The sequence below is a fragment of the Coregonus clupeaformis genome, chromosome 1 (assembly GCF_020615455.1).
Source record: "Coregonus clupeaformis isolate EN_2021a chromosome 1, ASM2061545v1, whole genome shotgun sequence".
Lineage (NCBI taxonomy): Eukaryota > Metazoa > Chordata > Actinopteri > Salmoniformes > Salmonidae > Coregonus > Coregonus clupeaformis.
In genome coordinates, this window is record NC_059192.1 from 57,087,600 (window position 1) to 57,159,688 (window position 72,089).

General features: G+C 44.7%; 1 protein-coding gene across 2 annotated transcripts; it reads right to left on the bottom strand.

The window, feature by feature from the left end:
• Positions 1-26,326: 26,326 nt before the first annotated feature.
• Positions 26,327-33,116, bottom strand: LOC121571045 (serine/threonine-protein phosphatase 2A 55 kDa regulatory subunit B delta isoform). Of its 2 annotated transcripts, XM_041882288.1 has the most exons (10): positions 32,961-33,116; positions 32,719-32,793; positions 30,855-30,952; positions 29,784-29,949; positions 29,589-29,701; positions 29,302-29,479; positions 28,993-29,157; positions 28,711-28,880; positions 28,101-28,192; positions 26,327-28,003 (listed from the first exon to the last, which is right to left on the bottom strand). In XM_041882288.1, exons 1-10 carry the CDS (start codon positions 32,965-32,967, stop codon positions 27,724-27,726), a joined length of 1,344 nt encoding a protein of 447 aa, XP_041738222.1. In that variant the 5' UTR covers positions 32,968-33,116; the 3' UTR covers positions 26,327-27,723. The 2 variants fall into 2 exon arrangements, with proteins under 2 accessions (XP_041738222.1, XP_041738229.1); XM_041882295.1 differs by lacking the exon at positions 30,855-30,952.
• Between the last annotated feature and the right edge of the window lie 38,973 nt (positions 33,117-72,089).

Consider the following 72,089-nt stretch of genomic DNA (forward strand, 5'->3'; position numbering starts at 1 on the left):
GCAAATTATGGTGGAAAATAAGTATTTGGTCACCTACAAACAAGCAAGATTTCTGGCTCTCACAGACCTGTAACTTCTTCTTTAAGAGGCTCCTCTGTCCTCCACTCGTTACCTGTATTAATGGCACCTGTTTGAACTTGTTATCAGTATAAAAGACACCTGTCCACAACCTCAAACAGTCACACTCCAAACTCCACAATGGCCAAGACCAAAGAGCTGTCAAAAGACACCAAAAACAAAATTGTAGACCTGCACCAGGCTGGGAAGACTGAATCTGCAATAGGTAAGCAGCTTGGTTTGAAGAAATCAACTGTGGGAGCAATTATTAGGAAATGGAAGACATACAAGACCACTGATAATCTCCCTCGATCTGGGGCTCCACGCAAGATCTCACCCCGTGGGGTCAAAATGATCACAAGAACAGTGAGCAAAAATCCCAGAACCACACGGGGGGACCTAGTGAATGACCTGCAGAGTGCTGGGACCAAAGTAACAAAGCCTACCATCAGTAGCACACTACGCCGCCAGGGACTCAAATCCTGCAGTGCGAGACGTGTCCCCCTGCTTAAGCCAGTACATGTCCAGGCCCGTCTGAAGTGCATTTGGATAATCCAGAAGAGGATTGGGAGAATGTCATATGGTCAGATGAAACCAAAATATAATTTTTTGGTAAAAACTCAACTCGTCATGTTTGGAGGACAAAGAATGCTGAGTTGCATCCAAAGAACACCATACCTACTGTGAAGCATGGGGTTGGAAACATCATGCTTTGGGGCTGTTTTTCTGCAAAGGGACCAGGACGACTGATCCGTGTAAAGGAAAGAATGAATGGGGCCATGTATCGTGAGATTTTGAGTGAAACCCTCCTTCCATCAGCAAGGGCATTGAAGATGAAACGTGGCTGGGTCTTTCAGCATGACAATGATCCCAAACACACCGCCCGGGCAACGAAGGAGTGGCTTCGTAAGAAGCATTTCAAGGTCCTGGAGTGGCCTAGCCAGTCTCCAGATCTCAACCCCATAGAAAATCTTTGGAGGGAGTTGAAAGTCTGTGTTGCCCAGCGACAGCCCCAAAACATCACTGCTCTAGAGGAGATCTGCATGGAGGAATGGGCCAAAATACCAGCAACAGTGTGTGAAAACCTTGTGAAGACTTACAGAAAACGTTTGACCTGTGTCATTGCCAACAAAGGGTATATAACAAAGTATTGAGAAACTTTTGTTATTGACCAAATACTTATTTTCCACCATCATATGCCAATAAATTCATTAAAAATCCTACAATGTGATTTTCTGGATTTTTTTTTCTCATTTTGTCTGTCATAGTTGACGTGTACCTATGATGAAAATTACAGGCCTCTCTCATCTTTTTAAGTGGGAGAACTTGCACAATTGGTGGCTGACTAAATACTTTTTTTCCCCACTGTGTGTGTATTATGACTCATACCGTGGTACTCTATAGAGAACACTCAGTCTCACACATCAGACTGTCCGCGTTTAACGGATTGTAGCAAATAACAAAAGTGCCCTTAGTTGGTTTTGTTTGATATAGGCCTATGCTTTGAAAGTTTGATAAATTATTCACTTTCACAAAGAACATCGAGCTTCCTCATCTGGTGTTATGCTGCGTTTGTAACCAAGTGGGAAGTGGGAATTTACCACTATAGTGTTAGGTACAGGACTCTAGATGGATAGAACCACCAGGAGGGATCAATCAGCCAATGAATTATACGCGCGAGCAAACATTCCAAAACTGTAGGTGACAGTAAATCGGCAACCTTGGCTTTATACCTGTTTGAACAACACTAGCTGGCAGTATGCACCCTTTCAGTTTGTTTGCCAACTCATAGATGTAGTAGAAAAATTGAATTGACTACTACAAAATGGAGATGGCCTCAATGGCGCTGCCCGTGCACTCACAGATGCCATAATGTGACATGCACTGAGTGTACAAAACATTAGGAACACCTGCTCTTTCCATGACATAGACTAACCAGGTGAATCCAGGTGAAAGCCATGATCCCTTATTGATGTCACATTTTAAATCCACTTCAATCAGTGTAGTTGAAGGGGAGAAGACAGGTTAAAGAAGGATTTTTAAGCCTTGAAACAATTGAGACATGGATTGTGTATGTGTGCCATTCAGAGGTTGAATGGGAAAGACAAAAGATGTAAGTGCCTTTGAACGGGGTATGGTAGTAGGTACCAGGCGCACCGGTTTGAGTGTGTCAAAAAACATTGACCGTTTCAAGGGATTGTTAAATAAATAAACGATTTAGTTTAATATCATCACCTCTTGAAGGTTGCACACATTTAGCTCTATCATCAGAGTTATACAGCAAGTAACTGCATGCTTTTCATAATCAGTAAACATCAATTGATCATGTCAGATACTTGAGGGTAGCCGATGGATGGATTGGCCGTCTGGCAATTCTGGCAAATGCCAGAAGGACCATCTTTTATTAGGGTGGGCTGGAAAAACGAAAACGAAAATATAAATATAATAATAATGGACACGGCCTGTGGCCAATGAGCTAGTTTTTTAAATGAATTTTGTGCTATTTCTCTGTTGTCATAATCGTCTATATTAAGCATTTGGCTGACCAGTGGGCAAAGGCCGCTCCCCTTACCAAGATGGGCCAGCAAGGTTTTTTGATTGGCTGAGCTGGCACAAATTCATATTCAAAGTCAAACGCGCTTCATCAAAGAGAGTGAGACCAAAACAGAAAAACAGAAGGGTGGTGCTGAAAAAGTTAGAGACTAAAAAAGGGCTTGAGGCTGACGCTGCTAAATGTATGAAATTAACCAAATTATTTAGTAAAAGTTCTGGTTCTGCTGGGCCGAGTGCTATGTCTGTGAGAAATGACAGATCATCTGCTGTGGTGCAGTCGAGGTAGGAAGAAAACAGAGAAAGACACACGCACACCGACACAGATCATGTAGCCTACTGCTGCCAGTTAGGCCTAATATTTTGGCTGTATATTGTATGAATATATTTAATACCTACTATAGTAGCGTAATCAGGGAAGGGGGATTCGGGGCAACATTTAGACACTTGCAATATAGCCTAACAAGTCGTTAGATTGGCTTTTATAAAACATAGGTAAGGCAATAGCCATCTACTAGACATTTATACAGTGCTTTTTCGTAAACACAAGTCATCATGTATTACAAAAGACGTCAATTTGCGGACTGTCTATGTATTTTAATTGTTTTATCAATGTTTATTAGCTTCTGAATCGCAGTCTCTTTAGCCCAGTGAGTGAGTTTATGAACTATAGTAACAAGTGACTCTGGTGTTGGATTACATTACATAGCCACTGCACTGAAGGCTGGAAAGCCCGCCTATCTCCCACTTATTTCATTCGCTGAAAGGCCCGTCACTCTTTTTTTTTTTTTTTTCTTGGCAGAAATATACGTATACGCGCACGGCACTGTCAAACGAAGCACAATGCTGGAAATCTATCCGCATCCACATAAACTAGTCCCTAGACTTCCTGACAGGCCGCCCCCAGGTGGTAAAGGTAGGCAACAACACATCTGCCACGCTGATCCTCAATACGGGGGCCCCTCAGGGGTGCGTGCTTAGTCCCCACCTGAACTCCCTGTTCACCACGACTGCGTGGCCACGAACGATTCCAACACCATCATTAAGTTTGCCGACGACACAAAGGTGGTAGGCCTGATCACCGACAATGATGAGACAGCCTACAGGAAGGAGGTCAGAGACATGGCAGTGTGGGCAGTTTGGTGCCAGGACATCAACCTTGAGCAAGACGAAAGAGCAGATCGTGAACTACAGGAAAGTGGGGCCGAGCACGCCCCAATTCACATCGATGGGGCTGTAGTGGAGCAGGTCGAGAACTTAAAGTTCCTTGGCGTCCACATCACTAACAAACTATCACAGTCCAAACACACAAAGACAGTCGTGAAGAGGGAACGACAATGCCTATTCCCCCTCAGGAGACTGAAAAGATTTGGCATGGGTCCTCAAATCCTCAAAAAGTTATACAGCTGCACCATCGAGAGCATCCTGACTGGTTGCATCACCGCCTGGTATGGCAACTGCTCGGCATCCAACTGCAAGGCGCTACAGAGGGTATTGCGTACGGCCCAGTACATCACTGGGGCCAAGCTTCCTGCCATCCAGGACCTCTATACCAGGCGGTGTCAGAGGAAGTTCCTAAAAATTGTCAAAGACTCCAGCCAACCTAGTCATAGACTGTTCTCTCTGCTACCGCATGGCAAGCGGTACCAGAGCGCCAAGTCTAGGTCCAAAAGGCTCCTTAATTGCTTCTACTCCTAAGCCATTAGAGTGCGAAACAGTTAATCAAATGGCTACCCGGACTATTTGCATTGACCCCCTTCTATTTGCATTGACCCCCTGCTACTCGCTGTTTATTTTCTATGCATAGTCACTTTACACCTATCTACATGTACATATTAACTAAATTACCTCGACTAACCTGTACCCGCGCACATTGACTCGGTAACAGTACCCTCTGTATATAGCCTCGTTATAGTTATTCTATTGTGTTCCTTTTTTCCTTACTTTAGTTTATAATTTTAACTTTTATCGATTTTTTGGCAAATACTTTCTTACTTACTTTAAAAACAAATCTGCATTGTTGGTTAAAGGCTTGTAAGTAAGCATTTCACGTTAAGGTCTACACCTGCTGTATTCGGCGCATGTGACAAAGACATTTTGATTTGATTTGACACTGTCATGAATGAAAAACCGAGGAGGGCGGCCGTTTCTGAGATACTGGTTCCGGCGTGCCTGGCACCACGCTCAAAGTCGCTTAGGTCACTCGTTTTGCCCATTCTAGCGTTCAATCGAACAGTAACTGAATGCCTCGATGCCTGTCTGCCGGCTTTATATAGCAAGCCATGGTCACGTGACTCACTGTCTGTGAGGTAGAAGGAATTGTGTACCTAATAAACTGAATAACTAGCTTACTAACATTTACAAATGTGTGAGTAATGATTAATAAATGGTGAGCAAATGGTTTGTAAATGCCTTATAAATGGTTTATTATGGACCCTTAAAATAAAGTGTTACCCTAGGATGTTCCTGGGCCCAGCACAAGCAATGTGGTCCCCTGGTCTTCTGGTCCCAGTGATGCTAGGCTTAGTAGCACAGACATCTCAGCTGCTGCTGCAGCAGTCAAGTGTAGTGGACATAGCAAGAAAACACAGAGAGAGAGAGCGAGAAAGAGCGAGAGAGACACACACACACACACACTGATACATCATTATATCTGGCTCTACAATGAGTATACCAAACACTACCAACACCTTCCTAATATTGAGTTGCGCGCACCCCCTATAATTATAACATAATCAGATATGTGTAGTTCTGACTATGCTCTTCAAGAGGTAATTATATTAAAACCAATTAGTTACAACATTTATTTAACAATCCCATGAAAACGGCATGTAGTTGTCAATGGTTTTAGCGGAGCTGGGGGTCTCCTTGCCCCCCAGCAGCCAAATCGAATGCTCTGCACGTATTGTAAAATGTTATTGATAATGGCCTATATGAGAGATCCTACCAAGTGGCGTGGCGAGAAGCTGTCTCCGCACCACGTGCTCTCACCACTGGTGTCCCCCAGGGCTCAGTTCTAGGCCCTCTCCTATTCTCGCTATACACCAAGTCACTTGGCTCTGTCATATCCTCACATGGCCTCTCCTATCATTGCTACGCAATTAATATTCTCCTTTCCTCCTTCTGATAACCAGGTGGCGAATCGCATCTCTGCATGTCTGGCAGACATATCAGTATGGATGACGGATCACCACCTCAAGCTGAACCTTGGCAAGACGGAGCTGCTCTTCCTCCCGGGGAAGGACTGCCCGTTCCATGATCTCGCCATCACGGTTGACAACTCAGTTGTGTCCTCCTCCCAGACTGCGAAGAGCCTTGGCGTGACCCTGGACAACACCCTGTCGTTCTCCGCTAACATCAAGGCGGTGACCCGATCCTGTAGGTTCATGCTCTACAACATTCGGAGAGTACGACCCTGCCTTACACAGAAAGCGGCACAGGTCCTAATCCAGGCACTTGTCATCTCCCGTCTGGATTACTGCAACTCGCTGTTGACTGGGCTCCCTGCCTGTGCCATTAAACCCCTACAACTCAATATATATATATATATTGTAAAGTGATTGTCCCACTGGCTATAAGGTGAATGCACCAATTTGTAAGTCGCTCTGGATAAGAGTGTCTGCTAAATGACGTAAATGTAAATGTAAAAGAGATCACCATGATTTCACAATAGCAGGCAAATTTTGTTCCGGGTGGAGAAAGTCGTGTTCTGTGCATGGTTCTCTGCATGGTTGTGCTCTCTATTTACAAATCAGTAATCACATAATGTAATTGACAGTACGGTAAGGTGCCGGCAAAATTGACTTTCCAATAACATGAACCATTGTCAATGTTGCAGTGCAATTTAATGTTGTAATCTCGAAATTATCCATCTGATGACGGTAGTGAGGCACTACCTCCATTAGCTGGCTATGTGAGCTCCAGCTCAGCGTATGGCAGACTATGGAACCATCATCGGCAAAGGAAATATTTGTATGCTGATGTAGCTACCAAGCCATCTTATTAATTGAAAACGAGGGTTGTCTTTGCTTGTGTTACATGACAGACATCTGCATTAATCTATGCATGCTGGCAAGATAGCAAATGCAATGACAAGGCATGGATAGCTAGCTACTGCACCCACTGGCAGGCAGCTTGAGGTCATTAAGTGTTCAAACAATATAGCTGAAAAATAACGATACAATACCTGGAACTCAGCTAGTTAGCTAGCTAGTTAGCTAGCTAGCTAGTTAGCTAGCTAGTTAGCTAGATAGTTAGCTAGCTAGTTGGGGGCTAGCTAACATTAGCTAGCTACTGTTTTTGCATAAATGCATGCTGCACAGTGTGGTGAAAATTGGATAAGTTAAAATAGTGTGAGATAATTGTCATTATTTTCATTAATAGAACCGATTAGGTATCTATCCAACATTGCAATTAGAGCTAGAAAAAAAGACATACAAATACATGGATTTGGCTAGCATACAGGTCAGCTGCAACCAAGGCAATGTAGCTTTGTAACTTAGCTAGCTAGCATTTCCTACATGAACGAAGCAAACTAGCTTTCTAGCTGACAACCGAGTAAAATGGAGGCTTGATAACAAGAGTAGTGTTGATGATTTTAAAGAAATGTAAGAAAACTGACTATATTAATTATTCATTAGATAATCTAGCTAGTCCGACGGTGTCCCGCATATGGATTCCTATGCGTTCTCGAGTCCAGCTTTCCGACACTCGCAACACTGAACTACCAGAACGGCTTTGTTTACAAACATTCTGATTTGGTCTACAGCGAGGTACCGTGGCCAGCAATATGCTTACATCTTTTTGTTTTATTCCATAACAACAGGCACAAGGATATGTTTCTGGCAGAGAGCCTTTGTCTGTAGTTACTATGGAGATAACACTACAACATTATCGCTCTGTCTACCCCAGCAGGACAGGCGGGTCTCAGCAGGATGTGACATCATGAGGTCACTACTACCGTTTGATGCTTGGCAGCCACACTGCAAATGTTGGTGATGCCTATAGCCTCGTCGCTCCTGGAGACCTGTACAGATTGGTCTGGTCTCTCGTTGCTGAAGGCGACATCCTGTACCACAAAAACATATTCACCAGCCCTCTGGTTTAACTATTTCTGAGAAACTTTTCTTCTTACCGATGGCAAATCTATAATCCGGAATGCTTTACATTGTGTGAAAATAAATGTTTATATCCAACTTTTCCAGAGTTTAAAGAATTCACACCATATCTCCCTAAAGGTGCACTGCCATCTGGGATCACGCGGTAATCTCACATGGCAACTACTATAGTTTATGGGGACTAGGGAGTGAGCTTTGGAAAATGAGCGTTTGGAAAATGTAGATTCGAACACAGGTTTTTATGTGGGCTGTCATGTGCCTTTTACTGATGAGTTGCTTCCTTCTGGCCACTCTACCGTAAAGGCCTGATTGTTGGAGTGCTGCAGAGATTGTTGTCCTTCTGGAAGGTTCTCCCATCTCCACAGAGGAACTCTGGAGCTCTGTCAGAGTGACCATCGGGTTCTTAGTCACTTCCCTGACCAACACCCTTTTCCCTCCCGATTGCTCAGTTTGGCCGGGCGGCCAGCTCTAGGAAGAGATTTGGTGCTTCCAAATTTCTTCCATTTAAGAATGATGGAGGCCTCCGTGTTCTTGGGGACCTTCAATGCTGCAGAAATGTGTTTCTACCCTTCCCCAGATCTGTGCCTCGACGCAATCTTGTCTCGGAGCTCTACAGACAATTCCTTCTACCTCATGGCTTGGTTTTTGCTCTGACATGCACTGTCAACTGTGGGACATTATACAGTGAGGGAAAAAAGTATTTGATCCCTGCTGATTTTGTACGTTTGCCCACTGACAAAGAAATGATCAGTCTATAATTTTAATGGTAGGTTTATTTTAACAGTGAGGGACTGTCACGAACGTTGAGAGACGGGTCGGACCAAGGTGCAGCGTGAAAAGCATACATGTTTATTAACTCAAATAAACATACAACAAAACAAGAAAACAACGTAACGTGAAGTCCAAAGGGCTATACACATACCAGCCTAACAGGAACAAGATCCCACAACTAAGGTAGGCAAACAGGCTACTTAAGTATGATCCCCAATCAGAGACAACGAGCGACAGCTGCCTCTGATTGGGAATTACACCCGGCCAAACATAGAAATACGACTACTAGAATCCTAAACATACAAATACTAACATAGATCCTCACGCCCTGACCAAACTAACTAAAGACGACCGGCCTCTCAAGGTCAGGGCGTGACAGTACCACCCCCCCAAAGGTGCGTACTCCGGCCGCACCAACCTGACTCATTAGGGGAGGGTCCGGGTGGGCATTCAGCCTCGGAGGCGGATCCGGCTCCGGGCGTGATGACCTCTCCCTCTCTGCCTCCCCATTGCGCCCCTGGTCTGGTCTGGACCTCGGCGCGATGCTTCCCCTCTCCTTCCTCCCACGATGCACCAAGCCCTGTCTGGACCCTGGTGTGGGAGACCCCGACCCTGGAGAGGGGCTGACTTCTGGGTCTGAAGTGGAGCCGCCGACAGGAGCTGAACTGGCCCCCGGTGGAGCGGACTGCTCTGGCTCCGACGTGGAGCAGCCGGCCGGAGCTGGACAGGACCCCGGTGGAGCGGACTGCTCTGGTTCCGGCGTGGAGCAGCTGACCGGAGCTGGACTGGACCCCGGTGGAGCGGAACGCTCTGGCTCCGGCGTGGAACAGCCGACCGGAGCTGGAATAGGCACCGGTGGAACAGGCCGGGCTGGACTGGGGACACGCACCACTGGTTTGTTGCGGGGAGCAGGCATGGGCCGTGCCGGACTGGAGACACGCACCACTGGTTTGGTGCGGGGAGCAGTCACGGGCCGTACCGGACTGGGAACACGCAACACAGGGCTGGTGCGAGGAGCAGGAACAGGCCGGGCCGGACTTGGGACACGCACCACTGGTCTGGTGCAAGGAGCAGGCACAGGACGTACTGGACTGGGAACACGCACCACTGGCTTGGTGCGAGGTGCAGGCATGGGCCGGGCCGGACTGGAGACCCGCACCACTGGCCTGATGCGGGTAGCAGGTACGGGGCGTACCGGGCTGGCGACACGCACCACTGATTTGGTGCGAGGACCAGGGACGGGCCGTACTGGACTGGGAACACGCACCACTGGCTTAGTGGGGGGAGCAGGTACGGGGCGTACCGGGCTGGCGACACGCACCACTAGTTTGGTGCGAGGAGCAGGGACGGGCCGTACTGGACTGGGAACACGCACCACTAGCTTAGTGCGAGACGCAGGCACGAGGTGTACCGGACTGGGAACTGTCGTTAGAGATCTCCGACTGTACCAGTCTTTTACTCTCCGCGCCCCGTCCTCCTCCAGTGAGGACTCCTCCTTGAGCCCCCACGAGTGCAGTGGTCGGGGCTCTTCTCTATCGATGCCCGACCACCCTTTTAGCCCCCCAAAAATATTTTCTTGGGGCTGTCTCTCGAGCTTCCTCCTCGGCCGGCGCCTTCTGTGTTGCCGTTGCTCCTCTCTAACCCAGGCTTCCTCTGTCTGATCTCCTCCCATGTCCAAGATCCCTTACCATCCAGGATCTCCTCCCATGTCCAGGATGTCTGCTCCTGGCCACGCTGCTTGGTCCTCGTTTGGTGGGATCTTCTGTCACGAACGTTGAGAGACGGGTCGGACCAAGGTGCAGCGTGAAAAGCATACATGTTTATAAACTCAAATAAACATACAACAAAACAACGTAACGTGAAGTCCAAATGGCTATACACATACCAGCCTAACAGGAACAAGATCCTACAACTAAGGTAGGCAAACAGGCTACTTAAGTATGATCCCCAATCAGAGACAACAAGCGACAGCTGCCTCTGATTGGGAATTACACCAGGCCAAACATAGAAATACGACTACTAGAATCCTAAACATAGAAATACTAACATAGATCCACACGCCCTGACCAAACTAACTAAAGACGACCGGCCTCTCAAGGCCAGGGCGTGACAGAGACAGAATAACAACAACAAAATCCATAAAAACGCATTTCCAAAATGTTATAAATTGATTTGCATTTTAATGAGGGAAATAAGTATTTGACCCCCTCTCAATCAGAAAGATTTCTGGCTCCCAGATGTCTTTTATACAGGTAACGAGCTGAGATTAGGAGCACACTCTTAAAGGGAGTGCTCCTAATCTCAGTTTGTTACCTGTATAAAAGACACCTGTCCACAGAAGCAATCAATCAGATTCCAAACTCTCCACCATGGCCAAGACTAAAGAGCTCTCCAAGGATGTCAGGGACAAGATTGTAGACCTACACAAGGCTGGAATGGGCTACAAGACCATCGCCAAGCAGCTTGGTGAGAAGGTGACAACAGTTGGTGCGATTATTCGCAAATGGAAGAAACACAAAATAACTGTCAATCTCCCTCGGCCTCGGGCTCCATGCAAGATCTCACCTCGTGGAGTTGCAATGATCATGAGAACGGTGAGGAATCAGCCCAGAACTACACGGGAGGATCTTGTCAATGATCTCAAGGCAGCTGGAACCATAGTCACCAAGAAAACAATTGGTAACTCACTACGCCGTGAAGGACTGAAATCCTGCAGCGCCCGCAAGGTCCCCCTGCTAAAGAAAGCACATATACAGGCCTGTCTGAAGTTTGCCAATGAACATCTGAATGATTCAGAGGAGAACTGGGTGAAAGTGTTGTGGTCAGATGAGACCAAAATCAAGCTCTTTGGCATCAACTCAACTCGCCGTGTTTGGAGGAGGAGGAATGGTGCCTATGACCCCAAGAACACCATCCCCACCGTCAAATATTGGGGTGTAAACATTATGCTTTGGGAGTGTTTTTCTGCTAAGGGGACAGGACAACTTCACCGCATCAAAGGGACGATGGACGGGGCCATGTACCGTCAAATCTTGGGTGAGAACCTCCTTCCCTCAGCCAGGGCATTGAAAATGGGTTGTGGATGGGTATTCCAGCATGACAATAACCCAAAAACACACGGCCAAGGCAACAAAGGAGTGGCTCAAGAAGAAGCACATTAAGGTCCTGGAGTGGCCTAGCCAGTCTCCAGACCTTAATCCAATAGAAAATATGTGGAGGGAGCTGAAGGTTCGAGTTGCCAAACGTCAGCCTCGAAACCTTAATGACTTTGAGAAGATCTGCAAAGATCTTTGAGAAGATCTGCAAAGATCTTAAAATTATAGACTGATCATTTCTTGTCAGTGGGCAAACGTACAAAATCAGCAGGGGATCAAATACTTTTTTCCCTCACTGTAGGTATTCCTCTTGTCCCAGATGGGATAGGGCAGTGTGCAGTGTGATGGCAATTGCATCGTCTGTGGGAGAGATTGAATATGTCCATGAACACACCAGCCAGCTGGTCTGCGCAAGCTCTGAGGACGAGGCTAGGGATGCCGTCTGGGCCGGCAACCTTGCGGGGGTTAACGTGCTTAAATGTCTTAATCACATTGGCCATGGAGAAGGAGAGGCCACAGTCCTTGGTAGTGGGCCTCGTCAGTGGCACTGTGTTATCCTCAAAGCGGGCGAAGAAGGTGTTTAGCTTGTCTGGAAGCGAGACGTTGGTGTCGGCGACGTGGCTGGTTTTCGTTTTGTAGTCCGTGATTGTCTGTAGACCCTGCCACATACGTCTCGTGTCTGAGCCGTTGAATTGCGACTCCACTTTGTCTCTATACTGATGTTTTGCCAGTTTAATTGCCTTGCGGAGTGAGTAGCTACACTGTTTGTATTCTGCCATATTCCCAGTCACCTTGCCATGGTTGAATGTGGTGGTTTGCGCTTTCAGATTTGCACGAATGCTGCCGTCTATCCACGGTTTCTGGTTAGGGTAGGTTTTAATAGTCACAGTGGGCACAACATCACCTATACACTTCCTGATAAACTCAGTCACCGTTTCAGTGTATATGTCTAAATTATTTTCGGAAGCTACCCGGAACATATCCCAGTCCGCGTGATCAAAACAATCTTGAAGCGTGGATTCCGATTGGTCAGACCAGCGTTGAATAGTCCTTAGCACGGGTACTTCCTGTTTGAGTTTCTGCCTAAAGGAAGGGAGAAGCAAAATGGAGTCGTGGTCAGATTTGCCGAAAGGAGGGCGGGGGAGGGCCTTATAACCATCCCGGAAGTTTGAATAGCAATAGTAGAGGATTTTAGCAGCGCGAGTACAACAGTCGATATATTGATAGAACTTCGGCAGCCTAGTCCTCAAATTTGCTTTGTTAAAATCCCCGGCTACAATAAATGCAGCAAGGAAACACGTGTCGTCATCATTGCTTTGCACAAAAAGGGCTTTAAAGGCAAGGATATTGCTGCTAGTAAGATTGCACCAAAATCAACCATTTATCGGATCATCAAGAACTTCAAGGAGAGAGGTTCAATTGTTGTGAAGAAGGCTTCAGGGCGCCCAAGGAAGTCCAGCAAGCGCCAGAACCGTCTCCTAAAGTTGATTCAGCTGCGGGATCGGGGAACCACCAGTGCAGAGCTTGCTCAGGAATGGCAGCAGGCAGGTGTGAGTGCATCTGAACGCACAGTGAGGCAAAGACTTTTGGAGGATGGCCTGGTGTCAAGAAGGGCAGCAAGGAAGCCACTTCTCTCCAGGAATAACATCAGGGACAGACTGATATTCTGCAAAAGGTACAGGGATTGGACTGCTGAGGACTGGGGTAAAGTCATTTTCTCTGATGAATCCCCTTTCCGATTGTTTGGGGCATCCGGAAAAAAGCTTGTCCGGAGAAGACAAGGTGAGCGCTACCATCAGTCCTGTGTCATGCCAACAGTAAAGTATCCTGAGACCATTCATGTGTGGGGTTGCTTCTCAGCCAAGGGAGTGGGCTCACTCACAATTTTGCCTAAGAACACAGCCATGAATAAAGAATGGTACCAACACATCCTCCGAGAGCAACTTCTCCCAACCATCCAAGAACAGTTTGGTGATGAACAATGCCTTTTCCAGCATGATGGAGCACCTTGCCATAAGGCAAAAGTGATAACTAAGTGGCTCGGGGAACAAAACATTGACATTTTTGGTCCATGGCCAGGAAACTCCCCAGACCTTAATCCCATTTAGAACGTGTGGTCAATCCTCAAGAGGTGGATGGACAAACAAAAACCCACAAATTCTGACAAACTCCAAGCATTTATTATGCAAGAATGGGCTGCCATCAGTCAGGATGTGGCCGAGAAGTTAATTGACAGCATGCCAGGGCGGATTGCAGAGGTCTTGAAAAAGAATGGTCAACACTGCAAATATTGACTCTTTGCATAAACTTAATGTATTGTCAATAAAAGCCTTTGACACTTATGGAATGCTTGTAATTATACTTCAGTATACCATAGTACCATCTGACAAAAATATCTAAAAACACTGAAGCAGCAAACTTTGTGAAGACCAATTCTTGTGTCATTCTCAAAACTTTTGACTACGACTGTATATATATATATATATATATATATATATATATATATATATTGTGATGTCACGAGAGGCTGTGTCCTGGAGGGACGTTACATCCCCCTGAGATGGCTGCAAACCCAGACAGCTATGGCTCCATCTGCTGGTATGGTCGGGAACTCCAACCCTCTATGGCCAATCTTCCCACGCAGCCGAAACCAATCAGGAGCTGATGAGCTGAAGGTTTGTTGAAGGGAAGAGACACACTGGGGGTGAGTGTGTGGGGGTGAAGAGACACGGTCTCCAACCTGGGCTCTCTGGAGGACAAGAGTGCTGCACGTCCACTTCCATGAGGAATATAAGGATTTGGAGATACTTACCTTTGGGAAATACTCACCTTTGGATATATGCACCTGTGGAAATACGTGTGGGACATTTGGAAGGACGTTTTGCTGGGTTGGCCACTAGCTGCAACGTGGAATACAGTAAGACTGGGGAAAAGTTATTTGAGCGAGGGAGAGTTATGATTTTGGATGTGGAAGAGACATCCCTGAACTGTTAACCCTTAAAGAGCCACAAGAGAACAGAATTGTGTTATACTTTCGTTAGTTTCCCAAGACCTTTAATAAAATCCTTGTTTTGATTGAACCTGGTCTCCTTGCACTACTTGAGCAATCCCGCTGAAAGCTGTGTAGCCTCTCGTGACATCACAGATGGTGGAGAATACGGGCACGCTCAAGCGTTAATAGTGCATGTCAGAGGAGGATACCGAAGGTTTGATCACCCAGTTTTCCAAGTTGGCCGTAGGCTCCCCGCCGACTGAAATGGAGGACATATTGAAAGCCCTTGTTGCTGGCCAGCAAGCCCAGATGCAAGCAAACGTGGCTCTCTTGGAGGAGCAAAAGAAAGCCAACCTTCTGAAGGCAGAGGAATTGCAGTTGCAGAGACAGAGGGTTGTCCAAAATACCCGCCCAATAAAGGCAAGTGACTTTATATCTAAGATGGGAGCTACCGATGACATTGAGGCATACCTGCATGCATTTGAGGCCACGGGCACTAGGGAAGCCTGGCCCAAGCAACAGTGGGTTGGTCTGTTAGCCCCCTTTCTAACCGGGAATCGCTGAATGCTGTCCGGGACCTGGGCCCTGACCAGGTTACTGACTATGATGCCCTGAAGTCTGAGATCCTCAGCAGATATGGACTCACAAAGTTTGGTATGGCCCAGCGCTTTCACAGCTGGACCTTCCAACCAGACCAACCTCCTCGGGCGCAGATGCATGAACTTGTCCGAATCGCAAGGAAATGGCTGGATCCGCAGAGGAATACAGCAGCGGCGGTGGTGGAGGCCGTTGTGGTGGATCGTTACCTACGCGCCCTGCCTTATGAGGCAAAACGGTTCATCAGTCAACAGGCCTTGACCACGGCTGATCTGACCGTGGAAGCTGTGGAAAAGTACCAGGCCACAGCGGAGATGCTGAATGCTTCCCGAAAAAGACCCCAGGAGTGCGGCCCCACCACAAATGGGAAGAACCCGTCCAAAGGACCCCAAGGTCTCGAACCCAGCCACGTCAGGACTTATCCCGGCTCCAGGGGGAGCCAGAAACCAGGCGGGTCCAAGAAGAGTACACCAGGAGGGGGGAAACTCGACAGTGTTACCGGTGTGGGGGAGATGGGACATATCTCCTGGCAGTGTGGGAAACCAGCCGATGAACCTATGCCCACTGCGGAGTCCTCCAGCTCAGCACCCACACACCGTTTTGCCTCGCTCTTGGGAGTCGTAGATGGCGGCCCAGATCGACCCCCCACCTGCCCGGTAACTGTGAATCACCATGATGTGGAGGCCTTACTGGATTCTGGTAGCCGGGCCACCCTGGTGCGTAAGGATTTGGTGGGCCCAACGTGTCTGACCCCGGGGAAAGTCCTCCCAGTTTCCTGTGTCCATGGGGACACCAGAGAATACCCCATTACTGAACTTACAATGACCAGCACACGGGGAACCATACACACGACGGCGGGGGTGGTTGATTCCCTCCCCGTCCCTGTCCTAATTGGACGAGACTGCCCAGCCTTTTACCCACTCTGGAGAGAGTCTCAGGAGAGGATAACCCGAGTACCTCGGAAACGGAGAGGCAAGACTCATCCTGGGAAGGCTCCGGTGCAATCCTCCGAGTTACTCACTCCCGCCCGGGCTCTGATAGGGATGGCAGGTGCCCAGACCGACACAGAGACGGAGCTACAGAATCTGGACAAAGAACTGTCTGGTCTGAAGGGGACCGCTGAGAGGTATCGTTTGTTAAAGCAACAGTTAGACATGAAGACAGAAGAGTTAGATATCCTCCAGGCTAAACTCCAACAGAGCTCCTTCCATAAGCAACAGGAGGAGCTGGAGAGGCTGCGCAGGACCATCGAGGAGTGTGAGGAGACCCTGCGCAGTAGTAAGGAGGTCCAGAAGAAGGCAGAGGAGAAGTACAAGGTGTTGGAGAACAAGATGAAGAATGCGGAGGCAGAGAGAGAGAAGGAACTGAAAGCTGCTCAACAGAAGCTAAACTCTGCTAAAACCAAGGCTGATGCGTTCAGTAAGAAACTCAAGGAGAGACAACAGGAGGCGGAGTCCCTGGTCCTAGAGGTGGAGGAGTTGAAGAGAGAGCAGGCTGGCAAGCACCACGGCAATGCGGACGCCCTCTCCCGGCGTGATGCCTTCTTCGCTGCCTTTACCCGACGAGGACGTCGGTCCCGAGGAGGGGGGATGTGTGATGTCACGAGAGGCTGTGTCCTGGAGGGACGTTACATCCCCCTGAGATGGCTGCAAACCCAGACAGCTATGGCTCCATCTGCTGGTATGGTCGGGAACTCCAACCCTCTATGGCCAATCTTCCCACGCAGCCGAAACCAATCAGGAGCTGATGAGCTGAAGGTTTGTTGAAGGGAAGAGACACACTGGGGGTGAGTGTGTGGGGGTGAAGAGACACGGTCTCCAACCTGGGCTCTCTGGAGGACAAGAGTGCTGCACGTCCACTTCCATGAGGAATATAAGGATTTGGAGATACTTACCTTTGGGAAATACTCACCTTTGGATATATGCACCTGTGGAAATACGTGTGGGACATTTGGAAGGACGTTTTGCTGGGTTGGCCACTAGCTGCAACGTGGAATACAGTAAGACTGGGGAAAAGTTATTTGAGCGAGGGAGAGTTATGATTTTGGATGTGGAAGAGACATCCCTGAACTGTTAACCCTTAAAGAGCCACAAGAGAACAGAATTGTGTTATACTTTCGTTAGTTTCCCAAGACCTTTAATAAAATCCTTGTTTTGATTGAACCTGGTCTCCTTGCACTACTTGAGCAATCCCGCTGAAAGCTGTGTAGCCTCTCGTGACATCACAATATATATATATATATATACAGTGAGGGAAAAAAGTATTTGATCTTCTGCTGATTTTGTACGTTTGCCCACTGACAAAGACATGATCAGTCTATAATTTTAATGGTAGGTTTATTTGAACAGTGAGAGACAGAATAACAACAAAAAAATCTAGAAAGACGCATGTCAGAAATTTTATAAATTGATTTGCATTTTAATGAGGGAAATAAGTATTTGACCCCTCTGCAAAACATGACTTAGTACTTGGTGGCAAAACTCTTGTTGGCAATCACAGAGGTCAGACGTTTCTTGTAGTTGGCCACCAGGTTTGCACACATCTCAGGAGGGATTTTGTCCCACTCCTCTTTGCAGATCTTCTCGAAGTCAGTAAGGTTTCGAGGCTGACGTTTGGTAACTCGAACCTTCAGCTCCCTACACAGATTTTCTATGGGATTAAGGTCTGGAGACTGGCTAGGCCATTCCAGGACCTTAATGTGCCTCTTCTTGAGCCACTCCTTTGTTGCCTTGGCCGTGTGTTTTGGGTTATTGTCATGCTGGAATATCCATCCACGACCCATTTTCAATGCCCTGGCTGAGGGAAGAAGGTTCTCACCCAAGATTTGACGGTATATGGCCCCGTCCATTGTCCCTTTGATGCTGTGAAGTTGTCCTGTCCCCTTAGCAGAAAAACACCCCCAAAGCATAATGTTTCCACCTCCATGTTTGACGGTGGGGATGGTGTTCTTGGGGTCATAGGCAGCATTCCTCCTCCTCCAAACATGGCGAGTTGAGTTGATGCCAAAGAGCTCGAATTTGGTCTCATCTGACCACAACACTTTCACCCAGTTCTCCTCTGAATCATTCAGATGTTCATTGGCAAACTTCAGACGGGCCTGTATATGTGCTTTCTTGAGCAGGGGGACCTTGCGGGCGCTGCAGGATTTCAGTCCTTCACGGCGTAGTGTGTTACCAATTGTTTTCTTGGTGACTATGGTCCCAGCTGCCTTGAGATCATTGACAGGGTCCTCCCGTGTAGTTCTGGGCTGATTCCTCACCATTCTCATGATCATTGCAACTCCACGAGGTGAGATCTTGCATGGAGACTCAGGCCGAGGGAGATTGAAAGTTATTTTGTGTTTCTTCCATTTGCGAATAATCGCACCAACTGTTGTCACCTTCTCACCAAGCTGCTTGGCGATGGTCTTTGTGATGTCACGAGAGGCTGTGTCCTGGAGGGACGTTACATCCCCCTGAGGTGGCTGCAAACCCAGACAGCTATGGCTCCATCTGCTGGTATGGTCGGGAACTCCAACCCTCTATGGCCAATCTTCCCACGCAGCTGAAACAAATGAGGAGCTGATGAGCTGAAGGTTTGGAAGGGAAGAGACACAGTCTCCAACCTGGGCTCTCTGGAGGACAAGAGTGCTGCACGTCCACTTCCATGAGGAATATAAGGATTTGGAGATACTTACCTTTGGGAAATACTCACCTTTGGATATATGCACCTGTGGAAATACGTGAGAGACATTTGGAAGGACTTTTTGCTGGGTTGGCCACTAGCTGCAACGTGGACTACAGTAAGGCTGGGGAAAAGTTATCTGAGCGAGTGAGAATTATGATTTTGGATGTGGAAGAGACATCCCTGAACTGTTAACCCTTAAAGAGCCACAAGAGAACAGAATTTTGTTATATTTTCGTTAATTTCCCAAGACCTATAATAAATTCCTTGTTTTGTTTGAACCTTGTCTCCTTGCACTACTTGAGCAATCCCGCTGAAAGCTGTGTAGCCTCTCGTGACGTCACAGATGGTGGAGAATACGGGCACGCTCAAGCGTTAATAGTGCATGTCAGAGGAGGATACCGAAGGTTTGATCACCCAGTTTTCCAAGTTGGCCGTAGGCTCCCCGCCGACTGAAATGGAGGACATATTGAAAGCCCTTGTTGCTGGCCAGCAAGCCCAGATGCAAGCAAACGTGGCTCTCTTGGAGGAGCAAAAGAAAGCCAACCTTCTGAAGGCAGAGGAATTGCAGTTGCAGAGACAGAGGGTGGTCCAAAATACCCGCCCAATAAAGGCAAGTGACTTTATATCTAAGATGGGAGCTACCGATGACATTGAGGCATACCTGCATGCATTTGAGGCCACGGCCACTAGGGAAGCCTGGCCCAAGCAACAGTGGGTTGGTCTGTTAGCCCCCTTTCTAACCGGGAATCACTGAATGCTGTCCGGGACCTGGGCCCTGACCAGGTTACTGACTATGATGCCCTGAAGTCTGAGATCCTCAGCAGATATGGACTCACAAAGTTTGGTATGGCCCAGCGCTTTCACGGCTGGACCTTCCAACCAGACCAACCTCCTCGGGCGCAGATGCATGAACTTGTCCGAATCGCAAGGAAATGGCTGGATCCGCAGAGGAATACAGCAGCGGCGGTGGTGGAGGCCGTTGTGGTGGATCGTTACCACGCGCCCCTGCCTTATGAGGCAAAACGGTTCATCAGTCAACAGGCCTTGACCACGGCTGATCTGACCGTGGAAGCTGTGGAAAAGTACCAGGCCACAGCGGAGATGCTGAATGCTTCCGAAAAGACCCCAGGAGTGCGGCCCCACCACAAATGGGAAGAACCCGTCCAAAGGACCCCAAGGTCTCGAACCCAGCCACGTCAGGACTTATCCCGGCTCCAGGGGGAGCCAGAAACCAGGCGGGTCCAAGAAGAGTACACCAGGAGGGGGGAAACTCGACAGTGTTACCGGTGTGGGGAGATGGGACATATCTCCTGGCAGTGTGGGAAACCAGCCGATGAACCTATGCCCACTGCGGAGTCCTCCAGCTCAGCACCCACACACCGTTTTGCCTCGCTCTTGGGAGTCGTAGATGGCGGCCCAGATCGACCCCCCACCTGCCCGGTAACTGTGAATCACCATGATGTGGAGGCCTTACTGGATTCTGGTAGCCGGGCCACCCTGGTGCGTAAGGATTTGGTGGGCCCAACGTGTCTGACCCCGGGAAAGTCCTCCCAGTTTCCTGTGTCCATGGGGACACCAGAGAATACCCCATTACTGAACTTACAATGACCAGCACACGGGGAACCATACACACGACGGCGGGGGTGGTTGATTCCCTCCCCGTCCCTGTCCTAATTGGACGAGACTGCCCAGCCTTTTACCCACTCTGGAGAGAGTCTCAGGAGAGGATAACCCGAGTACCTCGGAAACGGAGAGGCAAGACTCATCCTGGGAAGGCTCCGGTGCAATCCTCCGAGTTACTCACTCCCGCCCGGGCTCTGATAGGGATGGCAGGTGCCCAGACCGACACAGAGACGGAGCTACAGAATCTGGACAAAGAACTGTCTGGTCTGGAAGGGGACCGCTGAGAGGTATCGTTTGTTAAAGCAACAGTTAGACATGAAGACAGAAGAGTTAGATATCCTCCAGGCTAAACTCCAACAGAGCTCCTTCCCTAAGCAACAGGAGGAGCTGGAGAGGCTGCGCAGGACCATCGAGGAGTGTGAGGAGACCCTGCGCAGTAGTAAGGAGGTCCAGAAGAAGGCAGAGGAGAAGTACAAGGTGTTGGAGAACAAGATGAAGAATGCGGAGGCAGAGAGAGAGAAGGAACTGAAAGCTGCTCAACAGAAGCTAAACTCTGCTAAAACCAAGGCTGATGCGTTTCAGTAAGAAACTCAAGGAGAGACAACAGGAGGCTGAGTCCCTGGTCCTAGAGTTGGAGGAGTTGAAGAGAGAGCAGTCTGGCAAGCACCACGGCAATGCGGACGCCCTCTCCCGGCGTGATGCCTTCTTCGCTGCCTTTACCCGACGAGGACGTCGGTCCCGAGGAGGGGGATGTGTGATGTCACGAGAGGCTGTGTCCTGGAGGGACGTTACATCCCCCTGAGGTGGCTGCAAACCCAGACAGCTATGGCTCCATCTGCTGGTATGGTCGGGAACTCCAACCCTCTATGGCCAATCTTCCCACGCAGCTGAAACAAATGAGGAGCTGATGAGCTGAAGGTTTGGAAGGGAAGAGACACAGTCTCCAACCTGGGCTCTCTGGAGGACAAGAGTGCTGCACGTCCACTTCCATGAGGAATATAAGGATTTGGAGATACTTACCTTTGGGAAATACTCACCTTTGGATATATGCACCTGTGGAAATACGTGAGAGACATTTGGAAGGACTTTTTGCTGGGTTGGCCACTAGCTGCAACGTGGACTACAGTAAGGCTGGGGAAAAGTTATCTGAGCGAGTGAGAATTATGATTTTGGATGTGGAAGAGACATCCCTGAACTGTTAACCCTTAAAGAGCCACAAGAGAACAGAATTTTGTTATATTTTCGTTAATTTCCCAAGACCTATAATAAATTCCTTGTTTTGTTTGAACCTTGTCTCCTTGCACTACTTGAGCAATCCCGCTGAAAGCTGTGTAGCCTCTCGTGACGTCACATCTTGTAGCCCATTCCAGCCTTGTGTAGGTCTACAATCTTGTCCCTGACATCCTTGGAGAGCTCTTTGGTCTTGGCCATGGTGGAGAGTTTGGAATCTGATTGATTGATTGCTTCTGTGGACAGGTGTCTTTTATACAGGTAACAAGCTGAGATTAGGAGCACTCCCTTTAAGAGTGTGCTCCTAATCTCAGCTCGTTACCTGTATAAAAGACACCTGGGAGCCAGAAATCTGTCTGATTGAGAGGGGGTCAAATACTTATTTCCCTCATTAAAATGCAAATAAATTTCTAACATTTTTGACATGCGTTTTTCTGGATTTCTTTGTTGTTATTCTGTCTCTCACTGTTAAAAAAAACCTACAATTAAAATTATAGACTGATCATTTCTTTGTCAATAGGCAAACGTACAAAATCAGCAGGGGATCAAATACTTTTTTCCCTCACTGTATATACAGTGGGGGAAAAAAGTATTTAGTCAGCCACCAATTGTGCAAGTTCTCCCACTTAAAAAGATGAGAGAGGCCTGTAATTTTCATCATAGGTACACGTCAACTATGACAGACAAATTGAGAAAAAAAAACTAAGAAAATCACATTGTAGGATTTTTAATGAATTTATTTGCATATTATGGTGGAAAATAAGTATTTGGTCACCTACAAACAAGCAAGATTTCTGGCTCTCACAGACCTGTAACTTCTTCTTTAAGAGGCTCCTCTGTCTTCCACTCGTTACCTGTATTAATGGCACCTGTTTGAACTTGTTATCAGTATAAAAGACACCTGTCCACAACCTCAAACAGTCACACTCCAAACTCCACTATGGCCAAGACCAAAGAGCTGTCAAAGGACACCAGAAACAAAATTGTAGACCTGCACCAGGCTGGGAAGACTGAATCTGCAATAGGTAAGCAGCTTGGTTTGAAGAAATCAACTGTGGGAGCAATTATTAGGACATGGAAGACATACAAGACCACTGATAATCTCCCTCGATCTGGGGCTCCACGCAAGATCTCACCCCGTGGGGTCAAAATGATCACAAGAACGGTGAGCAAAAATCCCAGAACCACACGGGGGACCTAGTGAATGACCTGCAGAGAGCTGGGACCAAAGTAACAAAGCCTACCATCAGTAACACACTACGCCGCCAGGGACTCAAATCCTGCAGGGCCAGACGTGTCCCCCTGCTTAAGCCAGTACATGTCCAGGCCCGTCTGAAGTTTGCTAGAGTGCATTTGGATGATCAAGAAGAGGATTGGGAGAATGTCATATGGTCCGATGAAACCAAAATATAACTTTTTGTTAAAAACTCAACTCGTCGTGTTTGGAGGACAAAGAATGCTGAGTTGCATCCAAAGAACACCATACCTACTGTGAAGCATGGGGGTGGAAACATCATGCTTTGGGGCTGTTTTTCTGCAAAAGGACCAGGACGACTGATCCGTGTAAAGGAAAGAATGAATGGGGCCATGTATCGTGAGATTTTGAGTGAAAACCTCCTTCCATCAGCAAGGGCATTGAAGATGAAACGTGGCTGGGTCTTTCAGCATGACAATGATCCCAAACACACCGCCCGGGAAACGAAGGAGTGGCTTCGTAAGAAGCATTTCAAGGTCCTGGAGTGGCCTAGCCAGTCTCCATATCTCAACCCCATAGAAAATCTTTGGAGGGAGTTGAAAGTCCGTGTTGCCCAGCGACAGCCCCAAAACATCACTGCTCTAGAGGTGATCTGCATGGAGGAATGGGCCAAAATACCAGCAACAGTGTGTGAAAACCTTGTGAAGACTTACAGAAAACGTTTGACCTGTGTCATTGCCAACAAAGGGTATATAACAAAGTATTGAGAAACTTTTGTTATTGACCAAATACTTATTTTCCACCATAATTTGCAAATAAATTCATAAAAATTCCTACAATGTGATTTTCTGGATTTTCTTTTCTCATTTTGTCTGTCATAGTTGATGTGTACCTATGAGGAAAATTACAGGCCTCTCTCATCTTTTTAAGTGGGAGAACTTGCACAATTGGTGGCTGACTAAATACTTTTTTCCCCCACTGTATATATATATACAGTGCCTTGCATAAGTATTATATATACAGTGCCTTGTCTTCACTATTATTCTACAATGTAGAAAATAGTCAAAATAAAGAAAAACCCTTGAATGAGTAGGTGTCCAAACTTTTGACTGGTACTGTGTGTGTGTGTGTGTGTGTGTGTGTGTGTGTGTGTGTGTGTGTGTGTGTGTGTGTGTGTGTGTGTGTGTGTGTGTGTGTGTGTGTGTGTGTGTGTAATATATATATATAAACTGTAAAGTAATGAGTGACCATTTTTAGAAAATCATGGGACAAAGTCTTTGGTTGCATGCTATTTTATGTCAATCATATAACTAACTGATCATGGTCTTATCCACCATTTATTGGAAATATTTAGCAATTAAAAGTAATCGTTTCACAGCAGACCTAAAGTCATTGGAGATGCAGCTGAGAGAGAGTGTATTTTTCTGATTAATTGTAGAGATCAGTCTCAAACCTGCAGCACCCATCCCACGCCAATTGCTCAACTTTCACATAGAGGTTACTAGGTCACACCCAGTTCAAACCACATTTGAAATATAAAATACAATCAAATGTGGCTTGTTTATTAAGTGTTCTGCCTTGCAATAATGCATACCATAAAATAACTAATTAAAAAACCAGCAAATGCTTACATAGGTTTTGATACAAAAATAACAATAAATGCTATTTAGTACTATAATGGTATTTACTAACATATTATTACTAAAATAGTTTTAAAACGTTTTCTAGGCTACCCTACCCTAGAATTGGGGTTGTGGCTAGGGTTACTATCTGTTCAGGCTTAGGGTTAAGGCTAAAATAGGTTTTTACCTAGGGCTAGAGTTAGGGTTAAGGCTAAAATAGGTTAAACCTAGGGCTAGGGTTAGGGTTTTTAAGGCAAAAAAAAACAGTATGGGTTTATAGCACTCTTTCTCCTCCTCGTGGCGATCTGCAGGTACTACACACCTCATTCGCAACACTCGCTGGGCTCATAATCTGCGGTAGCAACTGTGTCAGATCTACAAATCAATGCGCTAGACCATACATTTGGTTTGCAACTCTGTGAACCTGCGTAGCATCCGCTCAATTCGATGCCTACAAATGCATATCAAATTACACAGCAGTCATTTAAAACCAACAAATCGTAAGAAAAATTGTTATTTCTTCATAAAGAAATGTCTTCTGGAGGTTTAAATTTGCAGCCATGATGAATTTTTACTTAAATCAAATTAACATTCTTAATGACCTTTCTTTGCTATTCTGTCTTCTTCTCAGGATATACATTGGGAGACATCTCAGCACATACAGCACCTACTGAAGCTGACGCTGCATTCTGACACCGGTCACACCTGCTGTGACTCAATACAGCTGGCATGCCTTCAAATGGGACGACTTCGGAATCAAGGGAGAAGGGGTTGATGTTGCATTCTCCATTTTAGCTGATTGCCTCAAATCTTATCTTCTAAACCTTGGTGAATGCTGTGTACTGCTTCTTTCTCCCAGAAATGCCTTGAATCAGGAACTGCTTTGTGCTGCCTTGTTCCTCTCACTATTTAGAATGTTGTTTTATATGGCTGCCAATCTGCATTCTTGTTTATCTCATTTTCTTTTGCATATCGAGTTTTTGGTTTACCTGATTGTTATGCTCAAGGGAATGATTAATGTGAATGAATATTAATTGTGAAATAATTTCCTGCACTAATTTTCTTTGAATAAAGCTGAGGTTGTGAATCAATTCCGTGCAACATGTGAAAGGAATAATACGGCATGCAATTTGCAAGACTGTTTAAACTATTTGAGCAGTCATGGTGAAAAAAATATATTTTTTCTTCTCATTATACAGTATGTTCCACAGATAAAACCAAAGACTGTAAATGTTTTATTTGGTTACAACTTATTTTATTCTTATGTCAGCTGGTGCTTACTATATCTGGTATCTACAATATATGGTAAGAAGTGGTACTTTCAGGTATCCCAAAACATTGCCTAGTGCCACATCTGCAGTGATGCTTGTTTCAAAGCTTCCCAAAGACACAAACATGTTATGTAATTACCACACAGTTTTAAAGTAAATACCAGCTAAATACACTGAAATAAGATGGTCATACAAAAATTGGAGACATTGTTATAGACATTCATATAATAAAGAACTTGATCGTTTCACTACTTACATTGTACTTTTTCAGCACTCATTTACATTTGTTATTTAGCAGACACTCTTATCCAGAGTGACTTACATGAGCATTTAGGGTTAAGTGCCTTGCTCAAGGGCACAGACAGATTTTTCACATAATCTCGGGATTCAAACCAGCAACGTTCTTAACCGCTAGGCTACCTACCGCATTTGAAATCAATTCCCTCATTTTCTTTGAACACTGCAACTTACTGAATAGACATCTACAGTATGCCATCGGACTCATTTTATATTTTTAAATGAATGGAGGCATAATACAGATGAACATGATTCGATTTTATTTAACTTTGGTCAACATAAACAAGCGAATACATTGCCACCATGTTAAGAATGATTCAATAGAGAAATGCTTTATTACCAGTGTTCCTGTTTTGAATGTAATCAGTACGTTTGTCGATTCAACCTTCATTTTTGCATTGATTACTTGGAAAACAAAGTATGCAGTTTTGATTTTAGTGGCATCCCACTAAATGATTTAAGGGCACATGTAAGAGGCTTGTCTGAATGTCCTCTTACTACACGAATAACCATCAACTTTCCATGTTTCGGAGGCACTCTGTATATCAATAGGTCTGTATGGTGTGCAGTACTCTTCCTCTGGCTATTTATTTACCTGGTGTTTTCACAGACAGCCACAAATAGCAGCAGTAATGAGAAATCTATAAAATAGAATTTAAAAATAATGCACATAAGGTTTGTAAAACATTTGGGGACATAACCAGTAGCTGTCATTGATAGACGTAGGTATTAAGGCTGCAGATTCCCTTTGTCTTGCGTCTCCTCCCATGAAGTTTCCAGCCTGTATCTTAAATGAGAACAACACTGAAATAAATATCTCTACACTTGCACATGATCTGTCTCAAATGGTGGTTCTAAAACTTCAGAGTAGTTCCTTTGGAGATAGCTTGAGAGAACTACTCAAAAGACCGCAGTGTAACAAATTCTTTCCCCACCTCTACAACATAAAAACATGCAAAGCAATTAAGAACATGATTTAATACAGTTTTAAATATTAAAACACATAGCTGTAGTTTTAGTTACTTTTATTAAGTGGATGACACCATAAAGGTGTACTTGAATAGATACAGTCAGTGAGATTACCATGTCTGGGGGATAAATTGGGGATAGGAGGGAGTGGGTGGAGAAAAGGTCCACTTTCCAAATTCACGACCTGTTGCAAGTGCTTTGGCCTGAATGCATGGTCAATGGGGGAATGTTAACAGGTAGGCCTAAAACCCACAAAATATCATGTTTCAGAAAGGCCCAAAAGGGGGTGTTATAACAATGACAAGGGGTCATTTTCAGGGCTTTCCATAGTTTGGTTGTTAGATTATGAAATGAAGGCTGAAAATGTCAACACAAACACCAATGTTCAAGAGTTTGACCTCTTGGGAGTGCCGTTCCACTCATTCAACGTAAGGTGGGCTCTCAGGGTCCGATCAATGCCCTGGCACCGATTCACCCAAGGCAAAATCAACCTCCGACTCAAAATAAAACAGGCAGACCAATCAACCTCCTGCAGCAACAAAAGGAGAAAAGTGCCTTCAACTTCACCAGGAGGACGATAGGGCTGTTAGTTTCTGTTACAGATAAACCACTAGGCTTAACTACGCAGGAACAGTAAAGCCTTGTCCTCAGGATGGAGCCCAATTCTTTTTTTAGTTGATCTTATCCTGGAAAATGTACAGGTTGTTGGTGGCCGCCACAGCGATTACATTTTCTTTGGGGTGCCAGGCGGTGTGCAGGATCTTCTTGTTGAAGTCCAGGCTGTCCACGCTGATTTCGTCTTTCTTCCTCTTGCCACCGGTGGAGACTTTGCGGGGTTTGAGTGTGCCACGCGGTTTGCTGCTCTCCCTGGAGGCCTCCAGTGTAATGTCCTTCCTGGTGTTGCGGTCAAACATCCGGAAGAAGTTGTTGTAGGAGCCAGTCATGATGGCACTGAGAAATGAAAGAAACAGTGGATCATTTATAATTAAACTTACAAAGAACAACATAGTAGTTGCAGATTGCCTTAAACAGAGAAAGGGTTTCTTACCTGTCGCTACCGTTCCAGCAGCACTCAAACTTGTCGAAGATGCAGTCATTTTCATACAATGAGCAGAGCTTGCTGCGAAGGTATTCGTGAACCTGGACGGGAGAACATTGATTAGTGTAAAAGGAAAATAATTGCATCTTTCCAACTATTTCTATACACCTAACTTGATAATTGTGGGTAAGCAGACCACACTGAAAATGATGTTAGTTGTAGTGTTATCACTAAGAAGAGCAAGGTAGGTACCTGATAGTGATTGGGCAAAAAATGAATAGTTACATATCGTGATATTTTTTTGTTGACAATATCTAATATCGTATCGAAAATATCGCAACTTTATTTTTGCGCTAGTTGGCTGTACCTGCACCAAAACTCCAGTATCTTTCCTTCATAGCTTGTTCTTCATCTTATTTTTAAATAGGGAATTTATTTTTTTGCAGTTTTGCACCATCACTGACCAAAACTAATTTTCTCATGGCTCTCTCGTCTCTATGCAGCAGAACATCGAATCGCAATACATATAGAATCGTGAGAACTGCAATACATATCGTATCAGCACCTAAGTATTGTGATATTGTATCGTGAGGTCCCTGACACTTCCCAGCCCTAGTACCTGATATGTCTCGACTGGCCTGTTCTCCATGTTGAGGTCCCACACCTTGACGGAGAGGTAGTCCCGTGTCATCATGTAGCGCCCGCTGTGACTGAACTTCACGTCAGAGATGGACGAGATGATCTCAGAGAAGAACGACCTGCTGCTTGGATCCTCAGGCTCCTCAAAGACTAAAATCACAAACATGGAGAGAGATACTCAAAATGAGAGAAAATCTAAGCTCATTTATCTGTGAATGAACATCATTTAGAATGCAGAGAATAAGCCTCTATGGATACTCACACTTAGTGTGCCTATCGCAGAGTGCTGCTGCTCGCATGTCACAGAGGCGTATGGTGCCTTTGCTACTGCTGTACACAAATACATTGCATTGGTTTGGCTGGCACTCAGCAGCTGTGATCACCTCTGTCAGTTCCTCCATGTTAGCAGGCTTGATGTCTACAATGTCTGAGAACACACTGTTAAGGAAATTAACTGAAATGAGTCTAAAGGCTCATATAGGCTAACAGGGTAGTTCGGACAAAGCAAACAACATCTAAAAGTCATGACGCTGAAGACTTCAGGACTGCTAACTTTTCAGACAAAGGATACTAAAGCTTCTGTCAGTGATTTCCAAGTGCCATAGGTTAATTCTTAGGTCATCAGCGGAGATGTACGTTTGATGATCGCTATTTACAGAAATTGAATTAATATGATACGTGTGAGCGTTGGCAAACACCCTCCGAGAACTTGCTTCTACCATGAGATCCATGGGCATCAGCACTGGTACCTATAAACACAGGACAGATTTAGAGGTGGAAGCGATAAGCATGTTGAGTGTGTTTGTTATTGTATAGTGTTTGCTGAAATCTTAAAAGGTAAAGCAACATTAAACCAACCCGCAGGGAGGTAATTCTAAAGGGATCCCTGAGACGTCCATCTTCATCTTTCAAGTTGTAACCCTCAGCCCGCTTGTCTCGTTCACTGATTTTCCACAATTTGATCGTTTTATCTGTACAAAACAAAAATGTGTATGTTGAGGCTGAAGATAACCTAACAAAAAGCTTAGTAGGTTCAAGCAAAAATGTTCTTACCATTTGTTGATAGCAGAAAGTGAGCCGAGTTTTGTTGGGGTAACCATCTTATTTTGTTAATTTTTTCCTCAATTTCTAAACTTTTCAAGTAGTCAAATTCAGGTTCGTGACTCTGAAATGTGCTATAGACGTTGTATTCTCCTCGCAGGTGTGGCCGATTTTTACACTGAAAGAGAAAAGTAGATGTGCACTGCGTGTCAAACTTGGATATTAAACATGTTTTATATTTAGAATTTCATCCTGTGCATTTCTTTCCATAACAACCTATCATAGCTGACGCCAAACTGTATGTCAGTAACCAGGTTTCCATCCAACCTTTTTATGCGAGTAAAGCACGACGGATAAAAAAATAACATAATTACAGGTCTGACGGAAACAGCAAATTTAGCGGTCAATTTTCCAAATGTCGACAAAACAAAATACGCTAGACAAGGTGGGATCTTTGTGTCGGTAAAATGTATTATGTGAGAAAAGGCGGTGGAAACGCTTTCATGCGAAAATACTAATATAGTAACCATCATATCGAAGTAGACTTGGGAGTCACGCAATGACATGTGTGGTCCTCCAAGTACGACTCAGAAAAGCATGCAGTTTATTAGGCTGCAGATGAAATAAGTTATGATTAACTTTACAGGGTGGTGAAAGTAAAAGGTGATGAGCTTGATGCTACTTTCCAATAAGTCTGCTGTTTGACAAATAAAAATAATCTTGCTCTTTTCATAATATTCTCATCATATAGCCTAGGCTATCCCGCATGGTATCTGCAAGCTGTGGAGCGTACGTGCCAATACCAGAGTGGGCACATTCGCTATAACGCACAATTTTTTGTGACAAAACCATCACTAGAGTTGAAAATGGGTTGGAAACCGGTGCATGGGAATTTAACCGCAAAAGTAATTTTTATGTGCACTGTCATCACGCACAGCCTTTTATCCGCAACAAGTCAATTTGATGGAATCTCTGGTGGGAAAATGCGGATTTAGAATATTTACATGAAAATCTGTCGCCAATTGGATGGAAACTTAGCTACTGTTTATGAAAATAAATGTAGTTGGTAATTATAAAATTCACCTCCTGTTCATGTTGAAATATGACAACTCTGCCTCCCTTGTCTCCAGTTGCTAGAAACTCTCCAGAATGGTTGAATTCAACCGTTGAGATTATATCAGCTGAAAGGAGGACATTCTGGAGCATGATTAAGTGTATAAGGGTTGTCCTTATACAATAGATACACGTCAGCAAAAGGACAACACCTGGTAAAAAAAACAATCATGGTGCAACTTTCACGGGTGCACACTATGCAATGTAGTCGACAGAGCAGCTTGTGCATTTCTACCTCTGCATCCCTGAAAATAGTTGCTATATCAGTCAACCCAGGAAAATGACTTTGAAAGAATCAAACACACAAATGACTCCCTCCCTACTGCATCAGAATGTATGCCGCGTTCAAAACAACTGGGAACTCTGAAATCTCAGACTTCCGACTTCAGTGCGTTCAAGACAACAGGGAACTCAGGGAAAAAAACTAGCTCCGACTGGGAAAATCATTTTGAATGGTCATCCAACTCAGAATGCCAAGTCGGAAACTCTGGCATCTTTTTTAGAGCCCAGACTTTCCGACCTGAAGATCACGGACTTCATGATTTGACTTTGTTTTTTTTGTTCGAGTTCACAGTTGTCATGAAAGCACCATTTGCATTTACATTTTAGTCATTTAGCAGACGCTCTTATCCAGAGCGACTTACAGTTAGTGAGTGCATACATTATTTTTTTATTTTTTTCATACACCAGTAGTTTATCATACAGATATGTGCTCACAAACAAAGTGAGGGAAACACTCTTTAAAACAACTCAGATATTACCCGTCCAACGAAAGTATTTGTAAATATATTATAACTATTTATGAGAAATGTACATTTTGTCAATCTGGGCCAGAATCACTTGGGCATTTGTATTTCCAATGTGTGTATGTGACTATGTTCTGGGTGGATCTTCGGCTGGGCTTGGGTAAAATATTTGGTAGGGACATCATCTGCAAGCTTGTGAGGTTCTTTTTGTTTTTTGATAATCCAAGATTCTCCAGTAACAAAAAATATGTGATTAATTTGATTATAATTATTGCTAAATATTACATCCCATAAAATGTATTTTTAAAATAAAAAAACATCCTATTCAATATTTTTCATGGTAGATTTAAATAATTACTTTACCACATTGAATCTTATGCTCTGTAACAATATGAAGGCAATGAAATCAATTGATACCCTAAGCTATTTAAATTTGTTTTAATGTAAAAACCCTGTATGTGTTTCTGTTTTTGTGTTTATCTGTTGGTGATGTTGTGTTACCATTTTTAAGAAGGATGTATAGATTTTTGTAACACATTTGAATTTGTATCCTTCAAAATTTATAGAATTTCAACAAGAAAAAAAGAAACAAACGTATACTGCCATGTTCCCGACGCAGACCTTTGACGTCATTGACAAATCGCTCCCACTAGCTAGCTTAATAACTACGCTAGCAAGATGACTCGTTAGTTTACGACAGTACGTTTATCTTACTAGCCTACATAAATTACAATATTTAAGACGTACTCTGACTGCCTAATTCGTATTACATGTTACATACATGTGCGGGACATAAGTTACTGGGGACAGTTGTTTGGGTAGTTATAACGTTAGCCGACTGTAAGCAAGAGAAGCTAGCTAACGTTAGCTAGCTAGTTAGAAAAACAAACTCCGCGTTGCCCAGGAGTGCTGCTCATATACATGCACAGTGTCATCACTTCTTTGTTCTTGAAAAAATTGTCAGTCAAAGGCGTCGTTGGTGGAAGAATAAGTTAGCGCCTCAGTATCACATTTTAGCTCAAACACTTAACGGTCAGCTACCTACCTAACTTAGCTAGTTAGCAAGCTGTCATTAGCTAGTTACTCACCTTCCGCAACATCTTCATCTATTGCCCCCTTCACTTGTGAGAAACACCACTGAAAATCATTTCCACCGACAACTCCTGCATAACAACAATATTGGAATCATTAGCGCCAGTTCACCAACCCATTTAGAGTCAAATTATGTGTTGTCAGTAAACGCTAGCTAGCCAAGTTAAACTTGCATTCAGGCCACACAGCAACGAGTGAGTGGTATGGGGACAATTTCCTGGCTACAAAAGTAGCTTACCTGCCATTGTTTCATTTAGCAGCGTTGGCTATTACTGAACACCGCTTATTCAACCAATGCAACTTGCGTGATGTAAAAAATAGTCAACATCCACAGGCAAAGTGAGGAGTCGGGATCAGATCACGGAAATCGTCTGTGATTTTTTTCCATCCAAAATGGCGCACATTTCGTGACACAATGACGTCATTTCGACATGGCACCAAGCATCTTTCAGGTATCTATCCAGGCCCCCAACCATCCATCCATCTTCTTCGATGAGGTTTAATGGCGGTTGGCATTCAATAAATGTTGCATTACCGCCACCAACTAAACTGGAGTATATCTCCCTTATACTTGGCTTGGATTTTTTAAATAAACCAACAAATACTCTACCATCTAACCCAACGCTCATTAAAAACCCACCACCCTACTACACTAAATCTATGAAGTCGTACCTCAGGCCAACAGCCTGAAAGGATGGGACACCACCACTCAACACACCCTGTAACTCTTCTGACATAAAATCTCGTACACCCAAATACTTCTCTGCAACTGCCACCACAATCTAAATTTTCTGTGACTTACTGTACGTTCCATCCCTGCAGTACAGTTGATAACCATTGCTATAAACGCAAAACAATCAAATCTTACTGAAGCATATATCACTTGTTGGCCTATCCCTCTGTACTGGCACAGATCTACTACTCACACCACTCTTCTCAGGATCCCTCCCCCTAGACCCATCTTCCTCTACTTTCTTCACTGCCTCAGCATGCGACAACTTCTGCACTACTCTAACCCTGAAAACCTCAACCTGCTTCTCTCTCACCTGACATTTCTGATCACCAGCCCCATGGGCACCCTACAATTAACACATACTGCCTCTTTCCCCAATGTTACACATACCTTTGTCTCATGCCTTTCTGAACACTTCTCACACCTAGGATAAGCTTGACACCTGTAACAACGCAATGTATTCGGTACAAAAGCTTGTACGGGATATCTGATATATCCTAACATCACTTTGTTGGGCAACGACTCAACATAAAAAATGAAAAAAACGACTCTTCTGTTTCTCCACTCAGGCCACCCTGTCTGCAGCACACCAAACGACGAGCATCACAAACACCGGGAATCTTCCCCTTCAGTTGGTCCACTTTCACATTTACCACTACCCCAGTAATCAATCCTTTCAATGGCACCTTTTTCTTGAGAACAAAACTATTCACATCTCTTGTCCCCAGTCGTTTTACACGGAGCGCCTGCTCCCAGAAACACAAACAATTATCACAAGACCACTTCAAGTTACCTTTACCGATTCCACAGCACCTAACTCTGTTTTCACCCACCCTGAAACCACAAAAGGCTTAAAGGCAAGGGTCCACTTTTTCCAAAAATGTCACTCCTATCATCACAGACTCATCTTTATCCTGACCATCGGTGCAAGCTTCGGGCTCCGAGAACTTCACCACACCTACCACCTCTGATACTTCGCCCTCATTCACTTCCATTTCTCCTCCTGTATTCGATCCGGTGTACAGCTCACTCTGCTTACACTTTCTACCATTATTCTTTAACAAACCATCTCCCTTTTTTCCAAAAAAATGTACCATTTGAAGATCACCCTCTTCCTCCCTCTCTCTCCAACCTCCTCTGCCTCTCTTTTTCCCTCCATTCCTCCTCCACAATCCAAGTAAATGTCTCCTTATGATAATACTACACTTCTCCTGACATACATCTTCTTGTGCTCTTGCTCTCTCAAGGAACACGATTTCCCGCTCGCTCCAGCCCTCCTCTCAGTTCCATCCTCCCATCCATCCATCCCTAACTGTAGGCAGTTTTGTCTGTCTTAGAGTCATTTAGGCTCAGCCCTACTCCTTGCAACTTCCCTGAGACAACAGAAAAACTGGATTGATCCAAATTGATCCTCATCCCTAATGTTGATGACTGAATTGAAGTGCAATGTATGGTTGTACATTTAAATGTAACCTAGGCCTACCTTTAAGTGTTTGTAAAGCAATTCAAGTTAAAAAAAAAGTGTCTGTAAAGCACATTACTGATAACCTGAAATGGTCCTTCCGCACAAACAGTGTGAAGAAGGCGCCCAGTTCCCTGCCCTGAACTTTAGTGTCACTGTTACTAGCCGGCTACCACCCTGTACTTAACCCTGCACCTTAGAGACTGCTGCCCTTTGTACATAGTCATTGAACACTGGTCACTTTAATAATGTTTACATACTGTTATACCCACTTCACACACAGGTACACATGGATTTTGTACTGTAATAATAATATAATAATAATAATAATAATAATAATAATAATAATAATAATAATAATAATAATAATATGCCATTTAGCAGACGCTTTTATCCAAAGCAACTTACAGTCATGTGTGCATATATTTTTACGTATGGGTGGTCCCGGGGATCGAACCCACTACCCTGGCGTTACAAGCGCCATGCTTAGATATGTGGTAGTGGTGGAGTAGGGGCCTGAGGGCACACAGTGTGTTGTGAAATCTGTGAATGTATTGTAATGTTTTTAAAATTGTATTAACTGCCTTAATTTTGCTGGACCCCAGGAAGAGTAGCTGCTGCCTTGGCAGCAGCTAATGGGGATCCATAATAAATACAAACACAACTATGTATGTACTGTATTTTAGTCAAGGCTCATCCTATATAACTACTGCTGGACACATGTTTTCTATTCATATACTGTCCATAATATCTACAGTATACAAGCCATCAAATACAGTGAGGGAAAAAAGTATTTGATCCCCTGCTGATTTTGAACGTTTGCCCACTGACAAAGAAATTATCAGTCTATAATTTTAATGGTAGGTTTATTTGAACAGTGAAAGACAGAATAACAACAAAAAAATCCAGAAAAACGCATGCCAAAAATGTTATAAATTGATTTGCATTTTAATGAGGGAAATAAGTATTTGACCCCCTCTCAATCAGAAAGATTTCTAGCTCCCAGGTGTCTTTTATACAGGTAACGAGCTGAGATTAGGAGCACACACAGAAGCAATCAATCAATCAGATTCCAAACTCTCCACCATGGCCAAGACCAAAGAGCTCTCCAAGGATGTCAGGGACAAGATTGTAGACCTACACAAGGCTGGAATGGGCTATAAGACCATCACCAACAGTTGGTGCGATTATTCGCAAATGGAAGAAACACAAAATAACTGTCAATCTCCCTCGGCCTGTGGCTCCATGCAAGATCTCACCTTGTGGAGTTGCAATAATCATGAGAACGGTGAGGAATCAGCCCAGAACTACACGGGAGGATCTTGTCAATGATCTCAAGGCAGTTGGGACCATAGTCACCAAGAAAACAATTGGTAACACACTACGCCGTGAAGGACTGAAATCCTGCAGCGCCCGCAAGGTCCCCCTGCTCAAGAAAGCACATATACAGGCCCGTCTGAAGTTTGCCAATGAACATCTGAATGATTCAGAGGAGAACTGGGTGAAAGTGTTGTGGTCAGATGAGACCAAAATCGAGCTCTTTGGCATCAACTCAACTATCCGTGTTTGGAGGAGGAGGACTGCTGCCTATGACCCCAAGAACACCATCCCCACCGTCAAACATGGAGGTGGAAACATTATGCTTTGGAGGTGTTTTTCTGCTAAGGGGACAGCACAACTTCACCACATCAAAAGGGACGATGGACGGAGCCATGTACTGTCAAGTCTTGGGTGAGAACCTCCTTCCCTCAGCCAGGGCATTTAAAATGGGTCGTGGATGGGTATTCCAGCATGACAATGACCCAAAACACACGGCCAAGGCAACAAAAGGAGTGGCTCAAGAAGAAGCACATTAAGGTCCTGGAGTGGCCTAGCCAGTCTCCAGACCTTAATCCCATAGAAAATCTGTGGAGGGTGCAGAAGGTTCGAGTTGCCAAACATCAGGCTCGAAACCTTAATGACTTGGAGAAGATCTGCAAAGAGGAGTGGGACAAAATCCCTCCTGAGATGTGTGCAAACCTGGTGGCCAACTACAAGAAACGTCTGACTTCTGTGATTTCAAACAAGGGTTTTGCCAACAAGTACTAAGTCATGTTTTGCAGAGGGGTCAAATACTTATTTCCCTCATTAAAATGCAAATCAATTGATAACATTTTTGACATGCGTTTTTCTGGATTTTGTTGTTGTTATTCTGTCTCTCACTGTTCAAATAAACCTACCATTAAAATTATAGACTGATCATTGCTTTGTCAATGGGCAAACGTATAAAATCAGCAGGGGATTAAATAATTTTTTCCCTCACTGTACATATATATTTATATTCTGGACATTGCTCATTCTAATATTTATATATTTCTTATTTTTATTTGGGGGGGATTTGCTTGTATTGTTTTGTATTGTTTGGTATTACTGCACTGTTGGAGCTATGAACATAAGCATTTAGCTACACCCAGGAAAACATCTGTAAAAATTGTGTAGGCAACCAATAACATTTCATTTGATTTGGCTACTGCTGTTAGAGCCATTTTGGTAGACAAAAATGTTGTTTAAATAATATTATGGAATGAAATAAATGTGTATGAAATATATAATATATTATTTTGGAATGAATAAATATGTTTATAAGAAACAACTTTTTATTTGTTTATTGTGACACCTGGTGGTTACCTGTATTGCACCAGCAGTGTCAACATGGCTCCAGTCAGTAATTAAAGGCCCAGTGCAGTCAAAACGTGATTTTTCACAGTATTATTCCAACCTCAAATTGTGGAAAAAGGAGACCTTTTCTGCTACGTGGTCAAACTGATATCGGAGGTGCTTGGTGTGGATGTATCACCGGAGGATCTGGGGCGATGCCATCGGATCGGCGTGAAACAGAAGAACGCTAAATACCCTTTGCATGGTAATCTTTAAGCTGTGGAACTATTAGACTAAAGTCAACATTCTGAAGGCACAGGGTGGAAAGGAGATCAAAATCCATGGCCAGTCCATTCGATTCGTCCGGGATCTGTCTGCTAAGCTGAGGAAAAAATGCAAGCAATTCATGGAAGGGAACACAGAGGATGGAGTTCACAAGCGCCGATGAAGCCTTGAACAGGCTGCAGGAAACCTTTCCAGTTGAAAGAAAGCCCAATGCCCTGAGAAGAGGAAGAAGAAGAAAAAAGTGATAAGCACACTAGCTTATCGTAAGTTGAGACAATATTCATCCCCCCTCCCCCAATACAATCTAGACTCTATTGTCCCCAAGTAACTGTTCTTCTCGAAGAAGTAGCAATATAATTAGCTGATGCCAATGAGACACTGAAAATACAATATAAAATAGGAAATATAGCATGTATGTCAATAATTGTCAATAATTGTTCTATGGATCTGTAGGTGTGTATGTGTCTGTGAATATGAATGGGAGCATGAAGGAAGGTGAATATGAATATGTGTAGGAAGGCGGGAGAGAATGGGTGTGCGGAGGCATAGTGTATACACCGAGTATACCAAACATGAGGAACACCTTCCTAATACTAAGTTGCAGTACCCTTTTGCCCTCAGAACAGCCTCAATTCGTCGGGGTATGGACTCTACAAGGTGTCGAAAGCGTTGCACAGGGATGCTGGCCCATGTTGACTCCAATGCTTCACACAGTTGTGTCACGTTGGCTGGATATCCTTTGGGTGGTGGACCATTCTTTGTTCAATGTGAAAAACTCAACGGCGTTGCAGTTCTTGACACACTCAAACAGATGCGCCTGGCACCTACTACCATATCCCGTTCAAAGGCACTTAAATTTTTTATCTTTCCCTTTCACCCTCTAATGGCACACATACATACACAATCCATGTCTCAATTGTCTCAAGGTTTAAAAATCCTTCTTTAACCTTCATCTACACTGATTGAAGTGGATTTAACAAGTGACATCAATAAGGGATCATAGCTTTCACCTGTATTCACCTGGTCAGTCTATGTCATGGAAAGAGAAATGTTCATAATGTTTTGTATACTCAGTGTACTAAAAGTATGTGGACACCTGCTCGTCGTACATCTCATTCCAAAATCATGGGCATTAATATGGAGTTGGTACCCCCTTTGCTGCTATAACAGCATCAGCTTTCTTGGAAGGCTTTCCACTAGATGTTGGAACATTGCTGTGTGGACATTTCTGTATGGACCTCGCTTTGTGCATGGGGGCATTGTCATGCTGAAACAGGAAAGGGCCATCCCCAAACTGTTGCCACAAAGTTGGAAGCACAGAATGGTCTACAATGTCATTGTATGCTGTAGCGTTAAGATTTCCCTTCACTGGAACTAAGGGGCCTATCCTGAACCATGAAAAACAGCACCAGACCATTATTCCTCCTCCACCAAACTTTACAGTTGGCACTATGCATTGGGGCAGGTAGCGTTCCCCTGGCATCCGCCAAACCCAGATTCGTCCGTCGGACTGCCAGATGGTGAACTGTGATTCATCACTCCAGAGAACGCGTTTCCACTTTTCCAGAGTCCAATGGCAGCAAGCTTTACACCACTACAGCCTACGCTTGGCATTACGCATGGTGATCTTAGGCTTGTGTGTGGCTTCTCAGCCATGGAAACTCATTTAATGAAGCTCCTGACGAACAGTTCTTGTGCTGACGTTGCTTCCAGAGGCAGTTTGGAACTCGGTAGTGAGTGTTGCAACCGAGGACAGACGATTTTTACGTGCTACGCGCTTCAGCACTTGGCGGTCCCATTCTGTGAGCTTGTGTGGCCTACCACTTCGTGCCTGAGACGTTTTTGCTCCTAGACGTTTCCACTTCACAATAACAGCACTTACAGTTGAATGTGTCAGCTCTAGTGGGGCAGAAATTTGATGAACTGACTTGTTGGAAAGGTGGCATCCTATGACGGTGCCACGTTGAAAGTCACTAAGCTCTTCAATAAGGCCATTCTACTGCCAATGTTTGTCTATGGAGATTGCATGGCTGTGTGCTCGATTTTCTACATCTGTCAGCAACGGGTGTGGCTGAAATAGCCGAACACACTAATTTGAAGGTGTGTCCACATACTTTTGTATATACTATACACTATACTGGTGTATTCTACAAGAACCAATATCACTCCCTAAAACAACCCTATGGAACAATCCTTGGATAGCTTTACAGAATTCCCAGACAAATTGGTCCACATGGAAATAAAAGTATTTCCTGTTACCAAGTCATTTACGGTTTCTATGCCTTTAGTTTTCCATGACAGAATTAAAAAGCAATTTTGGACTGACCAATGTAGATACTTTCAAATACATGCAATTTAAAAGTTAAATATCATGACATTTCAATTTGAAATCTTATGGACATCAGAGCAAACTTGAGGGAATCATATTTGAGTCACAGAAGGATGGTCATATGATAGGTAAGATATAGAAAACCTTGCAGAGATCATATACAACTGACAATCTCTTAGAAAACAACATAAACTATTGGAACCAAGACTTAAAAATAACTGATGTTGGGACAAGATGGAGGGAATGTTGGAGCATAACTAACGAAAGTACAGTTAACTAAAATGTACGCTTAATCCTGTGTAAACTAATGTACAGAATGTATTACACAAGAGACAAAATTCACAAATTCTACAGCACAACGGCAGAGTAATGTTTTAAGTGTAAAACTAACAATGACTCAATAATGTCCAAAAGTTATGGGCTGAGCTAGAAAGTTGGCTGTCAGAAGTACTACAATGTACACTTTTAATCCGTCTGTCTGCATATTTCAAGACATGGGATATGGGGATGTTGTGAGATACCCAATGGGCTGGACGATTCTCTTCTCACCATTCATCTTGAAAAAAAATATGTATACTAAAAACCTGGAATTCAATCAATCCGCCATCATTAACAAAATGGAAAAATCTAATTATTTATTATTGAAATAGCATGGGCGACCGAGAAAAACACATTGGTACAATTTAAGGCAATGTGGCAAACAAAAATGCAGGCACTAGGGATGGGGGTGTGAGCATGCAGGTCTGGGCAGATTCGATGTATTCATTGTTTGTGTGCGTCTATAAGTAGTTGTTCGTATCTATACATACACACACTACCGGTCAAAAGTTTTAGAACACCTACTCATTCAAGGGTTTTTCTATATCTTTACTATTTTCTACATTGTAGAATAATAGTGAAGACATCAAAACTATGAAATAACACATACGGAATCATGTAGTAACCAGAAAAGTGTTAAACAAATCACAATATATTTTTTATTTGAGATTCTTAAAATAGCCACCCTTTGCTTTGATGACAGCTTTGCACACTCTTGGCATTCTCGGAAAGTATTCAGACCCCTAAGACTTTTTCTATATTTTGTTACGTTACAGCCTTATTCTAAAATGGATAAAATCTACACCTAATATCCCATAATGACAAAGCAAAAATAGGTTTTTAGAAATTTTTGCAAATGTATTAAAAATACAAACTGAAATATCATATTTACATACATTTTCAGACCCTTTACTCAGTACTTTGTTAAAGCTCTTTTAGCAGCGATTACAGCCTTGAGTCTTCTTGGGTATGACGCTACAAGCTTGACACACCTGTATTTGGGGAGTTTCTCCCATTCTTCTCTGCAGATGCTCTCAAGCTCTGTCAGGTTGGATGGGGAGCATCGCTGCACAGCTATTTTCAGCTCTCTCCAGAGATATTCGATCGGGTTCAAGTCTGGGCTCCGGCTGGGCCACTCAAGGACATTCAGAGATTGGTCCCAAAGCCACTCCTGCGTTGTCTTGGCTATGTGCTTAGGGTTGTTATCCTGTTGGATATCCTGTTGGCACCCCCAGTCTGAGGTCCTGAACGCTCTGGAGCAGGTTTTCATCAAGGATCTCTCTATACTTTGCTCCGTTCATCTTTCCCTCGATCCTGACTAAACTCCCAGTCCCTGCCGCTGAAAAACATCCCCACAGCATGATGCTGCCACCACCATGCTTCACCGTAGGGATGGTGCCAGGTTTCCTCCAGACGTGACACTTGGTATTCAGGCCAAAGAGTTCAATCTTGGTTTCATCAGACCAGAGAATCTTGTGTCACATCACAAAATAACAACCCAATTGACATTAGTGTTCTATAGATCGCCTCTGACCATTCCCCACGTTCTATGTTAGAAATATTGTTCCAGTATTCGCTTTAGAACGTGTTAGAGTTTCGGCTGGAAAAGTCTGTGGAAACAAAGGCTCTGGTGAACATTGGAGAGGGAGACCTGAATCTTCTCTCCTTGATTTACAACAGGGTGTAAGGTGTCAACCCCCCACCAGATCCCTCCTCCCCCCCCTCTGCGGCTGAGAGGGGGTCTGATTCAAGTTATTCATTGCAAACCTGATCTGACCTATTTGGATCCTCTCAGGACAGTCATGACAGTCCCCCTCTGGTGGGTTCAATCTTGGAAGGATTCTGCAAGTTGCAACCCACCACAAGAATGACCAGGGGATGTCCTGGTTGTGGATCATCATTTGGGACACGTCGTCCGGTTGTCCAGGCTGGTGGATCTAGGCAGTAACTTAGGCAGACGTTAACAACGCACAACACTCAGGCAATACATCATTACATTTCTTACCCAAATGAGCGGCGTTGTGGCACTAATTGGTGGTTGTATGGGGAACTTGTTTGTGACAGTATCACTTCCTAAGTGTCAAATTATTTTGGGAAAAGAAGAGAAACAAAAACAAAAAGAAAGATGCATGATATAGTTACAATACCTTAATCATCTAATTGGACTCTATTCTATATACGTCCACGGTCTTGGCTAAATGACTCCATCATGGCATTTTGTCTAATGCCATATCTAGGGCGATCCTACTTAGTGGTGTGTTGCTAAGGGCACTATCCAAAGTTGATAACTACATGATAAGGCTACAGCTGTAAGGCACTAGCTTCGGACAGTCTACAGGGATGACCTATTGACCTCTGGGGAGAAACTGGTGATTAATGTAGCTGTAGTCAAAGGGGCTTCAGGGTATATTTACAACTTTACCAAGAATGGTATTTTGCTCCGACCCTTAAGTGATCCTAGTATAAATCCTCATTAAATGTTATGTTGTGCATGTGCGTTTATGCTTGCACAAGCGCACATGCCAAGGGCAAGAAAACCAAGTATCCTGGTAGGCTGCAACCTGGGCAGAGTGAGTCTGACATCATCAGATAATTTCCATGTCAATGACCGTTTGTCAGTAAGAATTGGTGCCGACCTCAAGCCATATGCCAAGGGGACCTGTAGTGGTTTTACTACACGTCAATGTGTCTTACACCACTGTAGCGGCGATAGGTCTGAAGGAGTCTTATTCATAGCTATGTTATCCACGGAGGAGCTAACCTCACAACAGAAGTATTCTATAAGCACTGAACCAGTCGTACGCTGTGTGATCATGGTTCATGACGACTGTTGCTGGACTGACTGTTGCTGGCATTGGTACTGGTACTCAAGGGGACCAGCTACCCTACCAATTGATTACGTAATGTTATTCTACCGGAACACATGATTAGAGCATTTTACTAGTTGCATTGTAGTTGAGACTACGCATAGCAAGGAATCATTATTGTTACTATTTTTTTTTTTTGGGGGAGGGGGGTGTAAAGTCCACTGGACTTCATTTACGACCAGTGTGGGACACCTCAGTGATATTTCAAGATGTATTCTAAGGTTATCCCCGTCGAGGGGCTTGTCCGCCTCGCTCTGCTCTCGTGGGGAAGTTTACAACTTTATTTGTTTCCTGATCGGGCGGCCTCGTACAGTGTTGCTCTTAGCCTCGACCCCTTAACTGGCCTCGACGAGGCTCATCATGGGTCTGGGCTAGTATTCCCCCCCTCTGTGTCTCGGGACCCCCCCACCAGCGGTTGGTGTTGGTGTCCGAGGCACAAATGAAAAGATCGTGCCCTTTGTACAAGTTGTCAGCAGCCGCGTTGTTAGTAGATTGGCTGTAACCTTTCAACGAAATGTCCTGGTGTTTGTGCTTCAAAACGCTCAGTGGCTGTTGTCGCCTGCCATTCACCACAGTATCCGCGTCTGGCAACCGTTCCAGTACCTGTGAACTGAGATGAGGATATCTTTCAGCGATATTGCAGTGTTTCACCAGTTGGAGTCACCGGGTCAGTGGCGGGACTGACGCCGTTAGTTACATTGTAAGGGGTTTCAATCTCCCTCAAAGCAGAAAATGTATCATCGGAAACAGAGTCCACTCTGAACGTTGATGCTTTGTTTCCTGAGACGGCCGCTGTGCTTGCGGAAGTGTCTGAAGGACAAGAGAAGTTAATCTTAGCTAAAGTATTGCATGACTCCAAGGAGAAGGGAAGTTGCTCATTCACAGAGATTGCTGGATCAAAACCATGAAAAGAATAGTCTATCAGGTTTGCTGATTGAATGTGCCGAGATATCGTAATATCTGCTTGAGTCAGATTCTGCACCAAGAGGTATCAAAACGTCTTTTTCCCAAGGGATCCTGTCGACAGATACTCCTTGTGGATGACTGTGTTGCAGCCAGCGTTAGGAGAAGACAGTGTGGTCAGTGGAGATGGTTACTTGTGACCACAATTGGTTGTTTTTCCAATCCATCAGTGGTACCAAATGATCCATCAAGTCTGCTCAGAGTAACAGGTATTCAGTGTCAAGTCTGGTAACATACACAGGGTGAATAAAAAGCATGAGCTGGCGCACAACGAACTAATATACCTCTGGTGAGATCCTGAGCACAAGAAACCACAAAACAGGAAGAGACAAGCCGTTGACAGACGCAGAGTCCCTCTGTCAGACCATCTATCCATAGACAACGCTATCTCTGGCTCTTCTACCAACAGTAAGCATTTTTTTTTTTTTACAACAGAGGTCGGGGACACCAAGGACAACGTCGAGGACAACACCCCCAGTACGTAAGAGGGCTTGACGCACACGTCGGGGGAAGAATAATTTCACTACCACCCCGCGATACCTACCAATTGAGATCCAGGACGGGCCCCCAGTCCAACAGGAGCTAAACGTCTTAAACGTATCAAGTAAGACCCTGACACCAGCCCACCTTAGTGTTCTCGATAAGGGGTTATCATTTGTACCTACTACACACATTAATGACTTTGACGTCCAGATAGATCTATTCAAGTTCTTCTGTAATCTGAGATTGCGTGAGTTCTTTGATAAGAGTGAAATTTACGTGACTCCACTTGAAATGTCATCCTCAGTGAGATATACACATAGGTCAACCACGTTAATCAATAGACCTACCTGCCCTACTGTGAGTCAAGCAGGAGATGGAGCCATCAACCAAGCTGAGGTACCTGAGAACTCTGAGAGAACCACATTTAGAGCAAAAAGTTCATTCGTACCTCCCCCCAAATGCAATGCATCCATAGAAACCTTCTGCAGCATTGTTGAAAATTATGTAGGTGACCTAATGAAAGACAAACAGAAACACAAATCCCATGATAACCTGTAGAGATGAGAGAATGGCTCTGAAGGACTTACAATCAGATCCTTCGATTATCATACAAAAATTGACAAATGAGGAGAAATTTGTATACAAAACAAATGTGACTATGTGAATGAATGTCACTGACAACTATCTAAAAGTGACTCCTATCACAAACTGAATCATGACCCTACCCTAGAATTCCAGCATAATATCACATCCACAGTGGAAAGCTATTTGGAATCATGCCAAATCACCAAAAAATTATGTGAATTTCTATGTGTGAAATTTCCTAAGATACCAACTTTTTATACAGTCGCTCAGGTAGACCCATTGTAGCAGCAATTGACTCTGTGACGTCCAATATTTCTAAGTTTGTGGACCACCACATTAAACCGATGGTTGAGAATCTCCCATCTTATGTCAAAGACACTAGTCACATTATCTCATTGATAGAGGGCTTAGGAAGGATACCAAAGGGCACCCTGCTGGCCACTTTTGATGTGGAGAGCTCGTACACTAACATCCCACACACTGGAGGCTTGCAGGCACTGCAACACTTTCTTCAGCAGAGAGACCCGACCCTTGCGCCATCCAATGATTGCATCTTGCAACTCGCTGAACTGGTATTATCCAATAACTACTTAATCTTTGAGTCAGACTTTTTCCTTCAAATTCGGGGTGTAGCCATGGGCCATGGGCCCAACTATGCGAATCTGTATGTGGGACAATTTGAGGAAGCACTCATTTACAAAACAGAGACACACCCCCACTTTCTCAAATTCTCCTATGGAAGAAATACATAGATTATGTCTTTGTGCTCTGGGAAGGAAGTCAGCTGGAACTAAATTAATTCCAAACTCTATTAAATGAGCTCTGAATATCTCAAATGTACCATGCAGACTGATGAGGGGAAAATAAAACTACCTGGACTTATGGATCATCAAAGAGAATGATGCATTACATGCAGACTTATACACAAAGCCCACAGACCGCAATACCCTGCTACGTGCGGATAGTATGCATCCCCTTCCCCTCAAGAATGGTCTACCATATAGCCAGTTATGCAGGGTTAAACAAATCTGTGGCCACTAGTCAGATTCTGACAGCAATGCTAAGAAAATGACAGATACATTCAAAATGAGAGGCTACAAGGACAAAACTCTCAATGCTGCAATGATGAAAATATCTCAAAAACCAAGAGAGGAATTGCTAAAAACTAAACCAAAGAAGAAAAACAACACAACAGTGTCCGGAGAAAATGAAAGCAATCCTGAAAAAGCACTGGCATATTCTGCAATCAGACAAAATAATTGCACATCTCTTCAAGGAACCCCCACTGGTGGTATTTAAGTGTGGTCGCAATATTGGGGATAGCTTAGTGAGATCTGACTTTCCCCCTGAGCCCACTCAGACACTCTTGACACCTATTCCAAATGGGAACTACAAATGTGGCTCATGCGCACAGTGCAATAGCACCACAAAAACATCCTTCTTCAGACACCCACATACAGGTCGAAAAATCCCTGTTAGGGGTATCATCTAATGCATGACAAAGGGAGTGATCTATCTCATCACCTGTACATGTGGGAAAGCCTACGTAGGACAAACGAAAAGACAATGAAAACAACGCATAGCTGAACACCGCAGCTCAATCAGGTGTAAGAACACTGACTATCCAGTAGCAGCTCACTTTGTTGAAGCTACCCATCCCATCTCGTCCCTCAAATACACAGGCATTGAGCATGTTGCTCTATCAAGGAGATGATGTAACATCAAGAACCTACTACTACGGAGGGAGGCCTACTGGATATCCCATTTAAAAACATTGACCCCTAGTGGTCTGAATATTGACTTTGATCTCAGGCCCTTCTTATGACCAATTATATTTTTGGTGAAGAGGTCTTGAAAATGAATGTATTCTTTCTACAGCTTATCAGCGTACACCCAATATGTTCCCCCTGTTGATGATGCTTATTATGCATTATGGTTGAATCAAAAGATTACATGTAACAAAAACATTTAATTAAATTGGAAATATTTAAATATATATGTGAAATTAAATGAAACAATGTATGTTGATAATAATGTTATGCTAATGATAATGATAACAATGGCATCATATATTCAATATGATGTGAGCTATTGTCTTTTAACAGTTTCGCTTAATTCATTCTGATTAACCTAGCAATTACGACACACCCCTCACTATTGTCATTGGTTGCACTAATTGCACTATTTGTCTACATAACCAGGTTCAAGCATTCATGACATTTCCCTGAAGAAGGCACAGTGATGCCGAAACATTGGTAGTTTCTTACCCAATAAATTACTGGGAGTTTATACAGTGTGTGACTCTCTTTATTTGTTTTTACAACATACACAGGGTGAGCAAGCGATACGGTTTGGAAATGTAGTTTCAGCATGAGTCGCATTGTGAGATGTGAGGTAGTCTGAGTGAAAGCTCAAAGTTTAGAGTCGCAGAGCTCCATTTTAAACCAAGGTTTAGCTGAGTTCACAGCCCTTTTGAGATCATAGAACAATGTTTGAGAGATGAGCAATATTGTCGAGCCCGAATCAATTAGCGCATCACGGGTTAAGCAGTCCCACAGGACTGTTTCCAGGTAGCGACTTTCAGAGTTGCGTTTTGTGGTTATATTCCCCACAAAGTGGAGTGATTGATCGCAATGGCGTGATGTGTAATTTGTGTTCATGGTGACAACAGATCGACTTATCGGAGTTTGAATGGAATTGGCTATTGCGATGTTGTTTACCTTGTGTGTTACAACATTTGTATAGGAGTCTATTGTCAAAGCCCGTGGGCTTGTTTCTGGATCAAGCTGGCACTGGATTGGGTTCCAAGTGAGAACGGGGGTTATTGGATTGTTTACGTCCTCGCTAATGGTGTTAATTTCGGTGGACCCGTTCTCCGGCAATTCCACGCCTAGTCATAGTGACTTATCTTTTTCCTCTTTGTCAAATTTTGGGCGCTTCTGTACTACTCTTAGCAGAACTTCTAGAGAGTATTGGTTTATATTTTTAGCGTCATTGAACCCTTTGTTACCCTTGTTACCATTGTGTGGGTTGGGTGCAGGAACGTAGCGGCCACGTCGATCATTGCAGTACCTGTTTGGTTGGCGGCGTTCTTATTGTTATTTTTACCGCGGTGGTTATTGGTGTCGTGGTTTCGTGGTAGACACCGATTTTGTGCGTCATCTCTCACCGCACCTATCCCTGATGCCGCACCCTCTAACTGGAGTGAGTGTTCCAGCTCAATATTGAAAACCGAGATGTCAGGGTTTTTAGCGCGGCTCGCTTTTGATGCCTCAAAAGCTGTGCTCGCAAGCTCTCTGAGTTCTGAGATTGGCAAACCTACGTGGGCTGTAGGGCCCAAGTAGTTAACCTCTTAAATGTAATGGCAAAATGTAGATTTCCGCCTAAATAGACATATCCAAAAGTAACTGCTACTCATGTGTAATTACATGATTCTGACATGCCAAAACTTGGTTTATTTGGGAGTTACATTGTTCAGAATACACAAGATCAAGAACACACAAAATGTTTTCTTATTTTGAAAGTCTTCCTTTGACAAGCTATAAGTGAATTATTGATTCCCAGAGCTCTAAACACATCAGATGGCTTCCACAACATGTGAACAATATCAGAAAAAAAAAGGGATTGATAGACCTAACAACTAGAAATGGGCAGATGTTTTAGTAAGTGGTGTCAGGTGTGGTCGCGGGACGTTTCCAAGTGTCCCTAAACCTCTCCAAAGTGGCATATGTCTGTAAATTAGATAATTCCAGTGCTATTACATACTTGCAATCCCTAAATGCTATTTGTTCAGTATAAAAACATAATTTCTACCATATCAACCTCACTCAAACATTGTGGTGGTGTTATGGGGTATCCAGGGTACATTCAAGTGTCCTTTCAACCTCTCCAAAGTGTCCGAATGAGGTAATTGCACTGTTGTTGCACACTGGATGTGCCTAAAAGTAATTGTTCACTATAAAAACTAAAATTCTACAACACCAACCTCTCTCAAACAATGTGGTGGTGTCGGGGGACATCCAAGTGTTTTTTCAACCTCTCCAAAGTACCTGAACGTTTAGCCTAGGCATATCCAATTTATTGGTCCCACATACAAATAAACTGTTTACAAAAACAATATAAAAAGCAACAGATATACATAAAAATATATATAAACATGTATTATCAAACACAAACTTGGTTACACACGTCCTTCACTAAAAAAGGTGCAAAAACATAAATAAGCTGAACTATTTACAAATAGTATTCCTGTTCGTTTTACATCCCAGGTGTAGATTATTAGATTTCACTTTCACCGTAGCTTGTGCATGTCATGATAGTCTTTGAAGCAGTCCCTCTCTGCCAGGAAACAAAACGCGAACTGGCGTTTCGGACAGAAGATCTGGCATTCCACCCTTTTTCCCCCCGTGTTTTGTGCAATGCTTGCAGTTCTATCTTTTGTCTTTTGGCATGTGTGTTGGATAGTGGCACTCACCTTGAGTGGGGTTCTTGTGATGGTTATGAGGTTGTTTTGGGCCCCCAATTCAGCCATTTCCAACACCAGCTGCTCTCGGAAGGCCAACTGGGAGAAAGGGGTTTGACCTATTGCTTTGGCCATCTGCTTGTGGAGAATGAAAGCATTTACTGTAGCAATGTCCACAAAGTGGCAAAACAAAGTATTATACCACTTCCTGGTCTTCGGGAACTGTGCTTCCGTAGAGGTAGGGGAGCTAGCAGGCCAGAGGTGGATGAACGTAGTGCCCTCGTTTGGGTGTAGGGTCTGATCAGAGCCTGAAGGTAAAGAGGTGCCGTACCCCTCACAGCTCCGTAGGCAAGCACCATGGTCTTGTAGTAGATGCAAGCCTCAACTGGAAGCCAGTGGAGTGTGCGGAGGAGCGGGGTGACATGAGAGAACTTGGGAAGGTTGAACACCAGACAGGCTGCAGCGTTCTGGATAAGTTGAAGGGGTTTAATGGCACAGGCAGGGAGCCCAGCCAACAGCGAGTTACAGTAATCCAGACGGGAGATGACAAGTGCCTGGATTAGGACCTGTGCCGCTTTCTGTGTAAGGTAGGGTTGTACTCTACAAATGTTGTAGAGCACATATGTCAGAGTCAAGGCCCGCGGGCCACATCCGGCCCGCGAGAAGGTTTTTTACGGCCCCTGGGATGATCTTGATTTATTATTAGAACCGGCCCGCAGACCGCAGCAAGCCGGCAGCCCGCAGATCTTTTACACGCACCAATACTACATTTCCCACAATGCAACGGTGACGTTGCATTTCCCACAATGCAACGGTATAATCTGAGACGACATTATGAAACGAAACACGCGGACAAAAACAAGAATATGGACATGGAACAAAGGCTACAAAAGGCAGAGGAATTAAAACGAGGCCTCAAATCTCGACAGGCTCTGTTCAAAAAAGCCAAATCACAAGGCCAGGCTGCTGTCAAGGCCAGTTTTATTTTGGCAGAAGAGATCGCTAAATCAGCCCGGCCATTTACGGAGGGGGATTTCATCAAAAACTGCATGATTAAAGTTTGTGACGAAGTTTGCCCAGAAAAAAGGCAACTCTTTTTAAATGTGAGTCTGAGCAGAAACACCATTGCCGAGAGAGTAGACCAGTTGTCCATCAATCTAAAAGAGCAGCTTGTGAAAAAGGGAAAAGATTTCATTGCATATTCCTTGGCTGTGGATGAGAGCACCGACATTTCTGACATTGCCCAGTTGTCAATTTTCATCCGCGGAGTGGACTCCAGCCTAAAGCGTGACAGAGGAGTTTTTGGCTTTACGTCCTATGCATGGCACAACTACGGGGCATGATTTGTATGAAGAGGTGTCAAGATGTGTAAATGAGATGGAGCTGCCTTGGGAAAAACTCGTGGGTTTGACAACCGACGGAGCACCTGCGATGTGTGGACACAGGAGCGGACTGGTGGCGAAGATACGGGAAAAGATGCAAGAGGAAAACGCGACAGGTGAGCTGACAGCTTATCATTGTATCATACACCAGGAAGCGTTGTGCGGTAAAGCCTTGAAAATGGAGCATGTAATGAGCATCATCACACGCACAGTTAACTTTATCAGAGCCAAAGGTTTGAATCACCGCCAGTTCAAGGCATTTCTGACGGAGTTAGAAACGGAGCATGGTGATTTGCCTTATCACACAGAGGTGCGATGGCTAAGCCAGGGAAAGGTGCTTCAAAGATGTTTCGAGCTTCGTGAGGAGATTTGTCTGTTCTTGGACAGCAAAGGGAAAGACACAACACAACTCCGAGACGAAATGTTTCTGTGTGAAATGGCTTTTCTGTGTGACATTACGAGTCATCTGAATGCAATGAACTTGCAGCTGCAGGGTCGGGATCATGTCATCTCTGATATGTACAGTACAGTGAAGGCATTTAAAACCAAACTGACTCTGTGGGAGACGCAGATGCGGAAAGAAAATTTGAGCCACTTTCCCAGCTGCCAGACCATGAAAGAGAAGCTCTCTACCAGTGCGTTCCCGAGCGCACAGTTGGCTGATAAAATAGGTATGCTTGCCGCTGACTTTCGACGCCGATTTGCTGACTTTGAAGCACAAAAAGCAGGTTGGAACTGCTCGGTAACCCATTTGCTGTTGACGTGGAAAGCTCACCACCAAACCTCCAAATGGAGTTGATTGACCTCCAATGCAATGATGCACTGAGGGCAAAATATGCGGCAGTGGGTGCTGCGGAGTTCGCCCGTTTCCTCCCCGACACAATGCCCCAGCTGCGCATCCAGGCTGCTCAAACGTTGTCTATGTTTGGCAGCACATACCTGTGTGAACAACTGTTTTCTTTGATGAACCTGAACAAAACATCACACAGAAGTCGACTTACTGCTGAACACCTCCACTCAATTCTGAGGATTTCCTCAGCTCAGAGCCTTACCCCGAACATTGATGAACTTGTGGAAAAGATGGGACACCACCAAGTATCACCCTCAACCTCAAACAAGTGAACATTACTGTGCAATCACATATTTAGAGTTTTTACTCAGTTCAAGTTTAAAAGTTAAAGTTTAATATTTGTTTTCACTGCATGTTACTTCTCCTTAAACAAAGTGTTGTTTTTGATTAATAGATTTTTGCACTTTATTTTATTGTATTTCAATCCAATTATATTTTAAAAATATTTCAGTTGAGTGGATGATAGAAAATTGCTATTATTGTTTTTTTTCTTTGAAGTAAATTTAGCCCACTTTTGCTAAAATAGAAAATATAGGCTACTGATGGTGCCTTGAATACCGGTTTCTTTCATTTAATGTTCATGTTATGGGGATTTTTATATAAAGGAAATTTGTCTTTTGTGTCTGTTGAAAATTAAAGATTACTGACAGAGCCATAAGAAAATATTGCTTTATTTATCTGATCATATTGGAATATATTTGTTAGGTTTTCAGTAGGTTCAATTAGGTTCACTAGACTATATGCGTCATTTAAAAATTTTTCAATGAACATTCGAACAGTCCGGCCCTCGGCTTGTAGCTAAATTTTTTATTTGGCCCTCCGTCCATTTGACTTTGACACCCCTGTTGTAGAGCATGAACCTGCAGGATCGGATCACCGCTTTTATGTTAGCGGAGAACGACAGGGTATTGTCCAGGGTCACGCCAAGGTTCTTTGCACTCTGGGAGGAGGACACAATGGAGTTGTCAACCTTGATGGCGAGATCATGGAGCGGGCAGTCCTTCCCTGGGAGGAAGAGCAGCTCCGTCATGCCGAGGTTCAGCTTGAGGTGGTGATCTGACATCCACACTGATATGTCTGCCAGACATGCAGAGATGCGATTCGCCACCTGGTTATCAGAAGGGGGAAAGGAGAATATTAATTGTGTGTCATCTGCGTAGCAATGATAGGAGAGACCATGTGAGGATATTACAGAGCCAAGTGACTTGGTGTATAGAGAGAATAGGAGAGGGCCTAGAACTGATCCCTGGGGGAAACCAGTGGTGAGAGCACGTGGTGCAGAGACAGATTCTCACCACGCCACCTGGTAGGTGCGACCTGTCAGGTAGGACGCAATCCAAGAGTGAGCAGTGCCGGAGATGCCCAACTCGGAGAGGGTGGAGAGGAGGATCTGATGGTTCACAGTATCAAAGGCAGCGGATAGGTCTAGAAGGATAATAGCAGAGGAGAGAGAGTTAGCTTTAGCAGTGCGAAGAGCCTCCGTGACACAAAGAAGAGCAGTCTCAGTTGAATGACCAGTCTTGAAACCTGACTGGTTTGGATCAAGAAGGTCATTCTGAGAGAGATAGCAGGAGAGTTGGCTAGAGACGGCACGCTCAAGAGTTTTGGAGAGAAAAGAATGAAGGGATACTGGTCTGTAGTTGTTGACATCGGAGGGATCGAGTGTAGGTTTTTTGAGGAGGGGTGCAACTCTCGCTCTCTTGAAGACGGAAGGGACATGGCCAGGGTCAAGGATGAGTTGATGAGCGAGGTGAGGTAAAGGAGAAGGTCTCCGGAAATGGTCTGGAGAAGAGGATTTAGCAGAGGGAAGAGATGATAGGATGGAAGAGGAGAGAGTAGCGGGAGAGAGAGAGCGAAGGTTGTGATGGCACATTACCATCGGAGTAGGGGCAGAGTGAGTAGTGTTGGAGGAGAGCGAGAGAGAAAAGGATACAAAGTAGTGGTCGAAGACTTGGAGGGGAGTTGCAGTGAGATTAGTAGAAGAACAGCATCTAGTAAAGATGAGGTCAAGCGTATTGCCTGCCTTGTGAGTAGGGGGGACGGGGGGGGACGGGTGAGAGGGTGAGGTCGAAAGAGGAAAGGAGTGGAAAGAAGGAGGCAGAGAGAAATTAGTCAAAGGCAGACGTAGGGAGGTTAAAGTCACCCAGAGCTGTGAGGGGTGAGCCATCCTCAGGAAAGGAACTTATCAAGGCGTCAAGCTCATTGATGAACTCTCCAAGGGAACCTGGAGGGCAATAAATGACAAGGATGTTAAGCTTGAATGGGCTAGTGACTGTGACAGCATGGAATTCAAATGAGGAGATAGACAGATGGGTCAGGGGAAAAAGAGAGAATGTCCACTTGGGAGAGATGAGGATTCCTGTGCCACCGCCGCGCTGACCAGATGCTCTCAGGGTATGCGAGAACACATGGTCAGACGAGGAAAGAGCAGTAGGAGTAGCAGTGTTTTCTGTGGTAATCCATGTTTCCGTCAGCGCCAAGAAGTCGAGGGACTGGAGGGTAGCATAGGCTGAGATGAACTCTGCCTTGTTGGCCGCAGAACGGCAGTTCCAGAGGCTGCCGGAGACCTGGAACTCCACGTGGGTCATGCGCGCAGGGACCACCAGATTAGAGTGGCAGCAGCCACGCTGTGTGAAGCGTTTGTATGGCCTGTGCAGAGAGGAGAAAACAGGGATAGACATACACATAGTTGACAGGCTACAGAAAAAGGCTACATAGGCTGAACGAAGCCTATGATAGTATGCTTGTGGTTGTTCATTCCGAGCTTGTTTGACATTGTTAGCCAGCGAGCTGTCGTGTTTGCGAGTTGCATTCTATTTTCAAAACCGTGGCAATTTTAGCGTAGTCGTTTTGCACGTGTTCCTGTTGTAGACGGATTAACCTTGTCACGTGTCTATTCGACGTTCGCTTCAACAGGTAAAGCCTGTCAGTGCCCGTAGCGTCCGGTTAGCCATCCAAGGCATCCTCTATGTCTGCTAAGAACGTCTCAGTGTCATTTGGCTTCCCTGGAATGGGGTCAAAGGTGCAGAAGTTTTTGACGATTTTGTCAAGGCGTTCCGCACCAAGTGCTCGGGGAGGGTTTGCTTCTACCTGTGGGGAATTATAGGCCGAAAGGCCAAGAGGAGAAGCCAAGCTTTGGCTTTGTTGGCGAGGAGGTGCCATATTACTCTGTGCCGAATGGCCAAGAAGAAAAGTCTGAGGGACCCCTGAGAGAGGTAAAGTCTGAAACCTTCTGTCGTCTTCACTCCTTTGTGGGCTGAGCTTCGGTTGTGAGCTTGGTTGGATGCTTGGTTGGGTAGTCACGCTGCAGCGCGTGACTGTTCCGGAGTTCCTCCACCTCGTAACTAAGGGTGGTATTCTGCTGCATAGCAGAGTCCACTTGGGCGCTTAGAGTACTTATTTTAGACATGTGAGTGTCACACTTGCTCCGTTCGGCCTCATACTTATCGGTCATGGTTTGCAGGTAGAGGTCTTGAGCGCGGAGCGAGAGATTCAGTGATGAGATTTTCTCTGCTTGCTTAGAGATCATTTGTCCATATTCCTCACCTGGGTTCTCTCATCATTCATTTGGTCAGTGACTTCAATGAGTTCCGCTGTTTTGTCATCCAACTTGGTCATTGTGTTCATTAACTGATCGTCTTTGGTCTGCAGCTTTTGGACTAGAACATTGTTGCTTTGAGTGACGTAGGTACCTCAAAACTGCATGCATGTTATCAAGTTGCGCACCCCTGTTTGTAGCTAACTCATCAGATTTATCTAGTTTGGCGTGGACTTCGTCATATTTATTTTTGGCTAAATCGAGTCGTTTTTGTAGAAGACGATTTTGTTCCTGAAGAAGACAATTTTGTTCAAGAGTCTGTGCTCGTTCTTCATCATAGGTTTTTCCCATTTATTTTAATTGTTCCGTTCTCAAACGCAGTTCCTCGGCTAGCAGTATCTGTTCTTTTCGGCTTTTGTCATTAGTTTCCTGGTTCTCTCCACCTGTCCCTTCATCTCAACTGTTTCTTTCTCGTGCTTCTGCTGTGCACTGCGGTACTGGACCGATGTCAATCTCTGCTGGCGGCCATACTTTAGGGCTAAACTGGAGAGAACCTTTACAAGGCCTGTGCCTGATGGTTTATTTTTGAGGGTTTTTGTCGCTATTTCTGGTTTATTTTCACTTATTAGCGGGGGAATGGGGGCCACCCCTTCTGATAGCTTGCACATTATTATTATTATTATCATTTTGTTTTGTAAAGTTCAGGTTTTGACTCGTTGGAAGCTGCAAAAACAATTTTATTCAATTTATAGACGTTAATGAATCATCAACAATGGATCAGTAATGTGGGAGTTGGACTTAAATGAACTTGCAAAATAAAATTGTATTGATTAAGCAATGTTAATGATTAATCATACCTGTATAGGCTATCTGGGAATTCAACTTTAATTATCCTGAAAGCGTCGCTGTATCTAGGTTAAGATTGACAAGTTTAAAATGTCTCATTGGTTGGAACAAATTAATTTGGTCCTTAGCCGAATGATCAACCTTTGAGTAAGAAATCATGAATGTATTTACGTGCAAGTCCTGGTTTGCCATGTATCTCTCGGTGGACAGGACTGCCCTGGAAATGGAGTTGGGCCATCTTGCGGCACGCTGGTAAGGCTCTGATTGTCCAAACAGGTTCCAACAAGTCTTCTACTGTTGTTCTCCTCTGTAGTTGTCCGGTATCCGGTGACTTGTCATGTAGTCCTGAACAGAACTACAGAATAGATTTTCCTTCCATTCGCTCTTGAAGTTGCTTCTTTGAAGATAGGCTACCCAGCCTTATCGATGGTCCCCAGTGGGGTGACGAGAGTAGCGTCACACGATGGCTTGAGCAGAGTAGCAGAGGATGGTCCTACTTAAATTCGCTTTTGAAGATACTTTACTTAGAATAGCTAATCAGCCGTACCAGTGATTGTCCAGGAGGGGAGTTTATTCTCTCCACCTAGTGTTGAAATTCAAAGTTCCAACCATTTTAAACGTGTAGCTCCCGCTTTTCACGTTTTCTGGTCTGATATGTTAATTCGTAACCCATCCTTTTATACACTGTGTTCAAAAGGGCTGGTTCCGTCAGGCTTACACACTCTCTGACCTCACTGGGGGCGTGACTACTTACTGTGCAAAGCTTATGGAAAACAATTATATCTTATAGCGTTCACAAATCACATCCCTATCTAAACAAAAATACTTTCATCATTTTTCATATTACATGCACAACACATAGGATGGAAACTTTGCATATATAGGGGGTATACTTTCCAAGTTACAGTATTTAATTTATAAAAATGTTAATGACATCACAAAATAACAGCCCAATTAGTGTTATATAAATCACCTCTGACCATTCCCCATGTTCTATGTTAGAAATATTATTCCAGTATTCACTTTAGAACGTGTTAGAGTTTCGGCGGGAAAAGTCTGTGTAAACAAAGGCACATTCCTCTGGTGAACATTGGAGAGGGAGACCTGAATCTTCTCTCCTTGATTTACAATGCACTGTATATATTTACAAAACAATATATGGGGGATTGGAAATTATGCAGACAATTACATTGATGGAAGCTACAATCTATCTGCAGTATTAAAGCTGATCCCCTAAAAAAAACTTTAAAAAAACAATGAGCTAATGATAAAGATTCCGCCTGGCATAGAAAATGTGCTCTCTGGTCAGGACACTGTTGTTGGAGGAGCTAGCCAACAACACAACTAACACAATCACTTCAAACTGAAGCTGGAAAGACAGCAAACTAGCTGCACTTCGTTTTGTTTTAACTGTTTTCTATTGATAGTTCTTTGTATATATCCATAAAAATGATGCTGATTCACGATTTTGACTGGCTGAGAAAAGCTGCCTGCCTGTCTGTCCTATGGGACAGCTGAAGATCGAATTTGAATATTGAAACAGTGTTGCAGATGTTGGAGAGACAGACAGCAAGGTTTATACAAATCTCGGCTGTTGACAACTAAATGTTAGTCTAAAAGAAATGTGAGAGAATGTCTACATGCTTTTTATAGTGGAGATCAAGTTTATAAATTGCTTGGCTGGGCTGATGAGACAGTGGATTGCACAGTCAGATGGAACAGAGTAAATGGGCATTTTAACATCATAGATTTAGCTGGTAGTAACTTGTGGAATAGACACCGGATGTAATGTGGTTTTAACCAATCAGCATTCAGGATTAGACCCACCCGTTGTATAAAATCTGTTAACAAATTGATAAAATTGTAGCGTAGCCTACCCGTAGAAAAACAACATAGCCCTTTAGACTCGTACCCGTAAACGGGTTGAAAATGGCAGATTTGGACACTAATAAGCACCTACATTGGAACGTAGTGGCTGTAAAGTAACATGTTACACATGACGTCAGAGCTCTGAATCTTTACTTAGTTTTGACTGACAGCTGTTCTGAACTTGAGAACCACGTGCAACAATAATGTTAACCCCATCCCTCCCGGTAATTGGGCAACTTTTGCATTTTTTTTGCTGTCTGAGTGAGGGAAATGCTGTAAATTAAAATGACTCTATGTATTTTGAAAGATGAGACGTTGAGGATTATAATAAATACTGCTTTAATGTCATACAAGCAAGCCAAACATCTGTGAGAGGAAATGTACACTTCACATAGCAACAGTCATCGAAATTGTTAAAAGGTTTTAAAAACACAATTCTAATAAATGCAACAGTTGGAAAATGGATGAAGATACTTGTAGAAATGTTATAACCCATCACATATTGACTGAATTATAACACGTAAACATTCTACCAGGCATGAACAAATAATGAGTTCAGGGATTTTGGTGTTAATTCGGGTATTCAATTTATTGTCAAATGTCAAAACAATGTTTGGTAGAATGCACTCATATATACATTTTCTTATTGTAAAATGTCTTTTTTTTTATATATATATTTTGTGTTCAATTATTTTTTTATATATGTTCCTCATTTCCATAAATATACTGGGTGTATTTGCATATACTGTATGAAAACATTAACATAAAGGGGTGGAACACGGCTGCAACCACCAAGCACGTGCTCTGTCTATCCTACCAGCTCTCATCTGCACTGTCTAGACTGCATCATTAATTACTGTTGTTGTTACTTGCATAATTCAACAAGTGTGTCAATAGCAGTACCCTTGGCTCTAGATTACACCTATTTAAACATACTTTACATTGTTTGCGAGATCAGACATAATATCACTATAATAAGAGGGTTCATTTTCGGAAGTTGCTTTCATATCAGCGCTTATCATTTGTAAACATTTTAACTGTATTAAATAATTACTTTTTTAAATTCCACAAAAAATTAACACACCTCAAAATGAAGTTCTCTATCTTCTTTTTCGTGTGATGTAAATGTCGAGACAGTGCGTTAAATCCCTGACTAAGCTTTAGCATTCTTATAAATGCAATGAAAGCCATTGTATTCCATTGAGCCCATTTCAGCCATTACCAGGGTGTTTAACAGGTCGTTACAAAGATTTCTGCGGTTGTAACATTAACGGGAAAAAGCGACAGGCGCAAACAAGAGTATAAAAGAAACACAGGAGTAAAAATAAAACAAACAATCCAGTAAGATTTAAGGGACAAGTGGATTTTGCACCCCTCAAACCACAGGAGGTTGGTGGCACCTTAATTGGGGAGGACGGGCTCTTGGTAATGGCTGGAGCAGAGTAAGTGGAATGGTATCAAATACATCAAACACATGGTTTCCATTCTATTTTCTCTGTTCTGGCCATTATTATGAGCCGTCCTCCCCTCAGCAGCCTCCACTACCTCAAACACAGGAAATAGATGGCTGAAAAAGACAGATCCTCAGGTGGGTGGGGCATGTGCGTTGCTAGAACTTCACATTCCCAAATCGTAAAACTCATGTAATATACAGTGTCAACATTTATGATCACTATGTTTGATGTACAGTTACAAGGTGACATGTCTGTCACACCCTGGGTTGTTCTGAACAGAATGAGCCTATGTTTGTTTACTGTGAAAACAATTTGCTGAGGCACATGCACCTGAATGCACTCATGACTCAATTTTATGCGCACCAAAATTACGATCTGTTTCTTTGAATTGCCTTGTGAAAGCCTAAGACGGTAAGATCGTATTTTATAACTTAGCTAGTCATGTTGGCAATAGAACAAGCTTTCAAATCATGCCCACCTGACCCAGATTGCAATTTGTAATGGAACGTTTTTGGATTGCGTGTACAACAGTAATTGTGTGATGGTGGGAATGAAGGGTAAGGTTGTGTTCCAAATAAAACAATTACAAGTGTCCTTGCTCTCGTTCCTCAAAGGCACAGCTGGAGAGCTTAAAAAAGTATGTTTTAGTTGAAGACTCTTCTTTGAGTCATAAAAGTGCATTGAAATTGCTTAGGAACTGTGCACACTTTGGAGAGGTGTGTGGCCACTTGGAGACACCAGTTAGTCCTCTCACTCAAACCCTTGTATTTTTGGGGGGTCTTATTTTTTACTTGTCCCACATTTTCCAGGAATAGTCTTATCATGTTACTGAATGTATCCAGAGTATTTTCAGATTTTGTTATCCACAAATGCAGCGAAAAGTACATTTAATGTAAAATGCACATAAAATCAACAGTGTAATGTTTGGATTCAGTTTTGTGTCAGGTGAACAGTTGTGTACTCACCTTTGTTCTAATACTTTTCCCATTATCTCCAAACTGTTCCCTTTCAATTGTTATGCATATGCTTTTCATATTTCTTCTGTAAGAAACATTTCAATTTAGCCCTATCCATATAGGCCAATTCCCACGAGTGTAAAGGGTTAAAGTAGCTGTCCAGTGTTTCCAGATTTCTATGAAATATGACCTATAATTAATTACAATATGAGTCAAATAGTTTTCCTTCCAAAAAATTGTTATTAAGTATGTTGAAAACTAGCTTTTCTGTGTTTGAATGGTGTGGGCGTACCCCAACAACATAATGGTGTGGGCGAATACCGGTCAATAAAAATATGATTGAAAAGTAAATAGCTGATTGGCCAGCTCAGTCAATGAGCCAATGAGACAGCTTGGTCAAAAACATGACATCATCTTCTATGAGGAAATAGCAAGCATTTTTTTTAAACAGTCTGTTTGAGATACAAGTTTGAGGTGGGGTTTCTTAACTGTTTTTTCTCAAATTTATGCTTTGGCCAAAAATACGAGTATAGGTCGAGTCAGCAACATTATTTGGGTATGAGTTAACAGTCATACTACCGACTGGGGACATTTTGACCCTAGAGGCATATTTTGTATCATAGCCCAAAGGTGGTTTATTTAATTCTTCAATTTTTTTATGACTTAGTCAATCAACTTATTCTTAACAAATCTATATCAGTTTAGTGTTCTTGTATCAATATGGACTTTTAAAAAACTCAAGTCCTTTGGGGTCATTTTGATAGCCAAAACCACCTAATTCCGCATAGCATCATTTCATAGATAGGACCTTTATATTAATCTAAGTTTCTCTGGTTACATAATAACAAGTTATCTTGAACTACAATACAGAACTTAGATACACTCTGTGTCACGATCATCGGATACAGAGGACCAAGGCGCAGCGTGGAAGGTGAACATATTTATTAAATAATGATTACACGAACAAAACAACAAATCGATACGTGACGTCCACAGGTGCAAAACACGGAACAAGATCCCACAAACACTGTGGGAAAACTGGCTGCTTAAGTATGGTTCCCAATCAGAGACAACAAGCAACAGCTGATACACGTTGCCTCTGATTGAGAACCACACTGGCCAACATAGAACTACAAAACTAGAACGAAAAACAAATGAAAACTCACACCCTGGCTCAACATACTAGAGTCCCCAGAGCCAGGGCGTGACAGTACCCCCCCCCAAAGGCGCGGACTCCGGCCGCGCCAACCAAACACCACAGGGGAGGGACCGGGTGGGCACTCCGCCTTGGCAGCGGATCCGGCTCCGGGCATGATTCCCACTCCCTCTCCAACCCCCAAAGTACCCCTGGTCCGGTCTGACCCTGCTGGCCGGAGCTGGACTGAACACCGGTGGAGCGGATTGCTCTAGCTCCGGCGTGGAGCAGCTGACCGGTGCCGGACCAGGCACCGGTGGAACAGGCACGGGCTGTGCCGGACTGACGACGCACACCACTGGCTTGGTGTGGGGAGCAGGAACAGGCCGAACCGGCTGACGATGCGCACCATAGGCTTGGTGCGTGGAGCAGGAACAGGCCGGGCCGGGCTGACGATGCGCACCATAGGCTCGATGCGAGGAACAGGAACAGGCCGGACCGTACTGGGGACACACACCACTGGCCCTACGCAGGGATCAGGAACGGGCCGGACCGGACTGGTAACACACCCCAGTACCTCTCGCTGTGCCTCTACACTTTCCCCTCTCCTCTGTGACCAGTGGCCCCCTTAACCTGGCGGCCTCCTCTGCAAACCCGCTGGACCGCTCTATCGCGGCCTCCTGCTGCCCCGTCGTCCACGGCGTGAGTGTAACGATCCCGGCAGTCTGAGTCGGGTCCTGTCTGGTGACTAGTTTTTCTGTTCGTAATCTCCAGTTTCCCGAGGGTTCGGGAACGCTCCGGGGAGCGCTCTTGATTTCCGCACCTGCATCCCATCAGCAATCTGCACACCTGGTCCTGATCATCACCCTTCTTAGGCTCTGGCCGAACATCCAGTTCCTGCCGGATCGTTAGCCATAAACAGTATGTTTTGCCAGCGTATCAGCCTCAGAGTACTAGCGTTAGTTTTGTTGTTTTTTGCACCTTGTTGACCTGCCTTGTACTTACCTCCGTTTGTTCTGTCTACAGTCATTCTCCCGGAACCTTCACCCAACCCCTGCCGTGCCATCAGTTCATCTGCTACTTCACCACCACCTACTCATCTCCGCCACCCGCTCCGTCTACTGGACTATTCTGCACCTTTTGAATATGTAAATAAACACTCACCTTCGTTCAACTCTCCTTGTCCTGGTCTGCTTCTGGGTTCTGTCTTAGGGAACCGTGACAGAACGATCCGGCCAGTAATGAACCCAGCGGACCTGGACTCTGTTCGCCATGCCATTACCCATCAGGAGAAGATGTTGGGCCATCATAGCACGGAGCTACAGGAGATCGCGTTGGCAGTTCGGAACCTTTCTACCGGTCTGACGGAGGTCCAGGACCAGCGCAAGTTTCCGGTGGAGGATCCACTACCGGTTTCACCCATCCCGCCTGCCGCGTCTGGAGCGGTGTCCTTCCGTGAGCCCAAGGTTCCGACGCCGGATAAATATGAGGGGGAGCTGGGAAGATGCCGTTCTTTCCTCATGCAGTGTGGGTTAGTGTTCGATCTACAGCCCTACTCTTATGCCACAGACAAGGCTAGGATAGCCTTTGTGATTGAGTTGCTGCGTGGTCGAGCGCTGGATTGGGCTTCAGCCGTTTGGGAACGACAAGACCCCTGCATGGCTTCATACCCGGGGTTCACGGCCGAGATGAGGAAGCTCTTCGACCATTCCGTCCGAGGGAGGGACGCAGCTAGGCGCCTGTTTTCGCTTCACCAAGGAACTCGCAGCGTGGCCGACTTCGTGATCGAGTTCAAGACGTTGGCTGTGGAGAGTGGGTGGAATGAGGAGTCTCTGCAAGCGGCCTTTTACCAGGGTCTGTCGGAGCAGCTCAAGGATGAGTTGATCTCCTATCCGGAGCCTAGTGACCTGGACAGCTTGGTAGCCTTGTCTATCCGGGTGGATAATCGAGTCCGAGAGCGAAGGAGGGAGAAGCAATGGGGTCCGTCCAATCGATCAGCTTCTCAGTTCCCAGTCGGGTCGGGTGGTGGACCAGATCACGTCGATCATTCTCCACCACAAAGGATTAGTGGAGAGGTCCTCTCTCCTGATTCTGAACCCATGCAAGTGGGGCGGCACGGGTTAACCAAGGAGGAGCGTCAACATAGACGTAAGACCAACTGCTGCCTCTACTGTGGTAGCTCGGGACATTACATCTCCACTTGTTCCCGGCGGTCGTCAAACTGCCCGGCTCGCTAAAGTTGGGAGGACTTTTAGCGAGCCAGTTTCAACCTCTCAGTACCTCTGTCAGACCCCGTTTCCGGCTACCCTTGTGAACAGGAATCAGAGCTTAGCGATTAACGCTTTTATCGATTCAGGTGCCGATGGAAGCTTTCTTGATGCCGAGTTGGTGGAACAGCTGGGGCTTTCCAAGGAGCAATTGCCGGAAGCCATTGAAGCGACCACTCTGAACGGCAGTAGTCTGGCACGTATCACGATGAGGACTGAACCCGGTTAAGATGCGGTTGTCGGGGAATCATTCTGAGATGATTTCATTCTTCATTCTGCCGTCTTCCCATGTTCCTCTGGTCCTTGGATACCCCTGGCTGAAGGAACACAATCCCACGTTCGATTGGGTGACGGGCAAGGTAACGAGTTGGAGCCTTGATTGTCATGCTAACTGTCTCAAGACTGCCTGCCCCCATTCGGTTCCCAGTCAGGTGATTGAGGCTAAACCCCCAGATTTGTCCCTGGTTCCCGAGACATATCACGATTTGGGGGAAGTTTTCAGTAAGCAGAAGGCTCTGTCACTCCCTCCCCACCCGACCATATGATTGTGCCATCAACCTGTTCCCTGGAGCTGTCTACCCCAAGGGAAGGTTATACAGTATCTCCCGACCTGAACGTGAGGCGTTGGAGACCTACATCAAGGAGTCCCTAGCTGCTGGTCTCGTTCGTCCCTCGTCATCACCCCTGGGGGCAGGATTCTTCTTTGTGGGTAAGAAGGATGGCTCTCTTCGACCGTGTATTGATTATCGGGGGTTGAATGACATCACGGTCAAGAACAAGTATCCCCTGCCCTTGATGAGTTCTGCCTTCGACTCCTTACAGGGTGCTACGGTGTTCACCAAGCTAGACCTACGCAATGTCGTATCACATGGTCCGGATCAGAGAGGGGGACGAGTGGTTGACGGGTTTCAATACACCGATGGGTCACTTCGAGTATCAGGTGATGCCGTTTGGACTGACCAATGCTCCAGCGGTATTCCAGAGTATGGTGAACGACGTCCTGAGAGATATGATCGGTCTCTTTGTGTTTGTTTACCTGGATGACATTCTGATCTTCTCGAAGGAACCTTCCGACCACGTCCAGCATGTCCGGCAGGTTCTGCAGCGATTGTTGGAGAATCGCCTGTTCGTGAAGGCCGAGAAGTGCGAGTTTCACGCCCACACGACATCCTTTCTCGGGTACATCATCTCCAGGGGAGAGATTAGGATGGACCAGGAGAAGGTTAGAGCGGTTCTGGAATGGGCCCAGCCCGGTACGAGATTGCAGCTCCAGAGATTTTTGGGGTTTGCGAATTTTACCGCAGATTCATCCGGGATTACAGCCGTGTGGCCGCTCCGTTAACTGCCTTGACTTCCAGTATCAGGACCTTCAAGTGGAATCCGGAGGCGGATCGGCGTTTCTGGATTTGAAGAGGCGATTCACCAACGCACCGATTCTCTCTCAACCGGACACGGCCCGTCAGTTCGTCGTTGAAGTGGACGCGTCTGATGTGGGAGTTGGCGCCATCCTGTCGCAGCGATGCTCCACGGACAGTAAACTCCATCCCTGCGCCTACTACTCTCGTCGCCTTTCGCCTGCGGAGAGGAATTACGATGTGGGTAACCGGGAGCTTCTCGCGGTGAAACTTGCCTTGGAGGAGTGGCGCCACTGGTTGGAGGGGGCGGAGCAACCGTTTATTGTCTGGACTGACCACAAGAATCTTGCTTACGTGCAATCGGCTAAACGTCTCAACTCCCGTCAGGCCAGGTGGGCGTTGTTTTTCGGACGATTCAAGTTTTCCCTGACGTTCCGACCTGGATCTAAGAACGGCAAGGCGGACGCCTTGTCCCGGATGTTCTCCAAGACGGAGGAGAGTGGGTCCAAGACCGAGACAATTCTCCCCCGGAACTGCGTCGTGGGAGCAGTTATGTGGAAGATTGAGGAGGAGGTGCTGGCGGCCCTTCGGACTCAGCCCGGTCCCGGTAACGGTCCACCCGGTCGGTTGTTTGTGCCTGAGTCGGTTCGTCCTGCTGTCCTCAAATGGTCCCACGCCAGCAAGATGGCTTGTCACCCTGGCGTGGCTCGGACAATGGCGTTTCTTCGCAGACGTTTTTGGTGGCCTGCCATGGCCGAGGATACTCGGGGGTTTTGTTGCTGCCTGTCCAGTGTGTGCGCAGAATAAGAGTACCAATCGGCCCAGCTCTGGACTACTTCACCCCCTTCCTATTCCCCGGCGACCATGGTCGCATCTGGCCCTGGACTTCGTCACTGGGTTGCCCGCTTCTGAGGGGAACACGGTCGTTCTGACTATCGTGGACAGATTCAGCAAGTTCGCCCACTTTGTGCCAATTGCCAAGCTTCCCTCTGCCTCGGAGACGTCCGAGATCCTGGTTAGGGAGGTTTTCAGGGTCCACGGTTTGCCCAGTGATATCGTTTCCGACCGTGGCCCTCAGTTTACCTCTGCTGTCTGGAAGTCCTTCTGTTTGGCCATTGGAGCTACAGTCAGTCTCACATCTGGTTTTCACCCCCAATCCAATGGTCAGGCGGAGAGAGCCAACCAGAAGATGGAATCCACGCTACGCTGTCTGGTCTCTTCCAACCCCACCTCCTGGGTCTCTCAGTTGCCTTGGGTTGAGTATGCCCACAATACTCTCCCTACATCTGCCACTGGGATGTCTCCCTTCCAGTGCCTGTATGGCTACCAACCTCCCCTGTTCCCTTCTCAGGAGAAGGAGCTCTCAGTGCCTTCTGTTCAGGCCCATATTCGTCGTTGCCACCGGACCTGGCATCGGGCCAGAAAGGCACTCCTTAGAGTTTCGGACCGGTATCAGCTCCAGGCGAATCGTCGCCGGATCCCCGCTCCCACCTATACCATCGGAGATAGGGTTTGGTTGGCCACACGGGATCTTCCGTTACGGACTGAGTCTAGGAAGTTGTTACCGAAGTTCATTGGTCCGTTTGTGGTGGAGAAGGTGATCAATCCAGTGGCAGTTCGACTCAAACTACCGAGGACGCTCAGAGTCCATCCCACCTTTCATGTCTCCTGCCTCAAGCCTGTCTTCCTCAGTCCTCTGTTGCCTCCTCCGCCTCCTCCTCGGATGATCGGAGGTGGTCCTGCCTACACGGTGCGTCGCATCATGGATTCCAGACGGCGGGGCCGGGGTTTCCAGTATCTCGTGGACTGGGAGGGGTATGGTCCTGAAGAGAGGAGTTGGATTCCGCGGCGACAGGTCCTAGATGCTGACCTCATCAGTGACTTCTACCGCCTCCATCCTGGCGCTCCGGGGAGTCCGCCCGGTGGCGTTCGTCGGAGGGGGGGTACTGTAACGATCCCGGCAGTCTGAGTCGGGTCCTGTCTGGTGACTAGTTTTTCTGTTCGTAATCTCCAGTTTCCCGAGGGTTCGGGAACGCTCCGGGGAGCGCTCTTGATTTCCGCACCTGCATCCCATCAGCAATCTGCACACCTGGTCCTGATCATCACCCTTCTTAGGCTCTGGCCGAACATCCAGTTCCTGCCGGATCGTTAGCCATAAACAGTATGTTTTGCCAGCGTATCAGCCTCAGAGTACTAGCGTTAGTTTTGTTGTTTTTGCACCTTGTTGACCTGCCTTGTACTTACCTCCGTTTGTTCTGTCTACAGTCATTCTCCCGGAACCTTCACCCAACCCCTGCCGTGCCATCAGTTCATCTGCTACTTCACCACCACCTACTCATCTCCGCCACCCGCTCCGTCTACTGGACTATTCTGCACCTTTTGAATATGTAAATAAACACTCACCTTCGTTCAACTCTCCTTGTCCTGGTCTGCTTCTGGGTTCTGTCTTAGGGAACCGTGACAGTGAGCCCCCCCCTAAAAAATTTCTGGGGGTCTCTCCTCCCCATGGGCCAGGCCCAGTCGAGGTTGATGTCCTTTAGCGATACCTCTGGCGCTGGCTCCTGGACACGCTGCTTGGTCCAGTGTTGGTGGGATCTTCTGTCATGATCGTCGGATACAGAGGACCAAGGCACAGCGTGGAAGGTGAACATATTTATTAAATAATGATTACACGAACAAAACAACAAATCGATACGTGACGTCCACAGGTGCAAAACACGGAACAAGATCCCACAAACACTGTGGGAAAACTGGCTGCTTAAGTATGGTTCCCAATCAGAGACAACAAGCAACAGCTGATACACGTTGCCTCTGATTGAGAACCACACTGGCCAACATAGAACTACAAAACTAGAACGAAAAACAAATGAAAACTCACACCCTGGCTCAACATACTAGAGTCCCCAGAGCCAGGGCGTGACACTCTGACTCTACACAGAGAGCTGTATTGGTGTGTATTCCCCCCCGAAAATGTGTTATTCTAGGGCAAATCTAAAAAAATATTTATTTGAATAATATTAAGTTAGACATATCCTCAGAGGGTGGAGGGGGACCTGTGGGAGTGATCCTGACCTGATAGACAGATCACCTGCAGAGATGGAGCACCTTATGTACTCACCTATGGTTCTGTTCATAACTAGGTATGACAGTGTACAAAATCTAAATTACCTTCAATATATATTCTTAGTTGAGGTCAGAAAAGTTCATAAAAGACTGTCAGTGGTATAAATACTTAGTAGAACTGTAATGCAGAAACCAGCTACCCTCCGAAAAATAGTTATTCTACGGAAAATGTTATATAAATACCAGAATTCCTATAATATCCTCCAATATTCCATATGTTCAAGTTGATATGGTATTTGGGTTGCTATAACATTTGGTTTGAAGTAACTTTGAAGATTTGGGCATGCTTTTTGAAACCTCCTGCCATAGGCCCTACCACTCCCATTGTTTCACTAGCAGCAATGCTAATGCTGGCTTTAGGGTAACTAAATAAAGAAAACGATTCCATATTTTTGGTCATTGTCTCTCAGGATCAATGGATAAATGTCTTTGTGTCAATAAAATTAAGTATATTTAAAACGTTGGTGTACCGCCCCTTTAAATGGCAATTGTTTTTACCACATAAATTAGACAAAATGAATATTTACTTAAACATTCTGAAAACTAAATGATACTACAATCAAATGATGGTACATTTCACTGCACCTATCCGGTATGTGACAATAATATAAATATATATATATATATATATATCTATATATGTTTTTTTATCCGCTTTTTAGTACTAGTGTGGATCCTACTTTGGAAAAAAGCTGCACATGATTTAAGGAAAACATTTCTATTTTAGTTTGACAGAATATGCAAATTGACTGTAATTTTGCTAAAACAACATTCTGTTTTGGTAAAAAAAAAAGTTGGATAAAATTGTTTACATGTCTAATGATGTTTTGATAAGAATTAAGTTGATATTTTTCTATGATTGTTGTTTTTTCCAATAGTTTATTCTTGGGGTCAAAATGACCCAGTTGGTAATATGAAATAAATTGGTAGAGTGAGGGATAATAGATTATGAGCTTTTAAAAGTGAGCTTTTCACTTGACAGTTACTTTAAGCCTACCAAAACCATTTTCTTTTACTAATTTCAGTCACACTTTGGAGAGATATAGCCTACTGTGGTACATGGTACATAAGGGACATCTAGTGGACATTTGGATAAATTATTCTAAGTTATTTTAATTGATTTCTTCATTCAAAAATCTCAACTCATTTGATGGTTCATCAATTAAATACACCAATTTCACACCTTCATACAAGGCAGAAATAATGTTTACTATAATAGTCCAGGGTACATTGTATGTTTCATTTTTCCAAAGCCTATGTGTTTGCGTGCGAATGTGTGCGTGCATATGGGGTTCCTTCACCTCTGTAAGGTATAACGAGAGGTGTTGACTTTTTTCACGCCTCCATTAACACTTTAATAGTTGACTTCGATAGTTCCCCATGCCTTTGGGAATTAATTATAATAAAGCTAGAGGTTGCTTGAGGATGGTTACTCTGCTGTCTGTGTGTTAACTTGTCACTATGATGCAAGCCAAACATTTGGTGTAGTGTCTTTCTCTGGCTGTGGGCAACCTAGAGAGATTGATTGGTGAGCCTTCTGTTTTATCAAGGATCAGGGCCACATTCAGTAGACATGGCGCCTCAGGGGAAGTTGCCATTTCCCCCAGAAAAATATGCCTCATTACTGGCACACTCACAATAAAGGTACATTTACATTGTTTTTCTCTTAGAACACAGCTTACTGTGTGCTACTTAGGCCCCTCAGCAACAACCTTGTCTCACTCATAATAATTGTCAGTGGGTATATTTTCATACTACATGACTGCATACAGATAAGATCCACTTAGGTAGGTGTTTCTATTATCTATTCATGCAACCATGCATCATATCATACTTTCCTTTTTTGACTAAACCATACAGTTGTGCAATCAGAAAAAAGCATGTGATCAGTATCAAGTCAATTTTAACCATCATGTTAAAACACCTTGGTATGCTATTCTCATGAGCCATTACAATCTCAAGCTAGATGTGTATGAATGTCTGTCGAGAGAGACTAATGGTATACTTGAGGAGGCTAATGTATACAATATTCAGAGTGTTGTGGCCCAGTGATGAAGCCTCTGGTCACTTGAGCAGCTAAATGCAAACACACATATAGAACACACAATAGAGTATCACAGAGATAAATTAAACCTTTGTGATTGACTGCCGCCCCAGTCCTCCATTCCATTCCACCCATCCCTCCCCCTCAATCCTGGTCAGTTTCAGACGCAATCCACTGGACCTGTCTGGTCAGCTCAAGGGCATGAGCTCTGTCCAACCCTCAGTCTTCACATACAACAGAAAAGACAAACACAATCAATTATTCAGTACTGACTCTTGTTTGGCTTCTGTGCTTTTCTTATTATTTCTCTATTGTTGTTTTTTCTACTCTCCTCTTGCAAGCAGAGAGGAGAAATTGAGAGATATATGAGGCCTGAGGATTTGGTCTTCGTCTGGCTTGTTAAATTGGCCTTGACGGCAGAGTAAATATACTGCAGACCTACTTAAGAGCCCTATGGGCTGCTATAACAGCTTGTAAAATAATATTCTGTTTGTTTGTTTGTTTATTTCTTTGGATAAGTGGTCTTCTGTAGCTCAGTTGCTAGAGAATTGCGCTTGCTATGCCAGGATAGTGTATTCGATTTCCGGGACCACCCATACTTAAAACATACGGTTGAAGTAGGCAGTTTACATACACTTAGGTTGGAGTCATTAAAACTTATTTTTCAACCACTCTGCAAATGTCTTGTTAACAAACTATAGTTTTGGCAAGTCGATTAGGACATCTACTTTGTGCATGACACAAGTCATTTTTCCAACAATTGTTTACATACAGATTATTTCACTTATAATTCACTGTATCACAATTCCAGAGGGTCAGAAGTTTACATACACTCCAGTTGACTGTGCCTTTAAACAGCTTGGAAAATTCCAGAAAATGATGTCATGGCTTTAGAAGCTTCTGCTAGGCTAATTGACATCATTTGATTCAATTGGAGGTGTACCTGTGGATGTATTTCAAGGCCTACCTTCAAACTCAGTGCCTCTTTGCTTGACATCAATGGAAAATCGAAAGAAATCAGCCAAGACCTCAGAAAAAAAATTGTAGACCTCCACAAGTCTGGTTCATCCTTGGGAGCAATTTCCAAACGCCTGAAGGTACCACGTTCATCTGTACAAACAATAGTACGCAAGTATAAACACCATGGGACCACGTAGCCGTCATACCGCTCAGGAAGGAGACACGTTCTGTCTCCTAGAGATGAACGTACTTTGGTGCGAAAAGTGCAAATCAATCCAAGAACAACAGCAAAGTACCTTGTGAAGATGCTGGAAGAAACAGGTACAATGTATCTATATCCACAGTAAAACGAGTCCTATATCGACATAACCTGAAAGGCCGCTCAGCAAGGAAGAAGCCACTGCTCCAAAACCGCCATAAAAAAGCCAGACTACGGTTTGCAACTGCAAAGATCGTACTTTTTG

Bases quoted from the DNA above. Each gene is read 5' to 3' on its own strand.
- LOC121571045 (XM_041882288.1), bottom strand. The intron at 29,950-30,854 runs GTGAATTTTATA...TTTCTCTTTCAG, and splicing joins TATTTCAACATGAACAGGAG to TGTAAAAATCGGCCACACCT. The intron at 28,881-28,992 runs GTGAGTATCCAT...TTGTGATTTTAG, and splicing joins CTGCGATAGGCACACTAAGT to TCTTTGAGGAGCCTGAGGAT.